The 69,804-nt window shown below is 55.0% G+C and overlaps 5 protein-coding genes across 5 annotated transcripts; 2 read left to right on the forward strand and 3 right to left on the reverse strand.

Moving 5' to 3' along the window:
* Positions 1–8,950: 8,950 nt before the first annotated feature.
* Positions 8,951–11,436, reverse strand: LOC119109227 (non-receptor tyrosine-protein kinase TNK1). Its single transcript, XM_037232819.1, has 5 exons — positions 11,420–11,436; positions 10,765–10,840; positions 10,228–10,353; positions 9,597–9,687; positions 8,951–9,105 (listed from the first exon to the last, which is right to left on the reverse strand). Exons 1-5 carry the CDS (start codon positions 11,434–11,436, stop codon positions 8,960–8,962), a joined length of 456 nt encoding a protein of 151 aa, XP_037088714.1. The 3' UTR covers positions 8,951–8,959.
* Positions 11,437–12,610: 1,174 nt separating this feature from the next.
* On the reverse strand, positions 12,611–19,336 carry LOC119109228 (activated CDC42 kinase 1). Its single transcript, XM_037232820.1, has 11 exons — positions 19,238–19,336; positions 18,698–18,769; positions 18,026–18,225; positions 16,681–16,790; positions 16,031–16,131; positions 15,212–15,350; positions 14,372–14,549; positions 13,649–13,792; positions 13,267–13,406; positions 12,740–12,988; positions 12,611–12,615 (listed from the first exon to the last, which is right to left on the reverse strand). The coding sequence occupies exons 1-11, from the start codon at positions 19,334–19,336 to the stop codon at positions 12,611–12,613; spliced, it is 1,437 nt and encodes a 478-aa protein (XP_037088715.1).
* Positions 19,337–22,524: 3,188 nt separating this feature from the next.
* Positions 22,525–27,259, forward strand: LOC119109229 (uncharacterized). The gene is made up of 7 exons (XM_037232821.1): positions 22,525–22,536; positions 22,650–22,689; positions 22,961–23,190; positions 25,597–25,782; positions 26,138–26,269; positions 26,488–26,770; positions 27,171–27,259. Exons 3-7 carry the CDS (start codon positions 23,005–23,007, stop codon positions 27,257–27,259), a joined length of 876 nt encoding a protein of 291 aa, XP_037088716.1. The 5' UTR covers positions 22,525–22,536; positions 22,650–22,689; positions 22,961–23,004.
* A 3,485-nt stretch (positions 27,260–30,744) lies between these two features.
* LOC119109230 (little elongation complex subunit 2) lies at positions 30,745–33,134 on the forward strand. The gene is made up of 5 exons (XM_037232823.1): positions 30,745–30,853; positions 31,281–31,428; positions 31,649–31,764; positions 32,308–32,575; positions 32,965–33,134. The coding sequence occupies exons 1-5, from the start codon at positions 30,848–30,850 to the stop codon at positions 33,132–33,134; spliced, it is 708 nt and encodes a 235-aa protein (XP_037088718.1). The 5' UTR covers positions 30,745–30,847.
* Positions 33,135–38,363: 5,229 nt separating this feature from the next.
* Positions 38,364–43,380, reverse strand: LOC119109231 (uncharacterized). Its single transcript, XM_037232824.1, has 6 exons — positions 43,354–43,380; positions 42,874–43,011; positions 42,091–42,206; positions 40,721–40,926; positions 39,615–39,827; positions 38,364–38,437 (listed from the first exon to the last, which is right to left on the reverse strand). Exons 1-6 carry the CDS (start codon positions 43,378–43,380, stop codon positions 38,364–38,366), a joined length of 774 nt encoding a protein of 257 aa, XP_037088719.1.
* Between the last annotated feature and the right edge of the window lie 26,424 nt (positions 43,381–69,804).

A 69,804-nucleotide genomic window follows, 5' to 3' on the forward strand; every position in this document is an offset into this window, starting at 1 on the left:
ACAGCCAGCCATTACTGTGACGCGTCAGGTGGGGTGGCACGCAGTGTTTGGGGAATGTGTTACCTCCATTGTGAGCGGCGAACAGGGTCGTTTGACGTCCCACTCGCTTCAATGGCGACGAGACTGCGCTCAAACAGGACGAGGTCTGAGGGTAATCTCGCTGTCACCGAGCCCACTGTCCAAGCGAAAACATCGCGGTTTCTCATTGTGCGGACGGAGACGTTATTGACGTCGACACCCGGTGCGGTTTAAACGGTTCAGACACCCAACAATGGCACAGCGCTGGCCCACCGCGGTGTCGTGTTTGCGCTGCCGCGCCGCCGTCGCTGCCGGGTCCGCTCCGTCTCCGCGCCAGGGCCTACTCCGGACCGTCGGGCGCGGCCGTTCGCGGAACAGGGCGAACACGGCCGGGCCCAGGGGCCGGGTGGGCGGACCACCGCCCGTCACGTGGCAGCGGACCGAGGGTCGAGCCGGGCTGACGACGACGGGATTGATTTGTCCCCGGTCCGGCGACACGTGTCCCCCACAAGACGGATGACGGGCCGACAGCCGGGCCGTGACTCGGCAAACAGAGCGTGTTGTCGTCCATAAATGGATTGGACCCATCCAACAAGCTTTCTGGTCTTATCTTTCCTAGAACGAGCAGGAAACGTCCTGAGCAAAAACGCAGCCTTTCTTCCGCCACAAATCACGACCACTGAAGGTTTCATGCTTTTGCGCCTTGTCTTCGTTTGTTATGTCATGAGCTTAAGAATTTCACACTGGAAGCGTTACTACCTCGTATTTTCCACCTCCTAGGGTCAATGCTAATAAAGCCAAAGCATTTCAAAACTATTGCGAAATAAAGAAGCAGCCCCCGTTAAAAGAAACACACCAAATGAATCAACAGGTAAGTTGCTACTTGCTGCGTATTTATCTTAACAACTATTTTGTGTTAGGACTAATCCTTACAAGTGCCAGCGGCAGTAACATCGGTGACAGCATCGACCGTCAGCCAGCAGCAAACAACTTGTTGCGGATGTCGCGCGCCATCTAGAAAGAAAGACAACAGAAGGCATTATCAGCACGACGATAGCCACCGATTGTTCTCGGCCTCGAGCCTTAGTTACAACCACGCCGCCCATACTCATCACGGCTAACTGTCTCCATCACTGCCTGCGCGACGGCCCCAAACCATGTGTCTCCGTTCCTGCCGTGCCGCTCTGACTGACCTCCGACTGCCCCCTCCTATGCCCTGTGACACATCAGCCCCTCCTCCCCCCTGTACAGCGGGTCGGTGGTGCCTTTGTGTCAGGCGTCTCCGTTCCCGCCATGCCGCTCTGACTGACCTCTGACCCCCAGTGACACATCAGCCCCCCCCCCCCCCCCCTGTACAGCGGGTCGGTGGTGCCTCTGTGTCAGGCGTCTCCGTTCCTGCCGTGCCGCTCTGACTGACCTCTGACCCCCTGTGACACATCAGCCCCCCCCCCCTGTACAGCGGGTCGGTGGTGCCCCTGTGTCAGGCGTCTCCGTTCCTGTCATGCCGCTCTGACCGACCTCTGACCCCCTGTGACACGACATAAGCCCCCCCCCCCTTCCGTGTACGGCGGGTCGGTGCCTCCGTGTCAAGCGTCTCCGTCCCCCACCCCGCGCCATACGTGTCGAGCCTCGTGTTGCAAGCCAACGTCTCTTTAAACATGGGTGGAGCGTGCGGTGTGGCAGTTGTGCCAGCGACCGCACCAGCTTTCATCAAAGTTTGAGCAATCTTACATCTTCCCATCGCAAGATGTTTCCCACTGCGCTCCGCCCCACCGGCCATGCCACCACTCTCCACCCGTGCCGGCCACGTGTCTCACCCTTAGCGTTACATGCAAGAGCAGCGGACCACTGTTTCTGCGTCTCGCGTCAGTCAGTCCGTCGCGTGACCCGCACCAGCTGCGTCCGCCAGCAGCTGGCCGTGGACGGCGTGGACTGGATCTGCCGACTCCGGAGCCGACTGCACCACTGACGACACCGAACCCCACCTGTCGAGCGCGACCGGACGCCGGCTGACACAGATACGCCGGACGAGCGCCTGCCCGGCACAGGCCGGCGTCGCTCTCGGCTGATGCGCGTGACGAACTGACCCGGTTGTCGAGGCGTGCCTCGGCAGAGCGCGTCCCCGCTGGCGATGTATCACGGCGGCGTGGCTGCTGACAGCAGGCAGGCTGAACGCGATGTCGGTGCCGGATCCGGCGCTGTATGTCAGCCCCAGATCAGGCGCGGTATGCCAGTCCCGTCTCCGGCGCTGGCCGTCAGTCCCAGATCCGGCGCTGTATGTCAGTCCCGTGTATGTTAGTCCAGTCTCGTCTCCGGCGCTGTATGTCAGTCCCGTCTCCGACGCTGTATGTCAGTCCCGTCTCCGACGCTGTATGCCAGTCCCGTCTCCGGCGCTGTATGGTCAATCCCGTCTCCGCACTGCATGTCAGTCCGACTCCGGCGCTGTATGTTAGTCCCAGATCCGGCGCTGTATGTCAGTCCCGTCTCCGGCGCTGTATGTCAGTCCCGTCTCCGGCGCTGTATGTCAGTCCCGTCTCCGGCGCTGTATGTCAGTCCCGTCTCCGGCGCTGTATGTCAGTCCCGTCTCCGGCGCTGTATGTCAGTCCCGTCTCCGGCACTGTATGTCAGTCCCGTCTCCGGCGCTGTATGTCAGTCCCGTCTCCGACGCTGTATGTCAGTCCCGTCTCCGGCACTGTATGTCAGTCCCGTCTCCGGCGCTGTATGTTAGTCCAAGATCCGGCGCTGTATGTCAGTCCCGTCTCCGGCGCTGTTTGTCAGTCCCGTCTCCGACGCTGTATGTCAGTCCCATCTCCGGCGCTGTATGCCAGTCCTGTCTCCGACGCTGTATGTCAGTCCCGTCTCCGACGCTGTATGTCAGTCCCGTCTCCGGCGCTGTATGTCAGTCCAAGATCCGGCGCTGTATGTCAGTCCCGTCTCCGACGCTGTATGTCAGTCCCGTCTCCGGCGCTGTATGTCAGTCCCGTCTCCGGCGCTGTATGCCAGTCCCGTCTCCGACGCTGTATGCCAGTCCCGTCTCCGGCGCTGTATGCCAGTCCCGTCTCCGGCGCTGTATGCCAGTCCCGTCTCCGGCGCTGTATGCCAGTCCCGTCTCCGGCGCTGTATGCCAGTCCCGTCTCCGACGCTGTATGTCAGTCCCGTCTCCGATGCTGTATGTCAGTCCCGTCTCCGACGCTGAATGTCAGTCTCGTCTCCGGCGCTGTATGCCAGTCCCGTCTCCGGCGCTGTATGCCAGTCCCGTCTCCGGCGCTGTATGCCAGTCCCGTCTCCGGTGCCGTGGCCGTCAGTCTCAGTGCCTGAGACTGTGCCAGACTGTGTCTCAGTGCCTGAGACTGCACCGCACACCTGCGACGTGAGGTTCCCGCCATCGTTCGGGGGCACAGCTAGGCACCTTTTAATAGCACGCGTGACAGCTCGAAAAATATCTGCAGCGCTGCCGCGTGCCGCGCGTCTACGGCGAAGTATCTGTGACCTCGAGCGAAAGCACTTTCCCATGCCTTCGTCTGCAGAGGCGCAAAACTTTGTAAAACTTACTGAAGAGGAATGATTGGTGATAGCACAGAGCAGACTTTCAAAATACCTGTTTTCGGTCATTTAGAGCCTGTTTTTAGCCCCGTATTTGGCGAGAGGCGTGGGTGGCTGGGAAGGCAAACACCGGAGAACCGACATGAGTTCCATGATAGTAGTGCTACAGCAAAAACTCATGCCGACAACAGCGCTATGTCATTACCTCTGCTGACAATGCAAGCGCACGACGTAAGTGCTTGCGACAAAACTTATGCTTCAAAAACTTATATCCTCCATCACTTTTACAGCAGACTTCTACAAGCATGACTTCAGCACATGGCGCATACATGCAGCCATTAATTTCGTGTCGCACTTATGTCGAGTGCGAGTTTTTTTCATGAGGAGTAATGTCATGCATAAGTAGTGACTAAGTTTTTGCAGCAAAGCTTCTAACGGGCGTAGGTTTCTGAGGTATGAGTTTTGTTGTGTAGCACTGATGTCGCATGGGAGTTTTGTGGCAGAAGCAATATCGCGTATGAGTTAGGTAGTCGGTAGGTTTTTTTGCAGTAGAAGTAACGACGCGTATAAATCATTTTGTAGCACCACTGGCGGTGTGAGTTTTTACTGTAACACTAATGTTGCGACACCACCCGCGTAGGCTAATCAAGTATCAAATTTCGATGGTTGCCAAAAGCCGTTTGGGACAGACTCTAAACGCGGCACCAACGACAGTGGAAACGGCAGTGCAAACTGTGCCTGTTTCACTTCTTTGTAACTGAGAGTTGCTTTAGCCATGTTGACACCTTTTAACCAGCCCCCGGGCATCGCAAAGGGTTCGACACAGGCTAAAGATTTCCCAGTGGGAACATGACACGACCTTTATCAACATGCACCAGGATGTTCTGCTTGGGCACTTTATTTAATATACTCGTTTTTTGAATACCTGAGACATTTGAAGTATTTTAGCGCAGTTCTACAGTCCACCGCACGATTTCTCTCAACGATCCCAGGGCTGGGAATCTAAGGTCGCCATCACGCCGCTACTATCTCGCCGTACATACATTCGTGACCCGCTCGCTGCAGCGGGTCACGATCGAGGCTGCGGATCCAGAGGCTTAATTCAGCCATTAAGCGATCATTTACTCTGGCTTTGACTGCCCGGCCTGACCAGAGTCGTGTTTACTTCACATGTTGTCCAATCCAATCATACCCCTGCACGCAAGAGCCAAACGAGACCAGTGCAATCATCAGCAGTAGGTCACGACATCCCGTCACTTGCAACTACGGTTACATTTGCTGAGTTGGAATGCATACTTGACGGTAAGGTGGACATTCCTCACATACCACAGCATTGCAACATGGACAGTGAGGTCGATAGATAAACTCCACAAGTTGTGTGCATTATTTCGACAGTGTCTACCTTGTTGAAATGGTTCGTATTATGCGCCTTACCACGTTAAGAAGTATCACATCGGTTTAAACGGTTTCCAGCCATGCATAAACGAAATGCACTTGTCTACTTCTACATTATAGGAGCCTCATTATCAGACGAAGTTTCAGCAACACTGAAATAGCTTCTGAGGACTTTTGCGCGATAATCAAACGCGACTTTGTCACCGTAAATCCGTGAGGCCCTTGGATCAGGCTTTTCGCTTGCATGGCGCCACACTGCCACACATCACGCCAGGCACCTGGCTGGTTCCAGGGCGCGGAAAGCTCCGCGGTCAGCCAGGTCGCAGACACTCAATCGGAGGCCCTCCGGACGTGACCGCGAGGTGCGAAGACAGCGAGCACTGTCAGACCCCACTCCCCTCGCGGCCGGCGGGCGGCGAAGTGAGATGTTCCGCGCCACTGCACCGGCGCGGTTGCGTGGGACGACCGCGTGCCGTCGCCGGCCGGGACGGCCTACGCGTGGGACAGCGCTGTACTGGCACAGTTTTGCCTTACGTCTGGGAAGCACCGGGACCCGCCGTTATGTTCCGCTTGCGTTCCGGTCGGAAAGGCTGGAACCGTGGTCAGGCCGGACCAATTTGGGAACGTTAGGGAGACCTGGGAGCCTTCCAGCCGGACATTTACAGGGGTTCTCCGGACGGTCCCATCCTGAATATCGCAGCATAATGGTGGGAACGCAAAAGACTGCCGACACAGGACGGAAGACACATTAAAGGCTGCTTTGCCGCCACGCCGCGACTCCACACAGCATCAAGATTGATTGTTTTGACAGGCGGGTTATTGATTGCCAGGAGCTGTCGGCAGTCCGGTGTTAGGTAACGGTTTACAGACTGCATCGAAACCATCAGCCATACGGTGCGACGTCGACATGCCGCAGGCTGAGGCGACCGTCACATGCCCAGACTAGACTGCCCCGGCGCGAACTGTAGGAGGCCATCAGCTGTTCAGTCTGGGGTCCCAACCGGCAGGCAGGCTTCCTCATCTCGTGAACTGTTAAATTCTACGTCGCGGTGCACAGACCGCATAGGCTTATCATTTGTCTTTCTGGGATGCGGGATCAGACTGCTCGAAGCTATTGGCTGCCTCGCGCAATGTGAAGAGGTACAGTCTGCCCGGAGCCGTCCAAAGTGAGACGTCCGCTGCCGTGATGCACACCGCAGGCTCTCGTCAGCTGTCCAGCTGGCTGGACAAGTAATGCAAATCGACGACTTGTGCGGCGCCAGTGGGCGGACTGCAGAGAGCAGTCGACAGTCTGGTCTGATGTGCAGCCGCACAGGCAAGAAGGGAAGGCGTCATCGATCCGGTCCGCTGTGCAGGGACATGGGGGAAGAAGGAAAGCTGTTGCCTGCCCAGTCCGCTGTGCAGGGACATAGGGGAAGAAGGGAAGCTGTCGCCTGTCCAGTCCGCTGTGCACGGACATAAGGGAAGAAGGGAGGCTGTCGCCTGCCCAGTTCGCTGTGCAGGGACATAGGGGAAGAAGGGAAGCTGTTGCCTGCCCAGTCCGCTGTGCAGGGACATAGGGGAAGGAGGGAAGCTGTCGCCTGCCCAGTCCGCTGTGCACGGACATAAGGGAAGAAGGGAAGCTGTCGCCTGCCCAGTCCGCTGTGCAGGGACATGGGGGAAGAAGGGAAGGCGTCGCCGATCCAGTCCGCTGTGCAGGGACACAAGGGAGCTGTCTTCTGTCCAGTCAGCCGTGCGGAAAAGATGGGAAGTTGTCTGTCCAGTCCGCCGTGCGGAGAAGAAGGGAGGCTGTTGTCGGTCCAGTCCACCGTGAGGGGGCGCAGGGACCTGTTGTCTATTCCGTCCAGCGAGAGAGGACGCAGGGAGCTGTTGCGTGTCCAGTCCGCCGTGCGGAGGAGAAGGGAAGCTGTTGTTGGTCCAGTCCGCCGTGAGGTGAAGCAGGGACCTGTTGTCTATTCCGCCCACCGTGTGGGGACGCAGGCAGCTGTCGTCTGTCCAGTCCGCCGTGTGGGGACGCGGGGAAGCAGCACAGGATCGGCCGGAGCTGCCGTGATCGGCCGCGCCGGCTCGGCGCCGTCCGTCCGAGCCGCGCCCAGCATCCCCGCCCCCTCCTTTCTCCCCGCAATCCGCGGCCGGTGGCGCAACATGCGGTCAACGGCGTGCTCCCGGTCTCAGAGCCGTTGCAGCAGCGGCCGCGCCCGCACGGTCGCCCCAGTTCGACGCAATCCAACACCGTTAGGGCCGCGCTCTAATGCGTCTGCGCGCCTTGTTGTTCGCTCGTCGATGGGTGAAGCCTGGCAGTCTCAGCACGCGGCGGGAATGCAGACTGCCGGTTGACCTAATTGCGTCTCATTTCGGCTCGAGAAGATCGACAGAATGCACGATTTCGATTTTCCACCAGTGACAGGTTTCCGAGGCTGTTTCCGAGGCAGGAAAATCGTAAATTCGTGTAATAATCATGTAACATATATTGTCTCCAACAGCAGCATTGCGTAACAGAAGCCACAGGCATTCAGATCTGTTATCTGCACCTGCGCGAGCTTACAAAGGACACGCGTCATTAACAAACATCCTGGATGATATCGTCAAACGGGCTTGACCCTTCCTCTACAATCTCTGATAAATGAGTCCAAAATCACCATAATCGCCACAACAGCACGCTGGTAACGGCGCGCCGAGCGAGAGACGCTACGATGCACCTGACGCACCGAGCGAGAGATGCTACAATGCACCTGAACGCCAGGCGAGAGTTCCAGCAGCCACCACGGAAGCACAGAGCCTTGCATCTGGAAAGATCTACACACAGACGGGAATCACATCGTCAGTCGATGCCCACGGTGGTGAACCCAGACTATCCTCTTATTGTGCGGTGCTGGCCGGGCGAAGGACCGGCCCGCCGGGTGGCGGGTACGGCAGGGGTGAACCGGCGCTCGTCGATGGGTAACAAGACTGAACAGCGAGGCGTGGGAGGGAGCGGACTTGGTGCGCCCCAACGGACGCCTATCGAGGTCAGAGACATGCCCGGGCACCCGAGACGCCCGCACCAGGGTCGGAGCCCAGACCGGACCGACAGCGGCAGGGGCCGAGCACGACCGACAGCGGCAGGAGCCGAGCAGGACCAACAGCGGCAGGGGCCGAGCAGGACCGTCGCAACGGCGCGGAGAACACCATTACCAGCGGGGCACGGATGTTCGGCAGTGCATGGCTGGGTACCGCATCTCGTCCATCCAGCGAACAGGCCCCCAAACCGGCGTGCGTGGCGGCCAGCCCAACGCCAATGCCCTGCGAATGCCGCCAAGTGTGCGTCTGGAATGGGAGAAGTGCTGGCGCACGGAGCGGCGCCTGAACACATCTAACACGGAACGGCGCGCCGGTACGGAATCTCACATGACGCAGGGTCAATATCGGCGAGAGATTGTTTGTGACGATCAGATCCCTTCCCAGTTCGGAGAAGCGCGCGCTGTGTGCCGCGCGCGGGCAACATCCGATGAAACCGCCACCAGGCGTGCAAGAAGCAGGCGACTGGCGTGCAAGACATCTCGAGCGACGCACCGAGGTCGCACTACGCTGCCAGCGAAAACGCGCTGGTTAAGTAGACCGTTGACTTGACGCTAGCTAAGCGGTGCGAGTCGCCTTCACTGCTACGTCGTGCATTTTCATCTAACGTTTTGACACGTGTGCGACTCGTGCATACATGAGGGGGCGTTGTTCTCCCGCGACAACAAACCCAAACTCACCCACGGCGCGCATGGTCCGCTATTGTCATGCTTCCTGACCAAGTAAGCCTACTACATATGTCACAATGCCCACGAGCGGAGGCCAGCGCCCGCGGCCGTCGCCGGCGATAGCGGCGCACGGGCAGGAACACACCCTGGTCCCGAGCGGCGCAGGCGTGACGGTGCTGCCCCCTGCGCGCGCGTCCGCAGCGAGCACCGGCGCCGAGTGTGTCCGGCGCGCCTGCGGCCGACGGCGGCCCAGCAGACGGTCGCTGGCCGCCGCCGCCTCACATGGTGTCCAGCATGCGGCTGGCGGCCAGCTCCACGTCCCAGTTGAACGAGCAGAGCATGGCCTCGCACTGCGGCTTGGTGGCCAGGCCGAGCCGGTACAGCCGGTCCACCTTCAGAAACTTGATAGCACCCTGGGTGTTACCTGTGGGGGAGGGAGGGTCAGCACGGGCACTGAGCTCTGTCTCTTCTGCGTGACCACCACCCTGGATGTTACCTGTGGGAGAGGGAGGGTCAGCACGGGCACTGAGCTCTGTCCCTTCTGCGTGACCACCACCCTGGATGTTACCTGTGGGAGAGGGAGGGTCAGCACGGGCACTGAGCTCTGTCTCTTCTGCGTGACCAACGAGAGGGATAGTCCGGCCAGACCCTGGTCTGTGCGCGTCTCCACTGGCCGGCCCGCCTGACCAGGCCGCGACCGGGGCGGCAGACCTGCGCTGTGACGACCAATCAGAGGGACGCGAACACAGCGACAACCACAACACCGCAAAGCAGCCGGCGCCGACACAGACGCGAGACTCGAGGCGGGACACGCCAACAGATGGCGTGCGCGGCGTTCACGGTGCCGCCGGCCGGCTGCCGGCGGCGGCACGGCCGAGCGCCCCCCATCGCAGCGGCGGCCGGGCGCGCTCTCACCGGCGCAGGTGTGCAGCGCCGAGCGGACCTCGGAGACCGGGATGCCGGGCAGCTGCTGCAGCACCTCGCGCACCGCCAGCGGCACGTCCACCTGCCGGACGGACGGTCAGCCCCTGCCGGCCACACACGCTCGAAGGCAGACGACACTGCCCCGCGCCAGGGAAGCACGGCATAGGCGGCGCCCCACGTGCGGGCGCAGCGAAACACGCGGTCGGGCTGGCGGCCGGCACTGGCCAACTTATAGCCTGCGTTTGCATAATGCAGCTTCCGTACCTCTTTTGACTGGCAGAGATGACAGTTTCAGAAACCACAGAAACCGAGGACGACACATCACGGCGCCTGCCTGCCCACGAAATCCAAAGCAGAAGCGCCCGCCAGTAGCGCCGACCTTCTGTCATCGGCCCCACCATTTACCTCATCTACCAAAGCAGAAGCGCCCTCCGGTAGCACAGACCTTCTTTCATCGGCCCCCACCATTTACCTCATCTACCAAAGCAGAAGCGCCCGCCAGCAGCGCGGACCTTCTGTCATCGGCCCCACCATTTACCTCATCTACCTCGGCCGGCCCACAGATGGCACCACGACTCACTCGCCGGAGCACCACACTGCGCGACGGCGCGGCGCGGCTCACCTTCCTGTGCGGCCCGCCGGCGGGCGGCGAGCGGACGGCGGCGGCGGCGGTGCTGACCGAGCGCGTCGGCGATCCCAGCTGTCGGTTGGACTGGGAGCGGCTCCTGCTCAGCTGGAACGGCCGCACCTGCGCAGCGGCGCCGCGCGCGCCCGGTCAGTTGGCCGGCCCGAGGCGCGCACCAGACGGCACCAGCCGGCGCAGGACGACACCACAGGCGCGCACCGTCAGACGACACCGGACAGATCGGCCGGATAGCACACACCACCCGACAGCACCAGATAACGGCTGAAGCCGCACCATCACCAACATGGACATTTTTGAGCTTAGCCATACGCTACGACGATACAGACGAGACGAAACAAGGCGCCAGCTAGGCACTGTCAACGGACGGAACGCCGCACGGCCGACACTACCTGAGCGGTGACGGGCGGCGGCCGGGGCGGTCTGTCGGCTCAGCAGCGGGTCAAAGTCGGCCAGCACGGCCGGGTAGGCGGGCGAGGAGCTCTCGGCGGGCGCCGCCAGCGAGGCCGGCCGCGCAGACGCCGCCGTCGGCGTCAGCATCGGCAGCGAGCCGTACCTCGCCGCCAGCGGCGAGAAGTCGTCTTCGAACTGCCTGTTGGGCGGGAAGGCGCCGTCAGTGGCACGTCGGTGACGTCAGTGTGTCAGCGGTGTGGAGGTCAGGGGGCGCGGCAAGTGGCGGGGAAAGGGGGGGGGGGGGTTACCGACGCGGCAGCGTGCGCAGAGAGACAGCCTGAGCACCGCCGGACCGGACGGCCGACTCTGACCGACGCGACGGCCGAGCGGCGCCAGTCCGCCACTCACCCGGCGGCGTCGGGCAGCAGGCGGGTGTTGGCTGGCCGCCTGCGGCCGGTACATGGCGGCCAGCGGCGCGGGCGGTGCCGGCGGCAGGCCGGCCGAGCGGCCCACCTGCGCGCGCGCGATCAGCTGCAGGTTGCGGCTGACCAGCTCCGACTGGCGCTGCGGCGCGACGGCCGGCGCCGGCGGCGCGGAGCGCGCTGCCAGCGCCGCCTCCAGACGCGACACCAGCTCGGGGCTGAGCGCCGTCGGACGGCTGACGGGCGAGGCGCTGCGCGCGGCGCCGTCACCAGCGCCGCCGCCGCCCGTATGGCACGACCGCCGACTCCAGGCGCGCGTCGCCGGCGCCGTCCGGCGGACGCAGCGTCCAGCTCGCGTCGTCGCCGGCGCCATCGTCCCGTGTCGGGCACGATCTCCTCGGCGCGCGGCGGCGGCAGCACCACGTTGGACGTGTCGAACGGGTCGTAGTCTGCCGATCCGGCGCTTAGCGGCCTGCTCTCGCAGCGCGCCGCCTCGCCCAGCCCCAGCCGCTCAATGTGCTCGTCCAGCAGGTCGGTGACGCTCTGCGAGCGCTCCTCGGCGTCGACGTCAGTCGCCACCGGCGATCCGCTGCCGTCGGTGTAGCACGACAACTCCGTTTCGCTGCGCCAGGCCGGCGCCGCCTGCGATTGGTCGGGCGGCGTCTGACGTCGCGCGCACGCCGGTCGCGATTGGCTGGTGGGCGGCGGGGCGATGGCCGGCGGCGGCGGCGGCCGCGGCGGAGGCCCGACCCGCCGTTCCGGCGGCTCACCCGGCCGCCAATCATAGCGGCCAGCCGCCTCCGGAGGCGGAGCATAGTAGATGCGTCGCTGCTCGGCCGGCCGGGTCGACGGCAGATTCTGGTAGGTGGCCGACTCGTGCTCGTCTGAGGACCACGCAGATCGTTGCTACCCGAGTTCATAAACCACGTAACTAACTGAAGAGGCCCAGCGTCGTGAACCACAGCAGGAAAATGGCAGCACCCGCGACACATTCAAAGAGCACATGCTTCACTCAGGTGAACAGCATCCAGCTGGCTGACACTTCTCAAGCTCTCGCAATCCAGCAAGACAACCAAGCGCATTACACGTTGCACCACGGGACAAGACAATCAATATGCCGCCGTCACAGCCAGCGCTGTCACGAGCCGCGTCCTTCCCGCGGCCGCACACTGGCCGGCGATCCGCTCCCACCTGGCATGTCGCGCACGTCCAGCAGCGAGTCGGCGGCGCCGGGACGGGCCTGTCGCATCGGCTCGGACGCCACCGCCGGCAGCGGCGGCGTCCTCGTGCCGCCAGCCGTGCCGTCCAGGTCGATGAGCAGGCCGGCCGCGCCGCCGCCGGAGTCGCCGGAGCCGCCTGTCCGGCAGCGGGCGTCAGTGGCGCCGAGGGCTGCGGCAGGCGCCGAGCTGCAGGTGGCGGCCCGACGCTCCGCGGCCGGCCGGTCGCAGGGGCCGCCGCTCCATCAGTGCCACTGTGCGACAATCAACACGACAGCATGCGCTCGGCGAGGTGGGTGACTCTGACCAGAGAGCAAACGACCAGGCCAGTCAAGCTGCCGAAGGCGCCGATGAGCCCAAGGGCTTGCCGCCTGCTGCCAGGGGGAGGAAAAAAGCAGGGAAGGGGCCGCCGCATCTCCCGCCTCCACGTCGAACATCCCCTAGGCTCACCGCGCTGACCTGTGGACGGCGTCGGGCTGACTCGCTCGTGCTGCCACTCCTCCGGCGACCAGTCGTCGCTGAACTGGCTGTAGTTGTACTGCTTGTGCTGGCGCTTGCTCTTGGCCAGGCTGGACTCGGAGGGGCGCACCAGTCTGGCGCGCGACACGCGCTCGTCTCGCAGGTCGGGCGGCTCCAGCGGGTTCTTCAGGTACACCTCGTCGATGAAGGCCGGGCTGCCCCAGGTCTGTCCCATCGGCGAGCCGTGGCCTGGCAACACAGCCCGCCCGCTGCCGTCTCACTCCCCCGACACTGAACACCCCGCCGTCGAAGCGGTGATTTGGTAGCGCCGACTCAGTGCGCTACACATCGCGTTTATGAATGACAGCGTGATAGCGTTGGGCATCCAGCAAAGCGCATTTTCGCGCAGTTGCGGTTCACAGCTGGCCGCAACAGAAGACGGCCGGTGCGCACCGCGTCACTACCTCTCACACACGCGCGCGACAGCTGCGCTGGCCTGCTGATTCTTGAGCTTGCCCTCCACTGACCTGTGTGTATGAATGAGTTGTGGAGTGGCTGGCTGATGTCCTCCTGGTTGCGGCGTCGAAGCGGCTCCACCGCCTGTCGCGGCAGGAAGCCGATCTCCCAGCTCGCCTCCGACTGCGCCTTCCACCAGAAGTTTTCCGCCCTGCGCGACAGCACAACGTACCCAGACTGCTGCCGCGTGCTGCTCTCCACGCCGCGGTCCTAGCATCGCCGACACGGCCCGCGGATCGCGGACACACCCGAGGGAGCAAACCTGCCACGGGAGGTATCGGCCATCGAGCTCAGGCTTAAACAAACGCGCAGGCAGAGCGCACCTGCTCCCATCCGATTGGGAGCGGACGATGCGCCACTACATCCGGCGGCCGCCGCCGTGCCAGCGCTTACTTTCCGTCGATGATGATGATCTGGTCACCGGCCTGCACCTGCAGCTTGCCATCCTCCGAGAAGTCGCGCGTGGCCCGCATGGCCACCGGCCGCGTCTCCAGCAGGAAGTCGGAGAGGGCGGCGAAGTTGGGACGGTCCGCCGGCCTAGCGGGAGAAGAACATGGCTAGTTGGCTGACTGCGGTCACCATCTGTCACCATTACGTGTGACAGTCCATAAGTAAGGTATTGCACGGCGCCAACGCCATCCTTGCTACGTAATCCATGGTCTTTTACTTATTCACAAGTATTGCTCAAGGAAATGGAGCAACTATCTGTCCAGCCGACAGATAACATTCAAGTACATCAATTATTGATCAACAACAGCTTTGCAGACATCGGAGTAGCGGCGACTTACGCACATGGGCTGATAGGGCTGGATCCTTAAGAACATGGGCTGATAGAACTGGACACTTCAGCGCATGGGCCAATAGAGCTGGACACTTTGGCAAATGAGCTGATAGAGCTGGACACCTCGCCACATGGCCTGATGCAACTGGGCACTTCAGCACGTGCTCTGATAGAACTGGATACTTTGGCACATGACATGATAGAGCTGGACACTTCAGCACATGAGCCGATAGAGCTGGGCATTTAGGCGCGTGGGCTGATAGAGCTGGACACTTCAGCACATAGGCTGACAGAGCTGGACACTCGGGTGCCTGCGCTGATAGTGCTGGACAGACCTGTGTGACCAGCACTGCAGCATGAGCTGATAGAGCTGGTCCGAGCAGGCATCCGGCTGCCGCAGTCTCACACCCTCCGAGTCGATCTTCTGCAGTATCTGCGCGCCGTTCAGGCCGACCCACGGCTCTTCTCCGAACGTCATCATCTCCCACAGCGTTACGCCGAACATCCACACGTCTGCAGGGACACCGGACCACGTCATCACCTCCCGCAGCGTCACGCCGAACATCCACATGTCCGCAGGAACACCGGACCGCGTCGTCATCTTCCACAGCGTCACACCAAACATCCACACGTCCGCAGGAACACCGGACCGCGTCGTCATCCCCGCAGCGTCACGCCAAACACCTACACGTCTGCAGGGACACCAGACCACGTCATCATCCCCAGCGTCACGCCAAACATCCACACGTCTGCAGGGACACCAGACCACGTCATCATCCCCCACGTCACGCCAAACATCCACACGTCTGCAGGGACACCAGACCACGTCATCATCCCCACCACGTCACGCCAAACATCCACACGTCTGCAGGGACACCAGACCGCGTCATCATCTCCCGCAGCGCCGCACCGAGCATCCACACGTCTGCAGGGCCACCGGACCGCGTCATCATCTCCCGCAGCGTCACGCCAAACACCTACACGTCTGCAGGGACAACGGACCACGTCACCATCTCCCACAGCGTCACACCAAACATCCACACGTCCGCAGGAACACCGGACCGCGCGTCGTCATCTCCCGCAGCGCCACACCGAGCATCCACACGTCCACGGCCACGTCGAACCACGCCGCCCCGCCGGATCGCCACGCACCGGCTTGCTGCTGACAGACTGACCGGAAGCGTGGCTGAACTGCCGCGTCTTCAGACTCTCCGGGGCGCACCAGGGGAACGGCACCTTCTTCTGCTCCGTCATTACGTAGCAGTCCTCCTGTAGTGGGATGGCCCGCATCAGCCCGAAGTCGCCGATCTTCAGCTGAGGAAGCGGAACGGCGACGGTGAGCAGCTGGCGGAGGCGGGCGCCCGCACACGGCCCCAAGGCCGGGACAGGCACGCAGAGTGACCACGAAAAGACCCGGGTTAAGACGGCCGCGGCCTGGTTCATAGCAATAACTACGTTTAGTTTGGACAATGTAGAGCGCGTGAAACATAAGTGAAACATTGATAAGCAAACCATAACTTATTTTGGGAAATTGCGTATCTTCAATTTAACGCTAGACAGCCTATCACGATTGCCCCACTCATTGAAAAAGTCATTTACTGTCGCACGCGTACTTGACAAAACTCCACGCATCGTTGATATCCAGTATGTTATGACATTTCGGCGAGCAGTGGCCTCTAGCTGCCGAGGGCGAAGCATTCACAACTTAGCTTAAAAAAGCAGGTCGCCACCATGACTTCGGCTCTCTGACAATTCAAGCCACACAACCACACTAGATGCCAGCAAAGCAAGCAGCACAGCCCATCGGACATGAGGGCACAAAGATCGTCACACACACACACACACCACCATGACCGCCAGCCACCGCCGCCGTCATGTCCGGACCCCGGAGGCAGGCCGTCAGACACACGTCCCGGCCGGGCCGGCGCGCGGGTCGGCGGCCGCCGGGCGTCCCGTCCGGCGCGAGGGCGGCCGGCGCTCACCCGGTCAGCGGCGGCCAGCAGCACGTTGCGACACGCTAGGTCCCGGTGCACGAAGCGGCGCGACTCCAGGTACGCCATGCCGGCGGCTACCTGGCGGGCGTAGTCCGACAGCGCTGCGGCACATCGCGTGCAGTTAGCTCGACTGCACTGCCGCACGCAGTGAGATGTGGTCCGACTGCACCGCAGCATAGTCATAAGTAGTCCGGCAACACTGCAGCACGGAGTCAGGTACAGTCCAACTGCGCCACGGCAGTCACTTGTGGTCCGACTGCATTGCAGCAAGGCAGCACGTAGTAGGATGCAGTACGACCGCACCACAGCACATGCGGCCCGACAGCACTGCGGCACGCGTGTTGTGACAGCACTGCAGCCAAGGTGGCCGTCACATGTCCGCTGGCAGCCCTAGTACGTGACACACAGACGTGTACAAACCACCACATGGGTCGTAACTGATTACTGTTCAACCCGGGACATAAAGCCACCACCCATTTCCCAACCGAGCCCGGTCCAATCATGGGGCTTAGCGCCTTGGAGCGGCTCAGCACAGACACGCCGCCACTGTGCAGCTGAATTAGGTCCTCCTATCAAAAAAGCGCGGATGAGCAAACAGAGGGAGCCACGCGCATGACAAGAGGCGCCGTCGAAGCCTCCGGGGCACCCACCAAGGAGCGATATCCTGCAGATCTGCTTCCTGAGGTAGTCTTGCAGATTGCCGAGCGGGGCGAGCTCGGTCACCATCATCATCGGCTGACCCAACACGATGCCGTACAGGCTGCGGCCAACACAGATGGCCCAGGTCAGGTCAGGGCGTGACACCGCGCCAAGGAGGGATAACAGCTGTAAAATCGATTCAGTTCGAACCGATCTCAAGGCTCGTCATTCACCTCGAGTGGCCTCCGGCCGACTGTCATAAACATTGCACTCAGACGACTCCACAAGCAGAGGCTGGGAAAGCTCAACTGAACGGATCGCTTACTTGGTCACATTAACATCTCAGCAAATGCTCTAGCAATAGCTGACGAAGTTGCACTTAAGGTGGCATGCTGCACATTACCACTTAAAGGGAGTGTTCCATATGTATATGGGGGTTTGAGCCAAAACGGCCATCTTGAAGACCTTTCAATGCTGTTCACAATGCTGCCCTTCATAAAACCTAAGCCCCTCTAGTTTCTCGGCTACACGCCCGCGAAAATAAGAAGGCATATCCGGAGAGTATTTCAAGGTCACCTTGGCATTCGTAACGTCATAGTTACGCAATTTAAATCTTCCTCATTCCATAAGCCGCGCGGCGATTAAAGCCAAGAAAAACATGTTTGTCGAGACGTTCATATCTGGCGTTCGTAAGCGCATCTTCCAGATATAACGGCCGTCAATTGGCTATCAATCAATGGTGTCAAAGGTACGATGACGTAATTAAACCATGGCACATTGAGGATCATATTCACTAAACAGAGAATTGTGCTGTCTACAGCGTTTTTTTTCTTCAATTAAATAGCACACCAGTAGTTACAAGTGAGCTTGTTGCGTCATATCTGATGCTTGCTTCAGCATCTTCAAATGTGAAAGATTCCCTTTAAGTCTCAAACGAAAATGTTCCCATCGTAAGGAACACGCCGATGACGGCACTACAAAAGGATAATATTAATTACGATAATCCAGTCGCACAATTACTGCAACAATTAAGTATAGCTTAGCCCACAAACAAAAAATGTGGAAGGACAGTAAAATCTACACCCTAGCGGACAGTGCTGTCCCCATGAAGAGACCATACGGTGTCAGCACAATGGCCGGCCACTAAATAGTCAGGAGACACACAACATGCAAGAGCCAGCCAACTGACGCAACGGCAAACGGCTTGCAGGCCGAATGCGAGCTCCGCAACGACGCGCAACGGCCTGGCGACGCTCACCAAACGATTCTATGACGGTGCGGCAACACCCAACTGACGACATCGCGACGGAGTAGTGACACTCCAGCACCACACCGCGACGAAGCCGTCGCACTCACGTGATGAGATTATGATGGCTCAGCTGGTGCATGGCCTCCACCTCCTTGACAAAGTCCTCGAACACGCCCGGCTGGTTGAGCGACTCCTGCTTGAGCACCTTGACGGCGACCGAGAGAGAGCGTCCGGCGTGGTCGCTCCACGAGCCGCGGCGCACCACACCGAACGAGCCGTCGCCCAGCCGCTCGTGCAGCGTCAGGTCCTGACGGTGGCCGGGGGGGGGGGGGGGGGGGGGAGCGACGGCGTCACAAACGGCGCCGGGCGGGGGGGCACGGTACGGCACGGCACGGCACGCGGCTCACAGCCGCCGCCCGGGGTCAGGACAGCAGTCATGGCGGCTGTACAGCTTTGGCACGGGGCACGCGCGTCTTGACATGCGGTCAAAGGCGGACCCACCTCCCGATGCCAAAACCTCAGCGGTCGCCATCTCACGGTCAGACACCGCCCGCCAGCAGTTAACCCGCGCGGTGGCGCGAGCGGGGACGGCGGCGTACCTTCTCCTGTATCAGGCATGTGAGCCGCACGGTGGGCGGCGAGCGCACGGCCGGGCGCGCCGTCTGGCCGGCGTCGGGCGCCGCCGACGGCCGCGGCCGCAGCGGAATCAGCTTGCTGATGAGGTTGCGGCGCCACAGCTGCTGGCGGCGCCGGCGGACCGCCTCCAGCAGCCGGCGCGCCGCCGGCTTGCCCAGCCCGATCTTCTCCAGGTCCTCCGGACGCACGTAGTCGAAGTGCGACATGCGCGTGACCTGGGGACGGGCGGCGGCGCTCGGAGGACGGGGCGGGGGACGGCGGGGGCAGCGAGCACGGCGGGGCGGCCGGCACACACCGCCGGCCAGACAGTCGCCAGCCGTCATGCCACGTCACCACTCTGCATTACACGTGGTCTTTGGTGACTGCTTTGTGAACAGATCTATAGAAAATGCATAGCACTAAGCCAGTCCAGCAGACGGATATTTCTTATCATAGGGCATGCTGCTCACACTATGTTTTCCCACAGCAGTATTATCTTCGTGATTTGGGTGACCCTTTATAAACTCTCTGTTTCACTAAGCATTAGAGTTAAGAGTTGGGTACAACCTGAAATAAGCATCAGGCTGCCAGTCATCACTCCCCTTCTCTGCCAATCCATGAAAGGTTACATGCACAGTGGTACAAAGTTGGAATGGTCATGCCTCACAAATCTGGAAGGTAGCACAAAATGACAGTCTTCTCACCTGCAGTTCATCCTTGATTCTGGTGAAGAACTTTTCCAGCTGGACTTCCAGCAGGACATCATGCAGCCACTGTGCATCATCCTGGTCCGTCTGGGCCATTCTTAACGCACCTAAGAAGTCGCTTGATTAAGAGGTTGGTAGGGCTTCAAAGATCTTGAGAAAAACTTGCTAAGTTGCTGTTGTTTCAGCATTGCCTGTAACACCATGCAAAAGTGTCATGTGTGTGTCAATGGGGCCTTACGATGCACTCAGCTGCTGAGGCTATATGGCGTCACGTGCCTCTCACGCTGGCAGGAAGGGCAGGCGCCGTGGGGAATCAAACCCTGTGACTCTAATTTCCCAGATGCACAGTGGATAACGCAGATGCGTTAATCGCCACACTACTGGCACTGCTATCCTGCAAATGAGCTCTGCCATGTGATTGTCAGACTTTTGCTTAACTCTATGCTTGCACTTAGTTCTTCACTTGACCTAGTGCTGGAAGCCTTTTGTCACCCAGGTTTGCCTTTAGTCAGGTTGGATTGATCTGCACAATTGTTCACATCACATTAAAGTTGATTGAGTCATATTGTCATGATGGGTCAACAAAACTCTAAATGTCACCAACTATAGATGTCAACATTTTGATGTGACTCAATGTGCAGCAAACAGGGCAATCAACATTTTACCATCTTTCAGTCAAAATGGATGTCCTGCACAGTATTTTGTAGCCTGCAAAACAATTTCAGGCAGGTATGCTCCAGTTTCTGTCACTGAAATCAGTTCCACAGACACCAAAGCACACCAATGAAATGATCAACTCAATATTACTTAGGTGGAGTCATGGTTGAGCCAAAGAAGCAAATCCTGCTTAGATTCAAACTAAAAATAACTTTTAAGTAAAGTAAGTGAAACTTGGAGGCTGTCACTTACAGCTTTCCTAGCTATTTGAAATTGTTTCACAATCCCTGAGCACAATCACAATCCCCATATGACCCCTGCAAGACGAAATGCAAGCCAGGTACAAAAGTATTCCTTTGTCATGAGATGCACTGCCCTACTTCAGAAATATGTAATGACTTACAAAATGTGCCAGTGCAACCAGCCAAAGGAAGGTTTTCAAAATCAATGTAAGATGTATCAATATAAAGCCGTCCCCTACACGTTTTCATTGTTTTTAAAACAATTTTTGGAATGCTTAGACCTTGAGACTGCAGTCAAGACCACACATTGCAACAAACATCATGTGACACATTTGAATGAAGCATTACTATTAAGCTGTAGGCAAGGGTGGCACAGCAGGTGAGGCAGGAAAGGGACAGGGGGGGGGGGGGGGCAGTTGTAGCATACAACAGCAGCATAAAGGTGAATTTCCTCTCCTAGTTATAAAACCCTTTGCCCAAACAAAATATTTTTAAGCTACATATATCTCATGACCCACATAAATGAGACCCACATAGGCACAAAATCAGGCTGAGGAGATTATCTACACTAAGAGGCCTCATTTCATGATAAAAATGGCCATTTGCTGGTTCAGATCATCCCCATTATGAACTTGGAATCCCTGTTCTGGCTTCAGAGGCATCCTCTGCAATCAGGAGGCAACTATTTCTCTGGACCAGAAAGCTTCTCTCATGAATTTGAAGGATGCTGCTATGGATCAGGATACCCTGCTTTGGAATAATGAGGCCCTTTGCTGGGTTTGGAGGCCACTGTGTGAATCAGAAGGATCCTGTTGTGGAGAGACTGGTGTCTTTGCTGTGTTGAGACTCTGGCTCTCTATGCACTGAAATTGGTGAGTGTGCCAAACCCTGAAAGCTCAGATTTACATCATGCATACACCAAAATTATTGCACCACAGCCTCTGTTACACCAGACATGTTCAGCACTTGCATTTTTTGCTGACTCCCCATGCCCAGAACTGTTTGTTTGTTTGATGTTTATTTTTGACACTCTGGACATAAAGTTTGTGATGGACATAAAGCAGTATATAACATGAGTGGATTAGTACATACAATGAATGTTCTGTGAACACACTGAAATCTGAGCGCCCCTCATAATAATTACGATAACAAGACATGGTTGTTGCCACCACAGAACCCAGAACCCACCACCCACTTGTTGATATATATATATATATATATATATATATAAGCACAAGGAGAGGTCCCAGATTTGACCCCCACAATCATCCAGCATGTAAGGTCCTAGAGGTGCTTAAACTGTTGAATTGCCAACAATTATTCACATGAATATTGCTAGATGAAACAAAAGAAATGATGATGGGCCAGCACTGCCAGGACCCCCTCAAACACAACACTGTGAAGCGGCTAAATGAGGGGAGGTCACTTTGTCTGTGAGACAGTCTGGAATTCTGCCTCTGGTTCCCAATCTCTCAAACTGTAATTTGCACCTAAATGAGGGTGTTTTGTGGCACAAACAAACCACCAATACAACACGCAAGATAGCTTTTAATCAGCTACATGAAGTGCTGATGAAACCCAAATTTCACCTTAAGACGTTCAAACGTGTTCCAATGAAGACGGACCCAAGAATCTAAGATGGGGACGCAATCATCCGAATCACCTAGAAGGTAAGTGATGAGACATCACTCTTTTTAACACCCACCCAGGTATTGTCGTCATTATCCTTGGCAGATCTTGGTCACCAGCAGGAGGCTTCACCAGGTAATCAAGGGGTCAAACTCGCCCCATCTCACAAGTCGAGAATGTAGGCCCAACTTCCCCACAAGCATTCCCACGGACCCGGACCCGTCCCCCCAGACGGCTGACGTTCCACTTCCGTACCATTCCGTACCACAACATTAAGAAATCATTGAGGTTAAGCATCTTTTGAAATGGTGGATAATGAACAGCATCAGCTGTTGATGACGTCATAAAATATATTTTTCAGTTTGAATGGTTACAATTATATTTCAAAGGTCGTAGACTTCTGTAAACATAAATCAGTATATGCTGGGAGCATTTAACACAGTTAAGTTCATTCGATCTTAAAGCGGAGTCTTAATACATTTCCCTTTCGGCTCTCATGACGATATATTCGTAGCCCGCATGTGAGACGCAACCATACTAAAGTTTCTTTCCAGTAGTCTCACACCAATAAATTTCAGGAGATCTGGTATTTAATTCTCAAAAACCTTATGACATTCCCCCGATGCACAAGCAATAAACCCTTCTTGAATCCTACTCCAAACCGCGACACCCGCCATCATCCCCGCGAAGCCCATGACGTCATCAACAGCGGATGCTTTGAGCTTCGCCTCGCGGATGCTTCGCTACGGGGGTGAGCGGCGGGAATACGTAAGGTGTTTCGCGCATGTTGGTGGTGCACGCGGCCATGTAGTCACGGTGTATTGGGAATTGGGCTGTTGTGTTGGTTTTGCGCATGGGATGTGAGTGCCATTCTGTTTCAGATACCAAGCGGTATTAGGAAGCGATGGCTGAACTGAACTGGTAAGTGCATTTCTACTCATTTTGTGTTTTGTTACCGGGGCACGTGGGGTATGTTTATTATTAGGGTATGTCTTGGGTAGCATGGCATATTGTCAGCGGTTCAATCCAGTTATCGATTTGTGTAGAGTAAGGTCACAGTTTGCATCGGTACCTTACAATGCAATGTTATATTGTCAACTGACGGTTTTAAGACGTCAGGCACCATGTATAGTAATAAAGAGGAATATTTAAAGTACATGCATTGTAAGCGAGCTGAATGCTAATTCTGTAGGCACAACAAGATACTGCGGTACCGTGGCGCGTTTCTGCACGAGGATGACCTTGGAGGGGCAGTCGCACGTGCACCGGCTGCTGTCGGGAGCAGAGCATTGGGACGGCTCGGACGGCGAGGACGGCATGCCCATGTATGACGAACAGATCGCAGAGGTGGGCCGGCAATGGGACACCGCGCGAGAGGAGGAGCTGAGGCAGCAGAAGGATGTCCAGGATCTGAACCAGAAGGTTGGTAGTGCACTGCTGGTGATGTCTGCATCATTGAGACATATGCAACATTTTATGAAGTTAAACTGCACCAGAACATTTTTCACCCCTAGCTGAGCCCCTGTTCATAAGCATTTGTATCTGTATGCAACCAGCCAAGCAAGAAGATAAAGTGGGCTCATGAGTTCTTGATGTAGCACATGTCTCTTTTGTGAGCTTATTTGATTTTCATCACATGATCATGTTATTGTGTATCCATTGTTTACAATGTGAATTTAGTCATATGAGCTGCCTCAACTTGTTTTGTGTTTGAGACTGAGTTTCACAATAATGGATATTGCTGCTATTCCTTCTAATTGCTTGCAGCACCTGCAGACCAGAGTTTCTGGTACAATCTTTGCTGATGATTATGTCTACCAAGCAACCCTTTGCCATGTAGCTTGTGACTTTATGTATTATCAGCCTCCTCACAGCTTTTGGATTCCTGGTTGTTTGAGCACTTCCAGGTGTTTTGACTGCTTGGGTGGTGTGTAGCATGTTTCTCATGCATCCAATGTAGTTTAGCTGGCTTATATCCAGTAAAGTTTTAACTGCTAAATTGTCCACTCACACAATTCTTTTACCACTGTGGACACCCTGTCATATCCTGAATTAGCAGAAGGTGTCATCCCTCAGCCAGCTTGTTCCTGCTGGGTCCTCTCCAACTGGACTGACACTGATCCAGCCCCTCAGTCGGCATGGTTTACCCTTGTACTGCTGGCGGTTGTACATCACTTCATATATAATTATGTTTGTAATTGGCCCACTCCTCCCCTACAGAAGTCATTGTTCTGTCATAGGGTGTGAAATGGGTTTGATACATACAAATTTTGGTTGTTTTGTCCTAATGTAGTATGTCCACCCACACCTATGCACTTGTCAAAGTAGTTCAATTTTTGGCTTTGTGTGTTAGCGATACCCACAATCCACCATGTAGAGCTCACCACGTTGAACCTCGTCTCCTTTAGAACATCAAAAGAGTCCTCATTTAGTGAGAAACGTGGCCAGAAAGATGCAATGTCAAACTGGATCTATCTAGAGTTCATGGCAGCGCTACCTGCCTGCTGCTGCCACCCACATTCTGATTGTGTGGAGATCTCGTGCCCGTACCTAGCGAGCTCATGGCAGCGCTAGCTGCCTGCTGCTGCCCCCCACAGTCTCACTGTGCGGAGGTCTCGTGCCCGTACATAGCACCGTGTTACCATGCATGTGTGGGCAACCAACTTCAGCCTACAAACCCGCTCTAGGTCAACGCTGCGAAAGGTGTGGTTTCTTCTGACGATTCTAACGGCCGAAATCTAGTTCTCACCTTTGCACGTTTTGCATAGCGGTACGCTCGTCCAGTTTGGCTTCAGCATTGACGCTTTGCTCAGTTCAATAAACAGAGCTGCACCGCTGATTGGGCGCTGTAGGGTAGATCTACATGGAGCACTAGAAATCTGTGGGTCAAGGTAGATCTACATGGAGCACTGGAAATTATGCCGAGACATAGAGGAAACCAGTTTCATCTAGCAAAAGGTTGGAGTATAACTATGAAGAGGCAGGTGTCATTTAGTTAAAGAGTAGTGAACCATCGGAATGAACTGACAAGCGAAGTTGCGGGAAGTCCCCCTGAAGCAATATTCAAAAACCGTTTGCACAAGCTCTGTCGGTCTAAGGATCGTATTTATAGCTAAATTTATGTAGGCCCGGTAACTAGTTTTGAGGGTGTGTGCGAAACCTGAGGTAGGCCAACCTCGAGGAGCTCTTGTGTCTCCTTGTTGGCCGGATACCTTCATGTATTTATGTCTACTGCAAGACGACTACGACACACTAAGGAAATATTGAAGTTAATGCTGGAGTGGTATTACATTCTTAACTCTGCATGGTTGGCTGTTTTGGCTGAGAAGAGGGTTAGTATCAATAAAATGCTGATGACACATTACGCACTTCCGTAAGCGCAGTTACAAGAACAACAGGGCATCGTGAATTTCTTGCTCGACAGTCTGATATGTAAACGAAAAGCGACCGTCTTTTGTGCATAATCAAAAGGGATGTACGACATACTGTTTCCAAAATACTACGCCGTCAGATCATTACCACGGGTTGCAACTGACTGGCCATGTGACATGCCAAGATGTTTGGACACGTAGTACACGTTTGTGCTGGCGTCAACGTTAGTACTATCGCTGTTAATACGTTAGTACCGCTAGTTTCTCATTGGTTGTAGTGCCGCCTACTTCCACCTCCCTGGTAGCCAAGTTACACGTACTGTCCGAGCTGCAGACCGCCGGCTGCCCGCCGGCCGATTGCCGGCGGGTTGCACGCGCCGGCGGTGCCGCCGACCCGCCTTCGGGCGGCCACTTACCGGCGGGCGCTAGACGTACGGTTTTTTCTATCTGCCGCCAGGTGGCCGGCGTGCGCGAGGCGAAGCTTTGGGTGGCGAAGTTCAAGCGGCCGGTGCCGTACCCGCGCTATTCGCACTGGTCGAAGACGCAACAGCGGTTTGTCGTGGACATGATGCTGCGCTACTGGGCCACCGGCGTTCCGACCAACCCGCCGCCGGCGGAGGCGCAAGACGTGCAGAAACTCGTGGTGCGGCTCTCAACGGCGAGAGGGGCGGCCGCTGTCCGCTGGCAGCCAGCCTTTGGCTTGGTCGTGGGCTCACATGATTATGATGCTGGGCGCAGGTGTACGTTTGGTATAGGGTGCGATCGTCTGCAAAAGCGATCACAGGAATGATACCAATAAGCCGTTTTCATCTGGAGGGGTGGAGCTACTAACGTGTCGTAAACGTATTCCACTCTTGGTGGGTTGGTAATTACCAGTGTCATCTTGCACTCCGCCAGCTCTGTTAGCATGTTCCTCATGGGATATCATCATTGCGTGTCATTCGTACCCGGCAGTGACATCTAAGTTACTGAGACTTTGTTGTTCTGCACTTCGTCAGGGATTCATTGAGGAGATGCGTCAGGAGCAAGATGAGTTCTTCACATTCACAAGGGAGGTGAACGCCACCCAACTGGGCCGCTACAACTTCACGCACGTCCCCATCCGGCGCTACGTGGAGAAGGCCATGAGGGTGAGTCGTATCCCGGGTGCTGCCCACTGGTCTGGATGGACGCGCGGAGGTTGCCTTTGAAGTGGCGGCTCTGTGGAAGTGGTCGCAGCAGTCAGAGGGGCATGCTCTGAGAACTGGCTTTTGTGTGGGGCATTGTATAACAGCATAGCACATGTTTTGGTCGGCATTTGGCGAACTGGCTGGTGAGGTCAACTGATGTGCTTCACCCCAACCGCCAGACGAAGCTCCAGCGCGTCAGGGAGTACCCAGGCCACTACAGGCAGATCGGCATGCTGCCGCTGGCGCCACCTGCCGGCGAACCGCCGAACTTCAGTCATCTGGGCGAGCCGCTAGAGTTGGGCGAGGTGCCCGTGTGTGTCATACCCGACATGACCTACTACACGGATCTCAAAAAGCAGTGCGTGTTCTTGGAGCAGTTCTTCCCATCTTCCCAATGCTACCCGAAGACGCGAACCGATGGATGGAAGCCCCAGGATGGCACTTTTCTGTACAAAGACCCAGGTAATTGGCGTCGCCCACAGTTGTCTTTACGCATGGATCTCGCATGCATACTGCTAATGCAGAGTATCGGGTTATTTTGCTGATTGCCCTAAGCGTCCGGTATTCCAGGAGGTGCTGGTTCAACAACATTATGGATCAAATATTGGTTATATGTGCTTATGATCATGACCCATCATAAGCCCATCTGGAAAAGTTAAGTATTGGTAATATCATCCGTCTTTGCTGGATAACGTCGTTGAAGCAGTACCTCGTGGTGTATTGAGGGTCGGTAGCTGTCAGCATAAGAACTCTGAACTCAATGCCAGAAAACCAGAAGCTCAAGGTGTCACTCCATATTGATTCCAGCACAAGGCCAACGGGTCCGCGCCGCTCCTCACATCGCTTCTTCGTCGATCCCCAGAGCTGCCCGTCCCAGCGGGTGTGCCGCGGTCGTCGGCCATCGGCCGACGGCTCCACCGTTGCTCGCACCTGCCTGACCACAGCTGCTAGGTTAGGTCGACCGTACTCTGGGCTAGCCCCCAAGCGCTCGCGCAAACCCCGAAGAAGAGCGTTTGCGTGTGTGTGGAGGGCTCGTTCGCGCAGGCCTCCGTAGATGACCGCGGTCTTGCCGCACTACTCGTAGGTCTTCTTAATTCCCGAATCCTGAAATACAGTTCCGATTCGGTGGGACCAGCAGCGTGTTCCCGTCTGGCGTATGTAGCCGCCTGATGCCGCCTAACTCATGCTGCCGGCCTGCTGGCTGGTGCGCTCTGGTCGGCGATGCCTCCGTCGCGGCCTGCGCCGCCTGCCTCTGGCCGCCGACTGATGCGCGGCGCCACCTGCCCCCGACTGACGCGCGGCGGCTCTTGCCCGCGACCACCGACTGACGCGCGGCGCTTCCTGCATCCGACCGCCGACTGATGCGCGTCGCCACCTGCCCCCGACCGTCAACTGACGCGCGGCGCCACCTGCCCCCGACCGCCGACCCTCCGACCGCCGACTCACGCGCGGCGCCACCTGCCCCCGACCGCCGACTGACGCGCGGCGCCTCCTGCATCCGACCGCCGACTGATGCGCGGCGCCACCTGCCCCCGACCGTCAACTGACGCGCGGCGCCACCTGCCCCCGACCGCCGACTGACGCGCGGCGCCACCTGCCCCCGACCGCCGACCCTCCGACCCGCCGACTGACGCGCGGCGCCACCTGCCCCCGACCGCCGACTGACGCGCGCCGCCACCTGCCCCGACCGCCGACTGACGCGCGGCGCCACACCTGTCCCCCGACCGTCAACTGACGCGTGGCGCCACCTGTCCCCGACCGCCGACTGACGCGCGGCGCCACCTGTCCCCGACCGCCGACTGACGCGCGGCCGCCACCTGCCCCCGACCGCCGACTGACGCGCGGCGCCACCTGTCCCCGACCGCCGACTGACGCGCGGCGCCACCTGCCCCCGACCGCCGACTGACGCGCGGCCGCCACCTGTCCCCGACCGCCGACTGACGCGCGGCGCCACCTGCCCCCGACCGCGACTGACGCGCGGTGCCACCCTGCCCCCGACCGCCGACTGACGCGCGGCGCCACCTGCCCCCCGACCGCCCGACTGACGTGTGATTGCCACCTGTCCCCCGACCGCCCACTGACGCGCGGCGCCACCTGCCCCCGGCCGCCGACTGACGTGTGATGCCACCTGTCCCCAACCGCCCACTGACGCGCGGCGCCTCCTGCCCCCGACCGCCGACTGACGCGCGGCGCCTCCTGCCGCAGTCAGCGCCGACCCCAACGTGACCCGCCTGGCCACGGCGCTCGACTTCAGCTTCGTGGCCACGCCGTCCGTGCTGAAGACGCTGCTAGACAACGGCGCGCCCTGGGAGCGTCAGTGGGACTTGCCCGTCACGGTGCGCGACGTGGCGTGCCGCCAGCTGGGCCGCACGCGTCGGTCAGTGGGCGGCGCGGCGCCGCTGGTGCCGGCGCCCTCCGGTAGCCGGCCGCCTGGCGTGGTGGTCACCGCCCCGGTCTCGTCCGCTCTGTCGTTGGATCGGCGCCATTGTCTCTGTGGGCACCTTTGTCGAGCTTTTTTAATCTTTTTGTTGCCAGCCTCGTTGGAGTTCGTGTTGTGTTAATGTTAGTGTTCACACGTTCTCAGTATGTGAGATGTTGAAGGAGATGCTGGTGCGCCATTTGTCACTGCGTCCATGAAGCTACTCTGATAGCTCTGGGCTGGCTCTGCGCCATGTGTATTGTCGCGATTCGCCTGTATCCTGGCGACAGACCGTTGCGCAACCCCTGCCCCTGCCCCTGTCCTGCCCTTGCCCCTGTCCCTGCCCCTGTCCTGGCCCCTACTCATGCCTGCCCATGTCCTGCCCATGTCCTGCCCTGCCCCTGCCCCTGCCCATGCCCCTGCCCCTGCCCGCCCCGCCCCGCCCCGCCCCGCCCCGCCCGCCCGCCCGCGGTCCGCCCGTAACCCCAGGACGTGACCTGACCTCGCCGCTGTGCCGCCAGCCTGGTGCTCCTGGACAAGCCACTGCCGCCGCGCAGTCTCACCAACATGGAGCGGAACGCGCGCGCGCACAAGCGCACCGTGCGCCTGCTGGTCTGCAAGCGGCGTCCGGACGGCCCGGTCGACTATAGCATCCAGCCGCAGCAGGACAGGAGGAGGTGAGTCTCACCCGGCTGGCCGGACCACCGTCAGCCCGGCCACGGGCAGGGAGGCAGGGGCAGGCTTTGCATGTCTTTTGGAGGGGAGGGCATGAGTTGCAGGGCGAAGCTTGTGTGGATTTGCTGAGAGCGTTGGCTGGTGGCGTGATTTCGCCCATGATGGCTTTAGTTTTGAGCTTGATGGAACATTCTATTTGAATCTGGGATGTCTAGTCATAGTATTGTTCACTCGAAAAAAGCAGCGCATTTGCATTACTTTTATGGAATTTCATTTCTTAAAACCACATCTGATGTCCATGATTAATCACCGGCATTAGCACGTCGTTGAAACGAACGTTCCACATCTGAAGATATTGAAGCAAGCATCAGATGTAACGAAGCGAAACGAGATAATGAAATGAGCTTACTTACTATTATTATATTTTGAAGTGTAAAAATCTGCTCTAGACAACGCAGTTTCTCTGTTAAGTAAATACAATGCTTACTATGCCATCGTTTGATTGCGTCATCGTACCTCGCACAACATTGATTGAAAACCATTTGACGGACGTTATATCCGGAATCGTGCTCACGAGCGCCAGATATGAACGACTTGACAATGATATTTTTCTTGGCCTTCATCGCCGCATGGCTAATGCAATGACAAGAGTTGAATGATGTTATTATGAGGCCATGGGTGCCTTGATGACCTTGAAGTGGTCTCCCCAAACAAGTTGCACATGTTTGCAGGCGTGTAGATGAGAAATTAAAGGGCTTTAGGTCTTAAGAAGGACAAGGCTGCAAACTGCACCGAATGATCCTCAAGACGGCCATTTCAGCTCAAAGTCCCGCACAAATGTGGAACACTCCCTCTAACATGATGTTCTCATTGACGACGCTGTTGCTGTCAGATTTTACAAACCCGGCAAGAAATCTGCAAAGTCAAAGAAGAAGGGGAAAGGGAAGCAACAGTCCCAGCCGTCTTCATCGCTGGAGGAGGAGGAGGAGGAAGAGGAGGATGAGAGCGTCAGTTCGCCGGCCTGTCCGTCCCCCGAGTCGACGGCCGGTGTGCAGCCGGCCGACGCCGGCTCCTGCGATGACATGTCGGTCGACTCGGACGATGAGCAGCTGCGCATCGACTGCGAGGACCCGGAGCCGGAGCTGGAGCTGGAGCTGGGGCTGGAGCCGGAGACGGAGGCGGGGTCGGACGGGCCCGCCCGCAGTGCGGAGGGCGAGGCGGAGGAGTCCGCCCTCTCTCCGGAAGGAGGCGAGGAACAGCCGGCAGCCGCCGCCGCCGCAGCCTCGGCGGCCGCCGCGGCGCCGGAGTCAGGCCCAGGGGCGGAGGCGCGCCGCGGCGACGGCGCCGACCCAGCCTTCCGCCGGCCGCCGCCTGGTCTGAACGTCGAGTACCGGGTCTGGCAGCTGGGCCGCCACCAGCTGCTGCTGCGCACGGCCACACACGGCATGCGGGTGCGTCATGCGCGCGTCGCGTACTGGTCGGTCGGCGGCGATGATCGAACCGTGGTGCTTAGGGAGCGGTCACGTGGACTTTGTTGGTGTGCATCGTCTGAAGAAGTGCGACGCACTTCACGAAAACGCCCCAGGAGATTGTGTTACCATGTGTAGAAGTACGGGCGAGGATCATGTCCTCATGGGCATGTGAGGGCTTCTAAGGTTCCAGTCGGTCGATGCGAGAGTCTAGTAGGCGATTAATGGGGTGTGTGTCCCAGCGGCGTGCCGACTCGCGAACGACCCGTGTCCGACTGGCAGCGACTGAGGTAACAGCGAGACTGTGCCCCTGTTGGTGGCGGGGCCGGCGGCGGTGCGTGCGCGGACTGGCCGCGCGGCGTGCGCTGCGGCGTCGACCAGGCCGTGACCGGTGTGCCCGTCCCGCCAGGATAACCCGCTGGTCGGCCTGATCCGCTACACGGTGCACGCCAAGCCCGCCTACCAGCCCGGCTACGGCGTCGAGAAGATGAGCCGGGCCGAGCTGATCCGCCAGTGGCTGGACTGCCTGGTGCGGCCTGACAGCCGCGTGCTCCGAGGTAGGCGCGGCGCCGCAGCTCGCCGGGGCCGACCGGCGGCGCCCCCCGCCGCCTGCCGTCGCTCGCTGGCTTCCTGTCTCGTTTTGCTCGACCGAGACGGGTATTATGTGCCGAAGTGATGCGATGTATCCCTGGCTCGCGCGAGCCTGGCATTGGCCCGTCATGTGTGGGAGCATGTTGAAGTCGGCGACCGTCCTGACCTGGCCTCGGTCATCGCCAGTGCACTTGGATCCTGTCAGCCTGATTGTGATCACTCCAGAGGAGAGGACCCTCAAACAGCTGACCGACGAGCTTATCAAGTATGACACGGGATTTCGGCCACAGTACGGTCTTCAGGTTGGTGTCTTCTGCTGGGTCGTCGTTGGTTTTTCCAGCGTGCCTGCGCAGTCAGAGACGCGACTCTCTCGTTGGGGCGTTCAGCTACAGGGTTTGATGTTATCAGTGCCTGGTTGGGGCTGGAGCACAACTCTCTCATGCTGGCCGTAGCACCGTAGCCAACCAGCTCTCCGAGCTGGGCACGACTTGTGCGAGGAGTCGGTCGTTGCGTTGCATTGGATGGTGCTGGTATGCTCGGTACTGATTCCGGTTGGTGACCGCCTTGGCTGACGTCGGTTTTTGCCGGCTTGTATTACTGTCTGCCTGTTGTCAGCTGTTCTCGTGTCGGGTGTCAACCGTTGGTGACCCCTTGCCCCATCTGCCCCCCCCCCCTCCCCATTAATTGATGTTGCTGATATCGCTCTCCTGCCTGAGATCGAGTAGCTGCGGGTGATCTGCGTCTTGTCCGGTGTCACTGGCGGTAGTCGTCCTGCTCTGCTTGATGCGCCCCTGTCCGGGTGCGATCCTGTGCCTGTCGTCAGCGTCGGCCCGCGTCCCTCTCAGGTGCTGGAGTCGCTGCTGCGGGAGCTGGGTGACCTCGAGCCAGGCCAGTACCTGCTGTCACACGACGCCCGCGCCGGCGCCTTCGCCCGGCTGGCTCGCGCCGACGCCGGCCCTGGCGGCACCGACTTGCACTCGAGCTTCTCGGACGCGCCGCGAGAGGTGCGGCTGTCGGCGCCTCCGAGCATCAGCATCGACCCGTCCGTGCTGACGCCGTACAACATAACCTTCGGCCGCGTACCGGCCACTTTCGACTACGGCATGCGTCCAGGTGCGGGTCTGCCGAGCCACCGCCGCCGCAGTATGTGTGGAGTGCGGTCGAGCCGCCACGGTTGGCATCCGCGCACTGACGCTGGTGGTTGGGTGACCTCCGAAGTCAGTGGGGATTTCCGGCGCACTCAGCTCCTGAAACTATATGGCGTCGTCTGCCTCTCACCCTGGCGGGAAGATGGGCGGGGTGGTGCGCCACACAAGAGCGGCATCAGGGCTGTGTGAGCTGGATGCGGGGTGGACGGGAGGTGTTTCACAGTCGCGGGGATGATTTTCTTGGGCTGAGATTGTCGCGGGCCTGATTCTGCTGTTTGTGTGGCGTTTCGTGTGGGCTCGCACTCGGAACTGATGGGTATATCGTTCCAACATTGCCATTTTCTCCGTCGCCAGGCGTAGGTGAGGCGGGATGGAAGGAGTACTGGGCAAAAATGAAGGAGAGGGGAAAAACGAGGAAGAAGAAAAAGAATCCAGGCAAAGCGAAAAAGCAAAGTGATGAACCAAGGGAGGAGAAGGGCGACAGAAAGGACAAAAAGCCAAGGCAAAGCGAGAAAACAACATGATGGGTCGCTTAGAGGCGATTCCAGCACCATCGAGTTCGGTCCAACGGCTCGACTGAAAGCTACGGCCAGCTACAGTCGGTGGAGGATGGTCATGGATGGGTTCTGTGATACTGATCTTAAAGATCGTGCTAACTGCTCAGTGATGATAATGACAATGAGCTCTGTTACCACATATTCCACAGACAGTGGATCGTCGATGGGTGCTGTATGATGTAACATATGTGCAGCGAGTTTGCCTCAGTTGCCGGTGTAGATCAAAGAAGCTCTTGCACATGTACAGCATGTAGCACGCCGCATTGCGTGCATTTGACTGTGCATACCATCGATCGTGTTATTCATCTCAAGCACGATAGCCATCGCCTTCTAAGAAAATAAACAGCATCGTCGTAAAAACCATGGCCCTGTTTTCCTGTTCCAGCTGATTGTATTGAAGCCGAGGGGCCAAATGGCGTGCCGCGCGAACGTGACCTGTCCCTTATGGGTGCATGGCTGGATTTAATATATCGACGTTCGATGCGAAATCTTGTACGGAAGGCTGTCATCGAGCTGCCTTGAGCCACTTTGGAAATGGCGTGGCCTGGTTGCATTGGCGCGTGCCTTAGCTTGTAAGATAGCGGGCTACTTCGCTGCAAGACGAAGCGTCTGCGGCAATCGAATGGGTCCTGCATCCTCTAATTTACTTGCAATGTGGAAGAGAAATGCTCCGCGGCCTGTGCCTTCGAAAACAGTCCCAAAGTTACGACGCTCTTCGTGTCGTCAGGCTGCGGGCATCTTGAATTTGGATGTATCCGCTATATTTGTGCACGGCGAAGCTAACTTTATGATCTCCGTAGCGGAGGTACCCTTCCGACACTCGCACGCACGCGACTGGGAGCGTTCGGCTGATTTTTGTGCAGTTGTTGGCCGACGGGCAGTGGATGTGTTGGGTAGGCAGGGCCCGGCGGCATTTGTCCCGCTCATTCAGATCGATTCGAGTCCATTTGAGGACTCGTTACCGCAGGGTCGGCGGCTGCGAGAAGAAGGATCTGTCAGTTGTGCGATCTTCAATCTTTCCTGACAAGCCGTGTCATCGTTAACACCCACGTGGTACCAGCGGTTGCGTTGCCAGTCCTTCGGTTTATATTTCAACTACTGACGAGGGCGATGTCTCTGGTAAGAGAGATACCTCTGAGCTTCGGGACATTGGTGCTGGTGCAATCAGCGGAAGACGGGCCAAGCACCGTGAATGCAAGCTGGAGCGTCTCGGATTCGGCGGAGGATTTCTACCGCAATTGTAATTTCGGTGTGTTCGGCGCTGCGGTGCCCGAAAAGGATCCCTTGGAGGCTTCTCAGAATGTATCTCCAGATGACTCCGACAATGTGCAATCGGCGTTACAGTTTGCCCGCTACATTTCCTGCGTCGAAGCGGTTTCTTCTGGTGTTGGTGATCCGTTCAAAGGCTCGCCCGGGCGTTTGTTGGCCTGTGGTGACGATCACGAAAAATCCGCCGCGGTTAAAGGGGGTGATGCGCCGATCATTGGCATAATTGGCACTAATATGCGCAATACGGCAACGGCGGAGGAGCCGCACGTCTGTGAAATATGCGGTAGACCGTTTAGGAGAAAGAAAGACATCCGAAGACATTTGGTGACCCACACAAACGAAAAGCCATTTCGCTGCTACGTTTGCTCCATCAGATTTAAGTCCCGTGATTATCTTCAGCGCCACTGCCGGCGCATTCACAGGGAAGAGGCAGACAAGCGACGATCACCGCACGACGACCAACAACCAGACCGACAGGGCTCTGCTGGTCCAGACCTATCACCGATGAAACGGCACAGTTGCTCCGCGGGGTACGGTTGCACGGGGCACGGTTGCACCCCCCAGCGCAGCCTGACCCCGCAAAGTCCACACGGTGGGGACAAGTACATGGATCGTGAAGAGCGTGCACCTGGGGCTGGCTCGCCAGCGAGCGGGGCCGGGCCAGCTGAGTCTGATCTCGACGGGCCCACGTCACGTGACGAGTACCAGCGTGCGAGCCGCACCGAGCCGCGCGGCGACCCAGGCCCGGGCCCGTTCCTTTGTGGTGTCTGCGGGGACCTGATGGCTCGCAGGTTCGTAATGGTCATGATGCCCAACTCGTCCGCTGCGAAGGCTACAGCGCCGCGCGTGGTCTGTAAGAGCTGTTTCTCAAAGAAAACAGGTCTTCTCTGCATCGGCTAAGAGGAGTAGTAATGCCTTCAATTTCGTTCATTTTGAGTTCGCGTTTTCCGTTTTGTGCTTCCTGTCAATATACCATGACTTGCCCCGAAATTGTGTTTGTTTGCTATGCAGGCACCTTATCCCGTTGCCTGATCGTTGCTTGATAGTCGAGCTCCGATGATGCACCTGGGACCGGGCGCACTGGTGCGTGCGGGAGCAAATCACCGCAAATAACATAATCCCGCTTGACGAGGGCCACAGAAACCCTCCCAAGTGTTTCTAGTAGATCCAGTGTAGTGCTTAGAGAATCAGCACATATGGATGTGAAGCTACGAGGTCTCTTGGTCATGCCCTATGTGCTCTACAGAGACCATGTCAGCTGCGTTTTGTCCACCCTCCCTCCCCCGTTCCCCCACTCGCCGGCATTGAACGGTCGCCTATGTATAATATTCGTGACGCTATTCCGTAAGACACAACCAACTGTCGAAATTATGTGACGTAGTTCATAATAGGCGGCAATCCGTGTTCATAGGGCCATACGAGAAAATGCAGAGATCAATGGCAGCGAAGAAGGCTCCTTGGCGATCACATTGACCCGGCAAGTGGATACACGGGGCCCCGGCAACAGCGTAACGCCGCTGGAAAGTGCATGGACCTCAAAATGTTCCCCAAATCACCATCCTCTCTATTAGCGAACAATTAGCATTGTCAGCCCATGAACCCTTCCCTTTCCCTTGCGACCGTTCTCGGTCGTCTAGAGGCCCAAAGACGTCCAATTGTGTCGCGTGTTGTGCTAGAAAACTGCGTCCGTCAATGAAACAATGGACGTCTGGAGGAGCATGTTTAGGGAACAGAGAAATTGTGCTGACTAGGCTCAAAAGTCTCTCCTACCGAAAAGTGTGCCGATATTTATGTCAGCTTATTTCATCCTATTTGATGCTGGAACCAACATCGTCAAATTAGAACTACTTCCCTTAAGGATTGAAATGTGTCGAGCCCGACCACAAAAAGTCATTTATTTTGCTTGTAAAGATTTGATTAATTTGATACAACTTAACCTAAAATGACATAATTCGACTGAAACTTGCAGAATCGATAATTATTTGGCAAGCTTAAGTAAAACTTAGTGCTCAGACCTCAACTGACCTCACGCAGCCTACCGTACCTTATGAAATACCTAGTGCATGCCTTATGAAGACCGGCCAAGCGCATCCTGCTCGCTTCTTGTGAGACGCGCTGGGTGTTTTCCAAAAATATTAGAGAGAAGTGTTCACTTTTACGATGGAATTTGAGCTGAGATGGCGGCTTGGTAGCGGAAGCGCCAAGAAAATGCATATGGTGAAAAATCCGTTTGACGAGGTATTTTCAACAGGAGAATAAAAATGATGATGCCTTTAAGTAGCCTCGAAGCGTGTAGGCAGGGGCGTGCAGTCGTGCCGCGAATGACCAGGGGCATGCCGCTTCGTTGCCGCTGACAACATTACGTCACACGAACTAGCGCCTGACCAGACAATCAAACTCGCGGTTCCTGGAGCCGACCGACCGGCGTCTGGTGCGTAGCTTGGAGCGCTCGGGGTTGAAGTACATCTCACGTGTTTGCGATGACTGAAGATGCCGACACGGAGGTGTTGCGTCGGTGGGTGCTGGAGGTGAAGCTTATCAGTCTTCGGCTCAATATGGGTCGAGCTGTTAAAAGTATGGTAATGCTTGTTTTCGGTGGAAGCTGCGACGTGCGCCACTTATTCACTGTCGGCGGCTGTCGTAGCCGTGTATGGTAACAGATTTCTTCGGTGGAAAGTTGTGACATGCGTCATTTATTCAATGTCGGCGACTGTTGTAGCCGTGTGTGGTAATAGTTGTCTTCGGTGGAAAGTTGTGACATGCGTCACTTATTCAATGTCTGCGACTGTCGTAGGCATGTTGAGTTCACCTTTGATGGTAGAAGGAGATTGGATATACCCGCGATTTAGAACGTGGAATTTGCCGATGAATATTCCCTCCCATATTATATGTGTATTTCTTAGTGTTCACGAGTGTTCGGCTTGCCTTCCGTGGGGAGAGGGCCTGGGCTAACCAAGGAGTATCCTCATATCCTATTTTGTTATGAAAGCTTGTTCAAGCTTGTTGGATTATCGGTGGGAATGTAGGTACATAACTTGTAGCTGTAAAGAAAATATGATCAGCTCACGGAAGATGTGCCCAAAAAGGCTGGCATGCTCAACAACATAGATGTATGAATAACGAAAACCTAAATATGCATACTTTAAACATTTTCGCACCAATTTAGAGCACTACACTATGCTCATTTTAGTGCTACCAACGAATTTACGCCTCTAGAACACTTTTTGTCATTTCAGCCCATCCCAACTGCTTATGTTTTTTTATAGTGTTGCATTTTAAGTTGGTTTAACCATCATTAACTATGTCACCAATGCTGTTACCTCTCCATGTTGATCATGACTTAGATCATGTAATAGTCATATTGGTCATGCAAAAGCTAACAGATACCCAGTCAAACAAAGATTATCGTTACAACACTGGCACTCCCCATAACAAAATATTGAGTGCACGCCTGGTTACATAAGCAATATGTCCATGGCCATATATAGGAGTAAAATGAATGTCAAATCTCCATGTCTTCCTAAGTCGTCTTCATCTTCATCGTGTGACCGTTTTTTTACATTTGCAGGCATGCGCAGCGGGTGTCTCCTGCAGACGTGCATTTAGTTTGACAGCGCCCTGAGGACACGACATCTGCCCTTACGCAGCACGGTGCCCATGAAACTTGCAGACATGCGCTAAAGGCAACTTAAGCCTTGAAAATCGTAACAAATCGAAGCATCCTATCTCTAAACCATCAGCATGTTACATTAATTTTATGGCTGAACCAGAATGCTGCACGCGGGTAAGCATCTTGCGGCGATCTGCGAGCAATTTTGCAGCCTTCCGACTGGCGAAATGCGCAGCGCCGTCTGGTGGCCGGGCACCGCGCCGGCCCGACGCAGGCTCCATCTTCTCCACACCAGTGTTGACGGACGACCGCGGTGGCTAGCTGGCGCAGCACTTGGTCCACTTGATGGTGTAGGCGGAGGTGCCGACCTTCTTCAGACCGTAGTAATCACCTGTGGCACGGGGATGGTTTCATAAGCCGTCGTGCGCGCGCCCCGAACATCGACTCCCGCTGTGACGGGGCCGCGCCACTGGCTGTGAGCGGCACAACTTGTCTTGCTAGGCAGACACAACGCACGCAGGCGTGTGGACTCTGAGGTGATTATGAGTCACGACCGCTCCAGACAGCCAGAGGTGGACTCATGACATGGATGGCAGCTTATCCCTCACCCAGTTAGGGGCGGGGTGGGGGGGTTATGTGCGACTCTCAGGCTTTTCCTAGGGTATCTAACCAGCAGGTGGTGTAATCGTGCCAAAATCTTCATCGATCTTTGGTGCATTCATTGCGCGTATTTTGGCACCAAAAGTTCTCGGATTCCTAGTTCTGAGAAGTTATGCTTTCATGAACACTGCACTGGGATCCGTAGCTGACGCGGGCATTAACCGAGCTTTACATCATAAATATATGCCCAAAGCACACGTGACTTCTCTCAATATGTTGAGAAATAAACAAGTAGCACGTCTGTTTCGTTTTTATGCTGCTTCGTGGAATGGGTCCGTGAAAATTTGCAGGTAAAGCGGAAATAGACGTCGAGGAGAAAATTATATAACTCGACCTATTGGGGCCAATCATTCAACTAGGAACATACAAGCTATTACCAATCGTAAGATCTCGTACTGAACAATTTTATTTCTCGTACAAAGGTCTATATTTTTTTAGCTTGTGAAAGGCAGGGGGACGACGGTCTGTATCGCTCCTCCCCCCCCTATCAGTCCGCTTTATGAAAAATGTGGGATGAGGGCGAAGCTTAAGTCAGCTTTTGTATAACATCGCATTGACTAGAGAGTGGGGTCACAGGCGCGAAGATCACAATCACAGGCCTGGCATGAAGATCACAGCATGCTCTGCATGCCGGCTCCACCTGGAGACTTCTTCGCCAGTGGGCTCCTGGACTCTTGTTGGGTAGCAATACATGGATCGTCTCAACTCAAAGGTTTTATCTGAGCCAAGTGTTTTAGTGAAGCATGCCAATCATCCTACTGAATAGGCTTACAAACTTACGGCGGTCTTAGTTCTAGCCAACAAAACAACTGGACCACTAAGAAAACGAGATAATTAAGTCTAATATCTAGAGAGCATCACTGAGGTTGCGATGCGACAGTGTCGCCCCACCGCGGCCGACTCCGTACCTTCCCAGCCGCCCTGGTCGATGGGTACCGTGTCGGCGGCCGTGCTGCCCTTGACCACCATGACGGGGTCCAGGACGGCCGGCACGTTCGCAGCCCCGGCCACCTGCCAGTGCTCGCCGTCCGCCGAGTACAGGGTGGACTCGAACTTGCTGTCGTAGGCGTACATCTTGCCGGCAGCGTGGCCGCGCAGCTCGCCGATGTATTTCGGCTGGGCTGCGGACAGGGGTACCCGGTGAGGCGGACGGCCGGTGTATTTCGGCTGGGCTGCAGACGGGGGTGCCCCGGTCAGGTGGACGGCCGATGTATTTCGGCTGGGCTGCAGACAGGGGTGCCCCGGTCAGGTGGACGGCCGATGTATTTCGGCTGGGCTGCAGACGGGGGTGCCCCGGTCAGGTGGACGGCCGATGTATTTCGGCTGGGCTGCAGATAGGAGTGCCCCGGTCAGGTGGACGGCCGATGTATTTCGGCTGGGCTGCAGATAGGGGTGCCCCGGTCAGGTGGACTGCCCGAAGGTGCGAAACAGGCGTACGAAACAAAAACAGACGGAGTGCAAAAAAAACAGACGGAGTTCGAAACAACTGCTGTCAAGTTTTAATGCGATGAAATATTTGGTTAAGGTTCGTGTGGTTTATGCGATATATCTGGACATGAGGCTGGGCACGGGTGGTACCAGCCCATTGTGAGAGCCAAGACCGTCTTGGGTATGATGTCCCCGATATTGTCACTCCGCTTTGGATGCGCTCATTCATATGTGCAGCCTAAGTGCTGCTATTGCAGTCGTTGGAAAACAGAGGAAGTTGTCACCACATGTCGGGACATTTTTTCGATGGGAATGTTTAGAGTTTTATGGTCCTGCTTCCCATTTGTTGCAAAGAAATGGCCATGTTCCTTTTTACTACACTTCGTGCTGTGAAAAGTACAGTGTCAGATGTCTTACGCCCAGCTGCCCTACGCGCACTAAAACAGTGCAAGCATTGTCGATACTGTTACCACAGCGTATTATCCAGCTCGGTTTTGATAACAAGATTTGTGTGGTCACAATGAATGTACTAAGCCTCTTGACACCATGCTAACAAAGCAGGTTTCGGGTTCCTGACGGCACCTACTTATCCAGATATCACCGTCCCTCGAGGCAAAGCAGATGACCATATCATTCTTCAGGTCATAGTCGCAGTAGTAGACAATGTCGTTGGTGGTGTCGACGGCGAAGTGGCGCCACTTGCGCGGCTCGGTCGTGTAGATGGTGTTGTCGGCCACGGCCGGACACGTGTCGGCGACGGGCTCGGCCGTGTGGCAGCCGTACAGCTCGGCGCTGTCGAGCGAGACCGGTCAGATAGGCGTCAGCCACGCTCCGGTCATGGACCAGACAGACACGGCACACGCTCACCACGGCCACTGCCGGTCCGCCGAGACCGAACACAATTCGGCCTCACTCCAGCCACGGACAAGACAGACGTTGTATACGCCCACCACGGCCACGGTCGGTCGTGGTGGGCGTATACCGGCGCGACCAGACAGAAGTCGGTTCTCACCCCAACCACAACCTCTTTACCACATCACTACGCTCGTAGAAGTCTTCCAGCGGCCACAAATGCTGGATACCAAATTAACCTTTGCTGTACGTGTCTCTGACGTAGTCAGTGGGGGCAGTCGAGCACTTGGTATCATTTTTCGGTCCTTTCAGTCGGCACGAGCTGGTCAAAATTCAATCGAAGTGCTGTGATGGCTCCGTATTTAGCAAATTTTGCCGTGTGGTCTGGGCAGGGGCGGCCAATTCCCATACAGTGCAGGTCGATCGAGTGCAGCACAACTTCCTTATTTGGCTACTTGCACATTCTTCGGGCAAACACTTCCCTTCCTTATGGCAGCCTTCCGCTTCAGTTCAAAATCCCATCCCTAGCAGCACGAAGGGTGCAGTACGATTTACTCTTCCTGAGAAACATCTTCCAAGGTAAAGTGGACTATCAAATCTCGCTAAGCTGTTTTCCCTTGCCTGTGCCGCCTCGATCCACCCGCACCCGCACTCTGCTCGTTGTGCCTCGCGCAGGCAGTGCAGAGCGGTCTGTTTTGCAGATTGCCAAGCGTTGGTAACACTTTCTTAGCGAGCAACACTAGCGCGGATGATATCCACGACAGTTTTGACAATTTTAGAGCTCAAGTGATCAAATATGTTACAACTCTGTAGCATCTTCACTCAGCTTTGAGAGATTGTCCTCGGAAAATGTCCATGCTGATGTGTGCCGTTTATTTATTGGATTTTAGTTAAACGATTTCGCCTGTTAGTGGAGTGCTGCTGTATTGACGACGAGTGAAATAAGCAAATAAACAAATGCACCGTTTAATATCATAGAAAGGTTGGTACAAAAATGAATTGCGACACAAGCACGCTTGGCACACGTAGTTATGCTGTCCTAGATGGCCTGAAATGGAGGAATGGGAGCTCCTTGTCTGGTCCAAAAACCTAACGTCATCTCACGTGATCTGGATGTAAGAAGAGCCTGGGTCGGCTGTCAGGATGACAATGCGGACGGAGCGGGCGTTGAAGCTGTGGCTTCCCAGATCTTCCTTGGTCATGTCAGCTGGTACTGGACCCTAGCGATCAGACGGAGTCGACTCAGGGACACACTGGCAGCAGGGCACAACCAAGCCAGTGGCCACTGAGGACAGGCAGAGCGGCAGCCGTTGGGGAAAACCAGGGCACAGGCCCGGATGCATGTGGTTGACGGTGCGCTTCCACACACTGTGTCCGCTTCACTTCAGCGTCGGGATTCATGGAACAATTAACATCGTGCGGAGGTGCCCATGGTTTTGGTGGGAGCCAGATCATGATTGAGAGCGTGAACAGCACCATTAATTCCACTCACGTGGCGCTGAATACGATTAATTCTGCTCACGTGGCGCTGAACATGATTAATCATGTTCAAGTGGCGCTGAACACGATCAATCCTGCTTACGTGGCGTTGAACACGACTAACCCTGCTCACGTGGCCCTGAACACGACTGATCCTGCTCACGTGGCGCTGAACACGATTAATCCTGCTTACGTGGCACTAAACATGATTGATCCTGCTCACGTGGCGCTGAACACGATTGACCCTGCTCACGTGGCGTTGAACACGATTAATCCTGTTCATGTGGCGCTGCACTCGCCACGGCGCGTTGAGCCCTCGCGCTGCTCACATGATGAGACGGGCTTCAGTCAGCCAGCCTCCTACTGACCTCGAACTTCCGCTGGAAGAGGAGGCCGTCGGCTGCTGGCTTCCAGGGCGATACTGGTGACGGCGCGCGAGCCGAGGTTGGTCACCTTCCAGCCGGAGATGCGGGTCGGTATGCCGAACCTGACGTCCAGGTACTGTCGGGTCCAGGCCGGGTCGTCCCGCACCGGCGGACGCCATCCCTGGCGGCCACACACACGGCACGCGCTCAGTGGACAGGCTGGCATCCTGCCCGGACACGACCATCACACGTGCAGTGACAGCTCCGAACACGTGCTGTGATGCGCTACGTGGATGTCTCCCACTCATCTCGCCAAATGCATGATGCTGGTGATGATGAAGAAAGTGCTGGGGATTGTCATGATGATTATCATGTTGGTGATGGTGACAAGGATGATGGCATGTGGGATACGGGGCAGAGCGAGAGCGGCAGAGGTGAAACATGAAGTGGGATGGTGAAAGAGCAGTCCTCCCTCGGGATACCGCCTGTCCCAGGCCTGTTGCTTCACATACACACCACCCACCGTCAGCTTTGATGGCAGCAGGTCCATAGGAGTCTGCCCCCCTTTCTATGGAGGCTGATGCACTGAAGTGGCATTCAGTTAGCGAAGCAAGCAACGGATCTGAACACTCTGAAAACGCACAAAGGCAGACGATGGGTCAGCCAGAACACGCAATTCCCACAATCTTATAACCAAGCCCACGGTATGAGCCTAAGAGTCGGAGGGAACGGTGAACACCACTGGCGTAATCCAGCCGCAGGACAGCTCATGGTCTTGTGCGCGGAATTAATAAAAACATTGTTAAATGAGGTGACAGTTCTAATCGCACAAAAATCTTGAGCGTTTCAAGTTAGCTTAGAGCATCCCTTGCAACATCAATGGCGTTGATACCCCCAGCACACATGCACCACACGATAGCCCTTTTTACACAAAAATTGTAAAGATAGCGATTTGGTTTGCTACCCAATAGGAAATATAGGGTAAATAGAATAGAGTAGCAGAATCAAAACCTGTGGTTGATCGCCAAGAATGTCAAAATCGATATAAATTCTGACTTCGGGACCACTTTTGTGTCATCACATCTACCTACTCGTCATTTTACTTTCGCAGTACTTTATGATTTGGTGTCGTGGGCCGAATGCGCAAACGAATAAATGACCGACTGGTATGTAACTAGTGCGAAGTCGTAGATGAGTGGTACATGATAAAGCATAAGGTTTGTCGTCTATCAAATATTAAATGCGGTTGCGGAATCTCTGGGACAGTCACGTCCACTGCATTTTCTAGCGTTTGCCCCCTTGGTTGACTTGATCGTTTGATGGCAACGATTTCGTTCAAAGTTTGAACGTAACTTTGCGGGCGCCAAATGGAGACAAATGTCTCCATTTTGTTGTTGCGCCAGAGACGCAATCAACGGCTGATCTCGCGTGATAGTGGCCCTGATTCCAGCTGCTTGTGGTCCCACGATACATCGACAACATCATCTACAAGCCCTCGACTAAGCCTCCGCAATAATACTAGCCACGTATCAGGTCCCTCCCTCCGACAGACCTGGGTTGTTGACCTCGTACATCACGTAGGTCATGGAGCCGCAGCGGCTGAACGCCGCCGAGGGCAGTGTCGGTCGGCAGATGGCGCGTGCGATGGTCGTGGCGTTTGCGAAGCCAGTGCCCCGGCCACGCACAAACTCCGGGTCGATCAGCGCCGTGAAGTTGATGGAGTAGATGTCGGTGAACCACATCTCGCCGACCTAAGAAGGACTGTCTCAGTGCCAGCTCGTGCGCAGGTCGGCCTGACACGCGTGGTGTCCTGCACGAGGTCAGCGCACCAACAAAAGTGCCCAGAGTCTTGCTCCATGCACTCTCCAACTCTGCACGGTGTACTCCAGTGGTGCAGTGTACAAGCTGTGTTCTGCTTTATGTACGGACAGGTAAAGCCTGTCTTATATTTGTCGGAGATGGGGTTACAGAGGTACTTTTTAGGTCTTTTACCAACAACAGGGACACTAAAGACACGATGTTTCAACATTTTCTATAGCGGAATTTTAGACATTTTTTCTACACTTTGGGTGGGGAAAATCAAGACAATTACCATCGATGGGTCAAGACTGACGACCTCTTTGTCGAGGTTCTGTCCATTACATGTGACGTTCAGGCAAACAGTAACAACACCTGCTTTCATGTGTGCAATATCCATCGTACAGGACTTACCAATATTTCCCCATATCATGTAGGGCGCGTTCGGCCGTCATATAATCTCGCAAAAACTATCCGGAACGTTTATAAATTTTTCCGGAATGGTATTCGGCACTGCTGACACGGAAAATCATTCCAGATATTTTTTTTCCGTAGCGACGGAGAATCCCGGAGGAACTTTGAGAGCATGGTCAAGGCGGCTAATCTGTTTTCTCTATGCATGGCTATAGCCACAGCTGGCTGTGGATGGCGCATGGCAGACTAACCTGGAGATATTTTTTGGCCGGCCGGGTTGTAAATGGAGAATCTCCGAGGATGATTATCGGAGAGATAATTACTCGTTGAAAGGATTTTCCCTCGACCGGACGCGCTCCATGTCTTTACCACATTTCAGCAATACTCCATGCCAAGTTAGCCTGAACGTCAACTTATTGGCAGGTTTTGACAAGCTCATGCATCTAAAACGGCTCCTTGTATCGTTGTGAAGATATGAGCAACGACTAGCGCGGTTGCCCAAAACTAGCATTGTGATGCATCCAAGACATCAAAATACTACCGGTTTCATCAGGCGACGCATTCTAGAACGTTACAGTATTGCCACTAGTTCACCTCCCAACTCCTTGAACATGGACAGAGTAACATTGCCGAGTCACAAGGGGGGAAGCAGCACGCAAAGGACTACCGCCCCCTTTCGAGTGCGAGGCACGGATCCGGCCGTCCGGATCCGCACGCCAAGTATCCGCCCCGCTTTCAGATGTCGTCAAGGATTGAAGTCAAGTCTGCGCAACCAGAACAGATCAAGAAGTCAGGCCTGCACAATCAGAACAGATCAAGACGTGAAGCTGACTGTGTGACCTAAGAAAAAACCTCTGCTTTAAATCACTTAAGATCTCGAGAATACGTAGGCCTGTCAACATTTCACGGGAAAGTGGACAATGACAATTTTCTGAAGCCGATCTCGAACAAAAGGCACCGTGGACTTAACCTAGAGAGAAAGGTTCATGAAACGGAAAAAGGGCAGTCCTGCTCACTGAGACCATCAGCAAACCGAAGGGTTCTAGTATCTCACAATACTTTGATCATGATCATCGATTGTGTAAATCAGGAGATGGAAAAAGACGCTGCTTCCTTGTTGGGTGGAAATAAGTAAACGTCCATCCGATGGCTCCAAGAGCTAAGGGAGGGAACGCATCTTAACCTGTTCCCATTAGGTAACGAGTTTGGACATCGAAATCTGAACTTACGTCACAAGCGAGGGTGTTACCAACGGTACGTCAACGGGAAGCAGCGGAAACACGCACCACTAGCGCGACGCTGGAGCCCTTGAAGAGCACGGTGAGCGACGATGCGTTGTGCTTGGCCGAGTCGCGCTCGTAGGTCATGTAGGGCGGGAAGATGACAACGGCGCGGGTGTCCTCACTCTCCTGGCTGGACGTGGTGCTGTGCCGCAGTATCAGGGAAGAAGCCCACCCTCTCGTCGCTGCGGCCAGAAGCGAGGATCACCACTGGATGGCAGCCTCCCAGGCTTTCGAGTCCCCATCCCAGACAGCAGGAGCTCCTCATCAGACCGGGAGCATTTGTGACAATTTTGTCGTGATGATATATGTTGCCGAGCTGACGATGTCCTTACTATGTTATAATGTTAATAACTAATATTGATAACAGGCTGACTTACAGATCCTTGTCGTACTGCGTCTTGTGAGGCTCCGAGAGGGTGAGCTCGATTTGCAAGTTGACCTTTCCCGTGCGAGTGCTGGTGGCAATGACGTCCTGACTCTCCATCATCACCGTGTCTCCAAGCTGAGAGTGGGGCACTCCTGTTAGACATCAACGGCTTTTGTGTGGGTTACTACAAGATGCAGCTTCGCTGGTGGAACAAAATCAATGTAATTTTCGGGCGTTAGGCGACGCTGACAACATCAGGCAAAGGCATGCGTCATAGTCATACGGCAGGATTATCATGCATACACAATTCCGTTATTTTTGGAAATTGTGTGGGCATGTTTTAAATCACAGCCTGCTGCGAAGTCTCACTTGGCCAACTCACGGTCGACCGTGAGAAGCGGATCCACGATTTCTTGGACGCGAACTGAACTGAATCTGTCTGTGGTACGGCAGGACTCACGCCAAAACAACCAAAGTTGGAGCTGCGATCCTTCCCCTCAGCTGCCCGTCAGTGGAGCGGCAGTCCCGTCTGCCCTCTCATCGCACCCGATCTGACGCCTGCAATCCGCGGCTCAGCGTATAGCGGGGTTTCTGCCACCGGGTCCTCGGCCCGTGCCAACCCCTCTCACCCGCAGCCCGATGTAGACCGGGTAGGTGCTTGGAGTCAGGGTATGCAGCTGGGGGTGGTCCGTGACACGCAGCTGGACTTCGACGTCCACACCCCACTCGTCCTCGCTGCCTTTGCCGCGGTACACCTCGGCGCTGAGATCTGTGGTCACAGGTGTGCCCTGTCAAACGGCAGTACGACTGTAGCGGGGCGAGGTCAACTTCGGCCTCCGATTGGTGGCGCCGAAGAGGGCTGTTGTATGTCGTAAATGCTATGTGTTGCTTGAGAACCGGTGTGTGTGATTATGAGAGCTAGTTATTCAGAATAACAAGCTCTCAACAATGAGGGTTGTTATTCTGAATTGTATCCCTCCGCTATGGCAGATTACAACATTCGGACGTAACACCGCTGTCCTAATTTACCTCTAGTCTGCCCTTAGTATCTCTGTCCGCCTTTCCCTCTTGCATTTCATTATATTTTGTCGGCTTTGGCTTGTCTACACTTGTCTTATACATCTAAACCCGTATCCATCTCGCTGCACATTCCTCCACCGACTTTATCCCCGCTAAGCGCTTTTCCAATGTCACCCTCCTTATCTGGCCGCCCTCTCCTTTGCCGTTGGTCGTACCCAGGTTGGTCACGAAGCCCAGGTTGACCAGCAGCCCATCGTACTGCGTCGGGTGCGTGATTTCGATGTTGGCCATGTTGAAGTTGATGATATCCTCGGTGAGCGCAGGCGCATCCAGCACGTCCAAGCCAATCTTCTCGCCGTAGCGGATGCCATGTACGGTGAACAGCGCTCGCGTGGTCCGACTGGGTGCGATTACCACCAGCTGGACGCAGAAGGCAACAGTGAGCACCCAAAGAGCTGTGGTCCGTTGCAGACAATCAGTTACCGCGGGGGGTTTGAACAAATCGAGGTATCCATAGCACGGTGGTAGCCGCGCGCAGTGCATCAATGCGTAACAGCGAACGATACACATTTTTCCTTACCATTGAAATACATAGCAAACGTGGTGAGGAGAAAAATGCCCGAACTGTAGGTGGTACCGATGGTACCGGCTGTACCGATGCTAGTGCTACCGATGTAGCCGGTGATGGCGTAACCGGTGGCATCGATGGTACCGATGGTACCGCCTGTACCGATGCTGGTGCTACCGATGTAGCCGGTGATAGCGTAACTAGTGGCATCGATGAACGCACGGGTTGCATCGGTCCCATTCTAGCATCGTATCTTTTCGTTTAATCATTGCAGTGCTAAGCGTGCGCAGCGTACCTCGGCCTCGTGCATTCCGTACCTCGGCCTGGAGCACTCCGTACCTCGGCCTCGTGCATTCCGTACCTCGGCCTGGTGCACTCCGTACCTCGACCTCGTGCATTCCGTACCTCGGCCTGGCGGTCTCCGTACCTCGGCCTGATGCACTCCGTACCTCGGCCTCGTGCACTCCGGGTGGGATGATCAGCCGGAACGGCACCCAGACGTACTCGCCGATGCTGGCCGACGGCGTGGGCATCGTGGCATTCAGTTCGATTATCTTGATCGTAGTGGTAATGCCCAGGGGGGCTGTAACGGGGGCAGCAGTCGGTCAGTAATACTGGAGTTGTTGGAATGAACGCAGTATTTTGCAGCACCAGACCGAACCTCGTGCGCCCGCAACGAAGCTCTTGCAATGGCACAGCCCCGGTCTGTCGCTAGGAATGGGGGTCTTGCGGATTTATGTCCGTGTTCCCTCCATCACGAGCGCGGTTTGTAGCGGTATGTTTTGGGGAACCGGCACTTCTGTCCTCGCAGGACCGCCACCACATATGTCACCCTCGTTCACGGCGGGGCCCAGTGGGTTTCCAGCATGCCATCACGTCTGTGCCCGCTGGACTCTTCGCTTGCCCCTCCACGTGTCTGGGTGACATGCATAGCCCAAGCGCGAGCTCGCTTCCACAGCTCAGAGGCATTGCGCAGCATTCACGGCTCGGGCGCGGGGACTCACGCGCCACGAAGCCGTCGTCGAGCGAGAGCGTGGCTGTGACGGTGGCGATCTGGCTGCCGCCGCCGTCCAGCAGCACCACGTCCATGCCGATGGAGTCGCCCACCGCCAGGTCGGACGTCGTGGGCACCACGGCCACGCACGCCACCGCCAGCTGGCTGTCGGTGGCGTTCGGGCTCTGCAGAGACTCGAGTCGCGTGACGTCACGCAGCGTCAGGTCGGCCTGCGTGGGCAGGGTCATGCTGCGGGCAGAGACGAGTGAGCTTAGACGTAAAGGAGGCACAGAACGTCTGTGCACGGGTCTGACAGTCACAGGTGAGGAAGAGTATCCCCGTTACACCACCCCGACCGGGTGGGGAATACACATCTATGTGTGTGACGTTTGGGTACTAAACGGGTACTTGAGTACTTTGTCCCCGTAAAAAGCAAAGTTATTATTAATGAGGCAATTTCTCACTGGCATTGTGCACGATTATGAGGTGCGGCTATCTGGTAGTTCCGCACTCCTCGGCCATTCGCACCTATTTTCGTGGTACGTGTCACAAAGCGCTTGATATTCACCTCAAGTGGTTTGCATGGGTTTCTTTGGTTCATGTCCCTTGCCGAGAAGAGCTTTTGCGTACAACCCGAACGACTGCGAGAGATACGACGAACCAGCTCTTCGGAGAGCTGGTCTTCCCGTTTTTACCGGCAGAACTTTAGGGCGTGTCAGGGGGGACAGTGCGGCCACCCGGGCCAGGTTGATCGGTTCAGACCACTTGCCACCTGGCTACGCACGTTCCGAGGACGGTGTGGTGCAGGGTGGCGCGAGCCTCACTGGGCCACAGGCCGAACACGTTTGCTCCGCTGCGCACCGCCGCCGCCCCCGCCACCGCCCACTGGCGGGCGTCAGTTGCCGGGTGCACGCACTGCACCTGTGGCCGGGCACAACACGTCACGTAAGGCCTCCAGCGGGCTGACGAGCGCCATCAGGTGGCGGCAACAACACGCAACACACACAACAACACAACATCAGGCGACGCCGTCACAGGGCGGCGCGGCGGCAGAACACACACCCGGGTGTGCGTCGGATTGGCCAGCAGTGCCAGTAGAACGGTGACACGCTACCTCGCGCCGGAAGCACGGACAGTGAGCGAAACAGGCCTTTTGGGACGGAACGCTGAGACGTTCCTGCATGGCTGCATCGAGCCACTCGCCTTCAATGTGCCGTAGAAGTTCTCAGGAAGTTTGATCAGCACATCGACGATTTTGGCGATCGACCTGGCAAAAGAATACAACCAAAATTTCACTCGCCTTGCCATTGAAGCTGCGCTCAGCTGCGAGCAGTGAGCTGTGAGAGCGATTGCACTGGGCGGGCGAGGGTTCCCTTTTGGGGAGCTTTCCTTTTGAATCGTCAAGTCCATCATAGTGAAAATATGTGAGCTAAATCTCAACTACACTCAGTGCTTTCAAACAAATGGGACTAATGGTTTCAGGCCCGATTTTTGTTTTATTCATTACGAGCATGATGCTGTGCATTACGCAACGAGTGAATTAAGGCAGAGCCGAATCGTTTAGATCTAAGTGTCTCTCCTAACAAGAACAATAAACAGCCATCATCACCAGCGTATCCACGCCCCACCCCACGGCTGGCTGGTCCGATTTGCCAGCTGAGACGGGTCACGCGTCCGCCGCCGCTCCTGCCTGCACTCACAGCCGTCCCCGGCCGGCGGCGGACACCCAGTGCGGTGACGCCGCCCAGTCACCCTTCAGCTGCCGGCGCGCGCCAGCAGCTCTCCAGTGAATCGTCTGGCGCTGGAGAATATGTTTGGAAAAATGACGCACAGCTACCCGGTGCAACTTTGTAAGCCGTTACCTCTGAAATAATATGTGGCGTTGTCGAGCTTGATGGCGCTCGCAAACATTTGAAATGATGTGTTATGCTTCTCGCAACATTGGAACTATCGTCTGATGATGTCAAGGACGGTTCCGAACTTAGTGCTTTGGGTTTTTATATGGATGATCACATGAAGCAAGACAAACCAGGTGTTGTTGGATTTAAGCTTTGAACATATGAGCATTAAGGCCTGACATTCGCAATCTCACCCTATTATTTATGGTGTCATCAAGCCTAGATCCAAATATGTGTTACAATGGAGGCGCAACGCCCCATGGCACGGGCTTATCTCCCGTTAGAAGGAACGAGAAGTCTGGAAGCACGCCATCTCGAGCGGGCCTTGGTTCCATCTTTTCGTAGTTGGTGGTATGTAGGAGCTCTGGTGTGTTGTGATTATGCTCGGGAGCAGTGTGAGTATCAATGCGTTGCGTAGTGGACGTCCGGCTGCGAGTGCTCGTGTGACAATAACGGACAACAACGTTTGTTGACTGTGTTGGTTGTGGGTGAGGGGTGAGGAACTCTTCGTGACCTGATCACGCCCCATTACAAATCGTTCAATAGTGTGCGAGAATGTGCGCTGTAGTGTATCTAAAAATGGTCTAACCGATAATTGGCTGGGCTGTGCTGGCTGAACTGACCTTTGATTCTACCCGCCTAGGCGTCTACCTAAGGAGGTCAACTCCTCAGCACTTAGGTTTTCTGGGCGCGCCAGGTACCTCGCCCTCGAAGGCCCGCATAGAGACATAGAAGATCCGCACTTTGCTCTAATGCTGGGCGGTACAGTGCTGTTCAAAAATGTGTGCACCAGCCACTTTTTGTACGTGGTTTCTGAATGTGGTTGTGATTTATGACCTACAAACACGCACAACACAGCGCCAAAATAAGGTGCTGCTTACCAAGTCTTAGGTCTCAGCAAACGCACGCAGTTAAAATGCTCCGACACTAACGCGTGCAGTAATTGCACGATTGGGACGGGCAGCATGGGCATTCATTGCTGTACACTTTTTCGGTGGTTTTCTGGTAGTTTTAGTGTTCCGGCGCATTCAATCACAGACGCTTAGCCACGCACAGGGGTGGCACTTTCTAAAACCGGTTGGGGGGGACCTGAACCCCTAAGGTCTTCCTAGCCTACCCACAAAACCTGAGCTCGCTCCGGATTTTGACCACTTTAATTTTGTGTCCGATTGTTGAAGCTGAAAAAACTTGTGGAATATCTTGTAAATTAAAAAATTATTTGCTTAGCGGGAATGGTTTCCTTTTACAGCCGATGAAAAGCAGCACTTCTTAAAAGGCCTGAAATGGGATGGAATTTGCGGACAAATTCTTACTAATGAGGGCTCATGTGATTAACGAATATAGGAATCGTTCATCATTCATTGCAGATGTCTCGAAGCCAAAAACGCCGTTTTATTTGGAATGGTGTGACCGTACACGTATGGGCGAAAGCCTATGGCAAATTTCAGTTATCATGTGCCAATATATAAAAGTGAACTGAGCCTGCATGACCTCAGCAGACATGTTGATAGCATGTCGACGTAACAGAATATCGATAGCAGGAAATACAGATTACGTAAAGACTGGTGACGGGATGTGTCTCCAGACTGGCCGTCTGACAACATATGTCTCCAGAGTGGCCGTCTGACAAAATAGCGTGACCAACGCTTTAAGACGTCTTGCAAGTTAATATAAGCAAGAAAGGCCTTCAATCTGTGGTTTTGGGGGTGATGAGTTGGGAGCTTTTATGTTAAAAGCAATCCACCCTCAGTATGCCGAGAGTTAGACGTTAAAAACGCCATCAAAAAAGCATTGGTTGTGTTGAGGAAACTCGACATGCGAATCTACACTCATGCTCATATTTCTTCGCAAAAAATGATTTGCATCGGACGAATGTGGTGATTCTAAGCTATTTCTCAACGCCCTCCTAGTGACACCACCAGATGGAAGACACGCCACCGAACTCTGTTTTAAGTCGTCCCGTCCCGCAATGTACTGTTCCGTCCCGATAACTCAGCTGATTATAGCGCCTGCCCTCCCACTCACAGACCTCCGGTGGGGTGGGTTTGAGTCACTTTAGGCGTTCGCTATTTGTCCCCCATTGGGACAGCAGTCGGGCAACTCTGTGTAAAGGTCACGTAACATTAGAGGGGCAGGATAGACCGTGCTGGGCATTACGGCACACTAAGCTTTCGCCGAAAAGTTTTGCCGTTTAACCGGAGTTTTACTGTCAGGTCAGGAACCCAGCCCTCGTGGAGCGTGACAAGACTGCGTTATCAAGTGAATCTTCATCAACACTGACCTAAACGCCGTGGTGTCGGTGGAGTCAGCCAGTAACTTTGGGCAGATGTGACCTATTTTGTGTTTCATTCATGCCCAACGAAAGCAAAACAGAACCCAGTAACTCCGGAGGTTTGGTTACCTCATGCTCCTCCCCCAACATACCTGTAGATCGTGATGTCTTCGCGGGGTGTCGCCGACATGCTGGGAGCGGTCCCCACGCCTGCCGAGTACTGTCAAGCGCAGGCAGCGGAGGCGGGAGCAGCCCGCACAGCACAGTTCTACTGGCAGGCACAGTCAGCCACACAGCACAGTGCTACTGGCAGGCACAGTCAGCTATACAGCACAGTCCAACTGCAGGCACAGTCAGCCACACAGCACAGTTCAACTGGCAGGCACAGCAACTACGCAGCACAGTCCCATCCGGCGGCACAGTCAGATACACAGCACAGTCCATACGGCGGCACAGTCAGATACACAGCACAGTCCACTGACAAGCACAGTCAGCTACACGGCACAGTCCATCCGGCAGGCACGATCAGCAATACAGCGAAGTCCAACTGGTGGGCACAGTCAACTGCACAGCAAAGTCCAGCTGGCGGGCACAGTCAGTTTCACCGCCTGGCGCCGGTGACAACAGAACACGGACAGGTCCTTGCTAGCACCCCTCTGTCCAAGGTCACGGGAACAGCAGTGTTGAAACAGCGATCGGAGTAGGACACCGCTCTGTAAGATATACATGCGGCGTAATCAAATCAACGTGTCCAGGCCCTTGGCCGGGCCAGTGTGTTCCCCTTCCCTTAATGGGAATATTCCACATTTAAAGATATTGCAGCAAATATCAATGAGTGATGAAATGACTTCACTCATAGGTAAATATGTACTTTTAAGTGAAAAAGACTGTCCTAGACAACAAAATTGTACTTTTTAGTCAATACGCTACTCATTGCGGCATTGAGTAATTGCGCCATGGTGCGTTGTAAGACGTTGAGATATTGCCAAACTATCCGTGCTTAATTGGCGCCCTAGCACTCACCTGTAACGCTTCAATCTCCCGAGAGGTGGTCGTAGTGGTGCTAGAGGTGTTTACTGAACCAACATCGTTGTGTAGCTCTGCTTAAGCCCTTTCCCGTGGTGCTCTTGCATATTTATCCATGAGTTTCAGGTGTTTACTTATATTCGCATAGCTCGATAATGGTACTTTTCTCAAGTTATTTGACGACAAATCTTATTTGCGTACTAATTACAATCCAGGTCCAAATTCCTGTGTGATGTAGTACAAAACGTGATTCGTGATAACGATTTGCACAGTCCGCACAACATTAGTTGAGAGCCATCTGGTGTCCTTGATATTTGGAAATGATGCTCAAACGCGTCAGACGTCAGGGAATTGACGACCATATGCTTTTTGGCCTTGAACGCCGCGTGGCTAATGGGGGAGCAAGATTTGAGTGACGTTTCTGTGACGTTATGCATGCGTGAATAACCTTGAAATAGTCTTCACACTTTCGCGGGCGTGTAGCTCAGAAACGAGAGGGTTTGAGGTCTTAAGGACAGTGTTCCATATTTGAATGGGGTTTTGAACTGAAACAGTCCTCTTGAAGATTATTCGATGCAGTTCACAGATTCTTCTCCTTAAAAACTAAAACCCTTTAGTTTCTAAGCTACACGCCTGGGAAGATGAGCCGACTATTCCAAGGCTACCCAGGCATCCATGACACCACAGTAACGTCATTCGAATCCAGCCATTCTACTGGTCATGTGGCCTTCAAGGTCAAGAAAAATATGAACGTCGAGTCGGTGATATCCGACGTTCGTGCGCACGATTTCCAAATAAAACGGTCGTCAGTGGCTTTCAACCAATGTTGCACAAGGTATGTAATGTCCAAACACGAAATACGTTTTGTTCTGCATAATACGAAGAAGTTGTACATTCTTCCAAGATATTGCAGAAAGTATGCTTTTAATGGAATAATTTAAGGGTAACCCTATAACAGAGTATGAGTATACAAGTAAACGCATACATTAGGCAGTAGTGATAACCTTATTCCTCGTAGAAAAACCCGGAGAATGGAAAGACAGATGCATTGATATTACGCTAACATGCCTTTATCAAAAGGAATACCAGTAGTGTATTCAAAATTTCTGTAGACCCTACTCGATTTGTTTTTCTTTTGAAACAGCCAGCCACAGTTTTTACGGGACACCAACATTCGGGGCATTAAACAAGGGACACTCACTATCCATTACTATGATGCAGTGCATATCTAACTAAGAATTAGATTACGCGAACAATACGTTTATATGCAACCGAATTTAAGTAAACAGGCACCACAGATCACGCTTCATTCGAGCATGCCAGCGATTTCATGAAAACCAGACGTCACGCATCACGCACCAATGCAAACAATACCAATTAAAAGGTATCGTACATCACACGTCAGGCATCACTCATACATGTACACGATTTTAAACTAGCACATATCACATATCAAGGCACTGATCCCATAATCGGCCATGATGAGCCCTGTACGTTAAGGTCTGGTCGCCGACTTTTTATGAGAAAAGATTCATTTATTTTCCTGTCTGCATGATCCTGTGTTCTGTAGATGACCTTTATCTTTATGAGCGGAAAGGGGTCCATACCTCCCTGCCGATTCAGCCTGAGCGTGTGTTCCCGAAGAAGATCACCGAAAGGGCATTCCCTGTGTTGTTTTTAGTGTCCCGCAGCTGTCCATTACATCTCAAACGAACAAGGTGCATGAACCTCCCGACATCGACTATGTCCCTCTGATATGTCTTTTACACCGTTAACATTTACTTTCGTAAACCACATTTTTGGCGTGCAAAACTCCTTAAAATCCAGACTTGCATAAATGACGTGTATTGCCCCCCGGGCATTTGGGCTTCGAGATAGAAGATCTCACAACTATTACTGCTGTCTTATCCATATGCATAATGCTTCTCGAAAATGCACTTAACAACAGACAAGTAAGCACCTCAAACTCACGATGAACATGCAAGAACACCACGACAAAAAGTAAAAATACGAGCACCTAGCGATATTTGGTTCCACACCCCCTAGTACTTGCCACCGTCATTTCTCGGGAATTGAAGAAATATAGCGAGTGCCGTTATAAAAGCATTCCATGACACAATCAAATAATGACGCTTTGAGGAGCATATTTACTTAAGATGAATATTATCGTGTCGAGCAGTCTTTCTACCTAAAAGCTTACAAATAGCTATAAGTGAGCTAGTTTCATCATACCTTACGCTTGCTTCAACACATTAAATATTGAACATTCCCTCAAAAAGGGCGTGACTTGAACTGCACTGAATGGCGTTCAAGATGGCTGTTCTATTTCAAAGATACCATTTAAATGTGGGGCACTCTCTTTAAGGTTCCACATTTCAAGATATTAAAGCATCAGATATCATGAAATACGTTTACTAAAACTGTTGGTGTACTTAACGTGGAAAACACTGATCTACACAACACAATTTATCTATTCAGTAAATGTGCTTCTTATTGCATCGTTATTTGATAACGTCGTCGCACCTTGCACAGTAGTAATTGCGAGTCAATTGACGGCCGTTATATCTGGGAATGTTCCTTACGAGCGACAGATGCAAACGACCCGACAACTACGTTTTGTTTGGCCTTAGTCGCCGCATGGACAATTGAATGACGGGATCAAATGACGTATAAATAGTGTCATAGCGCTTGGATAACCTTGAAATAGTCCCTCTGAATAGCCTGCACGGTTAGGTCTTAAGAAGGGCAGGGCTGTGAACTGCAACGAATGATTTTCCCGATCGCCTACAGGGAGTGTTCTACATTAATACTTCAATAAAAGAGAATGATCTTCATTTTATGAAGTTCTGGACTGAAATAGCCATCTTTAAGATCATGCGGTGTGGTTCACACCCCTGCCTTTCTTAAGACCTAAACGCTTCTAGTTTCTCAGCTACATACTCTCAGATATTTGTAGGACATTTCGGCGACACTTTTTCAAGGTCACCCAAGCATCCATAGCACCACGTCATTCAAATAATGTCATTCAATTGGCCATACGGCGATCAAGGTCAAGCAAAAATATAGCTAGCATTTGTGAGCGCGATTTACGGATATAACGGGCGTCGGCTGGTTCGCAACCAATGTTGTTGCAGTGTACAATACGTAATCAAACAGTGTACTGAGGAACACAACTACTAAACAGAAAAAACTGTGGCGATGTTGAGCAGCATAATCTGCTTAAAAGTGTGCCAATAGTATAAGTGAGTTTGTCTCATCACATGTCATGCTTGCTTGAAGATCTTCAGATGTGGGAACATTCCCTTTAAGGAAATGATTTCGCTGAAATGGCGCGCTGTGCGGACAGCAGTCAATTTGGCTATCGATACGTCACTACGCGGGACGTGTGTGTACCGGCCGCATGCCATCGCGCCCGACACGAGGGGAGGAGACTCTCGGTAACCTCTCGTCACCGACAGGGTAACCTTCGTCGCCGACAGGGGCTCGGGCGGGATCGAGCAGCTAGTGGATTGCCGGCCGGAACCCGCACCTCGGGTCCACGCGCTGGAGGTCCCCCACTTTGCGGGATGAACAGGAGTTAGACAGGTGTTCAGACTGAGGATGATTGTTCCCTTGGCATCGCTACTGCGTGAGGGCTGTTGGGCCCGTGCAGGAACGTCGTTGCTAGGCACGCTGCTGGTATGGCCTGATGCAAAAGGCATTTGCATTCGGACGATGGAAACGGACCTGCTCTATCGCCGAGCGTCGATCTTTAATTTACGTACAAAGAGTCAGGGCGATTCCCAACGACGAATTCAAATGATGTATTCTCTCTTTTTGACACTCCACAAGGCTGCAATGTGCAATCAGAGCGAGCAAAGCGACCCTCTCTACCTGTCAGATACTCACAGGTAAGGCTGAGCCGCTGTAAGAGAGCGACACGCGCTGACGGTAGGCCTATCGTCTGGGCCGCGTCCATTTGCTGGATATTGTGAGACCAAAGGAGGCGTTAGCGGGCTCCATCCCGTCAGCGGGAATCAGCGCCTGGACAGCCGCCGACACCACGATGTGACTGTCCTCCACGAATAGCTGGCGCGTCTCCACGGTATTCAAGCTGAGCCTCTCATTGCCTGCTGACAGAAGCATGTGAACACTCAATGAATTTTCGATAGTGTTCCTGCTATTTGGTGCTCGTGAGCTGTAATGTGCGCTTTTCACAGAGTTCGCGAGTGTCAGCATGCTCTTAGGTAATGCGTAAAAAGCGAACTGATATGCCTGGAGCATTTGGTGTCCTGCGAAGGCCTAGATCATCACCTCAGTTATATGAAGCGCCTATAAACTCTCATGAACTTATGCTGATGGAGGGGCCAAGTGCCGGGAGGCCACTAGATGTGCGAGCCGCACCGACGTTGGTGACCGGCCCCAGGTCGATGGTGCAGCTGGAGCCCAGCTCGCCGCTGCTGTCGGACAGCGAACGTCCGGGTACGACGCCGGCGTCTCGCCGTCCGCCAGCTGGTCGGCGTTCAGCAGCCGGTCGCCAAGGCAACCGAAGTTGCGGCCGACGTGGCGCACAATCAGCCGGTCCACGCGGAAGGTGTCCGGCGTGCTCGATGTAGCGGTGACGCTCAAGGTGGGGCTGGAGGCCGCCCGGCGGGATGTGTACATGGATGTCCACCAGGTGCACCTGAAGGTCATCACGTGACCCGCTGGTTAGACGGCAGATAGCCCACGTCACCCGCCGTTGCGTGGATACCCCGACTCGACTCTCCTCCCTCAGAATGACTGATTAAAGCATGTTCATCGTGTAAACTGAACGTGGTCTGAATCCAATTCATGTGGTTTCAATGTCCTAAATGTGCATGTAGGGCAACGGGAAACACCAGATAGCGAATTTTAAAAGACCAAACCGTCTTTGACGGGACATTTGTGTATGTTCCCATTCACCAGCGTGACTTCGGGCTTGAAGAGAACACCGCTTTCACTCCAGTTACTTACGATAGCGCTGCAGGGTTAACATGGCATGACCTCTCTGGTGCACTTCGAAATAATCATAATGCGTGCGTCGCCAGCGCGACCTGTCCGCGCACAGCAGCACCTCGTGCCAATCCACCCACCTTGCCGTAGGTGAGTGTGCCTAGGGGCGCCATGGTAATGGTGGGCTCTTCCCTGTTGGGGGAGGCGTACGCGGTCAGCGTGTCGGCCATTTCCAAGTCCACCTGGCCGACGACCAGCGCTTTTTCGCTGAACTCCAGCCCGGCCCCCGGCTTGAAGTCAGTATCTGGGGCAAGCGGTTGCGCAGATGTGACTGGATGCACGAGGTTTGGCGCGCGCAGCGCAGCTGTAGTTTTTATCAAGTAACGCCCAAATGTCTTGTAGCGAATCTCGGAAAGCTGGATGATAATTCCTTCGTTCCTCCAAACCATTCTGACGCTGCTCATGATTGAGCAGACTGGACGTACGCCGGCCGGGTGCTTGTGCGCTATTCGAAGTTCAGCTCACCCATAAGTTAATCTCGTGGCATGCAATGTTCTTGTTTGCGTAAAGACTCACGGCGGGATGAATCTCTGTATGAAGCGCCGGCGACTACGGCATTAATGTAGACGCTTAGGGATCTTAGCACAACCGGCATTCGGACGCTGGCTTCCACATGAGGCCCTGAGACTGGAATCATGTGGCCATTGCATCCCCTGAGTACGCGACATACTAGCGGCCAGATTTGCTGGGCGATTTGTCACTAATCGCTCCCAATCCTCTCTTGTATCGGTCAAGATTGAAAGGCATCCGTTCCTAGTGCGCTTCCATCTCTGTCCCGCGTGATGTCTGGACGTGTGAGCCTGTAAGTCGCATGCTCGCACAAGACGGGCCACCTCTCAGCGAGCATGCGAACAGCGCACGCACACTTTCAATGAAAGCGTCACAGTGCTGCAAGTTCGATGGAAGTGTACACGCTCAAGCGCCGCCGCCTCCTTTTTAGCAAGGTATGCACCATGTGCGTTGCGACATAAGCTCTTGACGCACACTGGCATTGGGGGGAGACGCGTCTTGCTGCTCACAACACGCCAAGGCAGGATTTGTCGACATCAAGACTACACAGAAGGCAAGGGATAGACGCAACTTGATCACGGGAGCATGATCATGTCAAGCATCGCTGCTGAACTTGTATCATATATCTGGCTGAGCTTTATGAGGGTTATCAGCATCGACGTTTGACATTGATTGTCGTTGACACGAGCAGCGCTCATGACCGCCGCTGTCACTGCATTTCTTTCTGTCATGCTGTTCACTTCTGGAACTCACCTCCAAGCATCTGACCAGGTAAAATCTGAGCCACGGCTGCAATTCAAACAAATGCCGTCAACATGCACTCGTGGTGAAGACGAGGTGAAGGGGCTCACGGATGCTATGGTAACCCCACTGCTCAACATCAACCCGATCGCGACGCATTGAAAATGCATTTCAAAACTGATTTTGCCATCACGCTGTCTGGGCTCTGTATTGACTGGCGACAAATTAGTATATGCAAGTTATGGTGGTGCCCGACATGCCAAGTTGCATATACACCTGTGCCCTTGGTGACCTAGCGAGCCGCCGGTCATATAATGGCCTACTCTACGTGATTTTGAAATAACATAAAAAGTAGAAACTCACAAACCTACATCCCCCAATGGCTGTCGCATCACAGGCATCTGACAGCCGGTGCCTTTCCGGACCGTCCACTGAGCTGCGAACAGGCGGCTTACCACGGACTCTCAGCTGACGCTCCTCCAGCTGCTGGCTGGTGTGAGCTGTCGCACATGTCAGTGGCAAGGCAGTGATGGCCATGTCCTCGGTATCTTTGGTAGAGTTCCTGTTGACGGCAGAGAGAAGCGTTACTGCAGCGAATTCGTTAACAGATGGTGCCGGCCACTGAAGTTCTCAAGCAACAGACTTTGTGTGCACTAATCTTCTGTGTGACCCTCGCTTTGATATGCGGGTGCGTGCGTTGCAGAAGCGATAGATTTGTCATGTTGTCTGAGCTTACGTTTTCCCGAACGTCACTTCCAGTCCGCGAGAGAGCTTGCCGCGCGCGCAGGGAAGGTGTGTGCCGACGGTCACCACGTGGATGGAGCAGAATTTCACGTCGTAGCTCTGTAGGAGGTCACTGGCAAACTCCGCACGGAAATCCGTGTCCGTGTCTGGGACGAGGTCGTTTACTGAAAGAGCAAGCACGCACTCACGCCTCGTGGAGGGGTGCGATCCACACTTCGGCAAGCGCCAGGTGTTACGTACGTGGCGTGCAGAGTCCAGGGAGAACTAATATAAGCTCGGGATCAAGAAGGACTATGGCATCTGCGCCGCTCGCTCCGAGACCGCTGCACCGCCATCGCTCATGTGTCATTAGGGCTTTACTTTACTCAGCTGCTGCGGCGACATGGCGTCGCCCGCCTCTCGCTCTGGCATCATCATCGCTCCGGTGGCAGCGATGCATGCGCCAGGTGGAGACCAAGCTGGCAGATATCAACACACGGCAATAGCACCGCAGCCTGGACAATGCAACACAGGTCGCACGTAGAGACAATCGGCAGGAGACCGCAGAGTAGAGTGCAGGCAGCGGGCGACGTACCCGGGTAGTCGATGAGCATGTCGATGCCGAACTGGCCGCCGATGTTGACGGTGGTCGTCGGAGCGGAGGCGCTGACGGTCACGGTCGGTTGAACGCCAGCCTCCGTCTGCGTCAGCGGTCACCGGGTCACGGCGCTGACAGGCCACCCAGTACACAGCACGACACGGTTCGGTGAGTCACGACAGCGTCGCACTGCAGGTGTGACAGACATGGCTTCATGTTCAAACCGTCCGATCGTCACGGATGGGCATCTGGGTCGCGCGATAGCCAGCTCTGACTGCGGCTCACCACTAACCGCACCCCCAGGGGGGGGGGGGGGGCACTCACGCCGTTCGCGTTGACAGCGTCCAGGCTGACGGAGCCGGGGTTGGCCTCCGGCGCGCCGGCCGCGTCAGCGCGCACTGACAGGCGGAACACCAGATCATTGCCGGCAGGATCTAGCGTCTGCAACAGCCGACAGGCGAAACACCAGATCACAGACGCCAGGATCGACCACCTGCAAGAGCCGACAGTCAGCAGCCGGCGGCACCACTGCAGAAACACACCAGCGCCGCCGGGAGAGCAGAGAAACGGGCGACTGCCGAGAGAACGGCAGCACCTCCAGGACTGCAATGGAGGGACAAGAAATGGACACTGACAGGTACTAGACCAGGACCAGGGCAGGTACCTGTACTAAAACAACGTGCTACTTGTCGTACATAGAGTGTAAGTGATGCTGTCGTCATGCACATGCAATGGGAAGGTGAGAAATGCGCACCGAAATATCTTGACTTCGGTACTTTTTATGTCCATTTAATTCTGCCTCACAGCTACCGCTATGGGCTCGATGATTGATGACTAATGTAATTAAACAATCGCTGCTTCCAAAACAATGCCTATTGGGTGGATCGCTGCCAGGTACTTACAACACGCCTGGCAACAAGATTGAAAACGGCAAAGTCTGCTTCCAAAAGCGGCACACAATGGGTGCATCACTTCTAAACACTCACCACATTTTTGGTGACAAGGTTGGAGATGGTGATGGCGGCCGAGCTCTCGCCATCAGCCGGACTCAGTGTGACCGGCGACACCTCCATGTAGACGATGTTGGCGCCCTGGGACCACACCTCCACGTTGCAGGCACGCAGACCTGGCGTGCAGTCGGGTCGGTCTGCAGTCAGGCGGCGGGTGTGGTGCAGCGTGGGACGGAACAGCGACGAGCGGTGCGTACCGAACGTCATGAGCGGCGGCCTCTTAAAGGGAGTGTTGGCGTAAAGGGAGTGTTAAAGAGCTTAACACGCGCTCGGGGGTGGGCCAAATTGTCCCCCCCCCCCTCCCCCACCCGGAGGTTTTTCCAGAATGGTTTTTTACGGCGCGTCGTAGTCGCGCCTTATTTTGCTTACCTGTGGACAATTGAATAGCGGATCGTTTGGTTTGAAAAAAGGTGTACCTTGTAAGGTTGCTGACCTATGGCAGGTCAAGGTCAGGCCATGGTTTCAGCGAAGTCAATTTCTTGGGAATCGTTAAATCTGATGCAACAGCGGAAGTGGTAGACGAGGCCACGGCACCTGGTGAAGATGAAGAAGAAGAAGAAGAAGAAGACATCTCTGAGATGTTTTCTTAAGCAACACAAATATTGCTTGAGTAGATTACGTTGACCAAAGGTCAGGTATGAAGGTCAGACCAAGGTCAATACCAACGTGTTTTATTACTCTGGGGATTGCAGTATGAGATAGTGTCTGGTGCTCATTTTGAATTTTTTGACCTTGTTTGACCTTATTTTGCCCAAAGGTGATGACCTAGGAACCTGAAACTTAGACTAAATTGAGTTCGAGTACAGATCGACCACACCCTGTAAATTTAGTGTCTCTAGCTTTCTTGGTTCCTCAGATCTTAGCGGGGTCAAATTGCCCTCCCCTGCCCGAGCGAGGGGTTTCTAGGCGGCCACCCGGGCGCGTGGTAAACTAACTGATACATATGGGAGAACACTACAAAAGGGCAAAACACAAGTACATAACGGTATTCGGTTGAGTGAGCACGTTTATCCCGTGTCAGCGCCTATCAGCCTATTGAAGCTCTGCTAGTTCGCGCTGTCAAACGTTCTTGACTCAAACAATGACATTTCGAGAGGCATATTTATTAAATAGATGAATATTGTTTTCTAGTGCAATCTTTTCCACTTAAAAGAGCAGCAATAGTTATAAGTGAGGTGATTTCATCACATCTGACGCTTCAATATCTTCAGATGTGACGCATTCCCTTCAAAGGGAGTTTCTTTCTGGGCAATACGTCCGCAAATATGTGCAGATTATTTCGGGGATGCTTTTCAAAGTCACCCAGACATCCAAAACGTCATAAAAACCTCATTTAATTTGTTTTTACTTATTAGCTACGCGGCGTTCAACGTCAATAAAAACATAATGGACTTTCCTATCTGGCGCTCGTGAGCACGATTTCGAGACATAGCGGCCCTCAGATGGCTGACCTGCTACGCCCGAGGTGTCCAGGCTGATGGTCTGGCTCGGTACGACGCCTGGGGCGGTCGGTGCCGTTGCCTTCACCAGGTACTCCACCGTGCTCTTGGTGGGCACGTCGAGGCTGGAGCTGTGCACTGGATGCCAGGTGCTCTGCCGGTGGCGCAATCCGGCTAAATGAGGGACATGCAAGTAACCGCACAGGCGATAAGGAGGGACAATCAAGTGACTGGACAAGGGACAAGGAGACACAAGCAAGTGACCGGAAAAAGGGATAATGAGAGACAATCACTGCAGTGGTCTACGTTTTTACGGCGACGAAGAGTCGCAAACGTGCTACGTGCACGTCACGCCTGTCATGAGGACGTGTGCGTCTGGCCAGCGCGCTGTGATATGACGTCACGCCTGCCATGAGAATGTGTACGTCTGGGCCAGCGCGCTGTGATGTGACGTCACGCCCTGTCATGAGGACGTGTCCGTCTGGGCCAGCACGCCGTGATACGTTTCCAACAAGTATTTGGTCTAGTAAGGGCGAACCGGAGCCGCTGGGATACGCTTTTGGCCAGCGCTTACGGCAACCCATGGTTAGCCGGAGTCGCTGATGTATGCTACAGGTGATCAGCCATGTGATCAGCCATGTGATGTGATCACTTACGTCCAGGGTAAGTGAGCCGGAAGCGACGGCCTCTGACGAAGCTGCGCCGGGCACGACGTCAAATGTGACCTTTGTCGACGACCCTTCGGAGATGTAAGACCCAGCTAGGGTGTCTTTGGCCCTGATGAAGACCACGAGCGTGGCCGTACCACCCTCTGCGGACCACGCAGTGGCGTACACGGGAAGCGAGAGGAGCAGCATTCGGCTGGGGTCCTCCGGGTCGGCGGGTAGCTGTCGAAGCAAGGAAGTCATGTCCTATGAGCATAGCTGCCAAAAATGATACGATGGGGACTTTTGACCGTATAACGGAGCCGTCTGGCGACACTGTACTTAGAGCTATGTCAGAACTGTGTCACGCACGACCCGACGCAAGAGTTTTAGATGCAGGTTAAGCGTCGTCAGCGCACAACATGTGCAACTTAAAGTTCTTGCCACGTCAAGCTCACGACCTGGTCTTTCTCATTCTCCGAGAGGTGAGTGTACGAGGCTCTTCGTCTCGAATCCGCGCCGCGTCCCGCCCCGCCGGAAATGCCGCAGCAGTCACCGGTGGGTCGGCGTCATAGCCCCCCCCCCCCCCCCCCCCCCTCCTCATAGCGTCCACTTCCATAGGGCCCAGAAGAATAGATCGTCCAGATGACCGCAGTATTTCCCCACCACTCACGTCTCTCCTTAATCCCATTGCTTCCAAATGGCCACTGCTGGCCGAAAGAGCTCTAGCGAAACTTAATCTCGTTGTCAGAAGTCTGTATGGTAAAAATATGGAAAATCCGCGCGCCGTTAGACGCCATTTGCAGATTAAATTTGTGCTACTGATTGCAAGAAATATTTTCGCCTCTGGAGGTAAAGATGTGACGTTGTAATTTGCCATGAGAGTTGATAATGTACGAGAACTTAGCAACGGTACTTTGACGTCAAGGTTGCAGGCAAAGTGACGTCTTTAAATTAGGCCACGTCGTTCTCATGTTACGTGCTCTAATGTATGTGTGTATGTGTACGTCAATTGTGCGGCTTCGCCTGCTTACCAGTCGTCAGTGTCAACGCTATTTTCATCATCGTCACCAAGCAGGGGAAGAGGACCGCACTCACAGTCCTCCTTCTGTGCCATGGACAGTGGACCATGCACTCACCATCCCCGCGCTGTCGGAAGGGAAAGCGGAGGCTCCTGAAGCGCGTGGCCCGGCCGGTCCTGCTCTGGGCATGAGCCCGCCTCTGCTCGTTCTTGCCGGACGTGAGCTGCTCCAGGTAATTGGAGCCCGTCAAGAAGGACATACTACCGATGCTGAGTGCGTCCTGCCAAAGGCCAAGCCGTTTCAGCGATTCAGTAGCGTCAGGCGCTGACACAGACGCAGTCGTCTTGTTCAACACGTCCTGCTTTGTCAAACTGACCCATACCTCAGCGCGTGTTAAGGCACCGACGACCACAAGAAGTAATCATACCTCGATCGCATTGTTTCGTGATCACGCGATTCGTCCCTCGCTGCCTGGGATGAAACCACTGTTTTCATTTTTGTCGTCTGTAGAAACGCCACGATGTCTTTCAGCTCATGCAATGCAAGCTCACCGGTATACGGGTGGGCAAGATAGTACGAGCAAGTCACCTTTATCTTCGGAAATTTGGCAGTGCAAGTCAGCGCATCACAAAATCACCGACATAGTAGGTAAATAAAGTATATCGGCATGGTAACAGTCTACGTCACTCGCACCAATTACTCCATTGGCAAATCTTTGAAAAAAACTCAGACCTATCGCTCATATGTTGCTTCAAGTCCTGGATCTTTAAGTCAAATCGGAATCCACTTGTCCGGTTTGGCTCTCATTGGTCGCGCAGCTTTTTAACCGAGTGGATACAGTGCACACGCATGCAAAGTTTCGCCAGTGTAGCGGCTGAGGGTAGCTCTCCGCATCATACTTGTTATTCAGGTAGGATTGCATTACAAGTATTTACTATGTTTCTGTTCGTGTGCTGTCCGAGCTACTGATTACTGGCTTTGCTATGAGTTTGACTTAATGCTCGAAATCTGACTTGAACAAATCCTATGCTACTGACTTCGATGCTTGAAAGGAAGATGCCTTAACTCCGCACAAGGAGGCAGCACCGCTCTTTTTGCATGTCGGAATTCCGCCATATGGCCGATGTACACGAGAAGGAGACATCACACGCCTGTTCTTAATCAATGAGCATGATGCATTTCGGTTTGTTTAGCAATACCGGTGATGTTATGCGGCTGAAGTTTTTAGCATGCTGCACTCATTTGGAATTGTGCCATCCACAGCTAGGGCTGGGAAAAACGACGGTCTTAATAATTCCGGTCATATGGCGATGGCAGGTGAGCTGGTGGAAGTTTAAAGACTGGGGTGGCGGGTCGAGGGTAGAGCGTGGGGTTTCCAGCTTCAAATTACCCTGCTTTAAGTACCTTTGAACAGCTATACTCGACGATGCCAGGGACGGCGTTAGGTCCCACGCAAACGGTGGGCCTCGGACACAGTCGAAGAAAGCGGCGGGCGCATTCTCTTCAAGCACGCTTCATGGCATGATGATGAGGCCATGCCAGCTGACCTGTGACGCTGCCGGCCAGCGTGACTGGTGTGACGCTCACCTCGTGCATGGAGTGCGTAAGGTACGCCTCCACGTACAGCTCGCCGGGCGCGGCCACCACGCTGATGCGGAAAACGCTCACCTCGTGCATGGAGTGCGTAAGGTACGCCTCCACGTACAGCTCGCCGAGCGCGGCCACCACGCTGATTTGGAAAACAGGCACCTCGGCGGTGTGTGGCGCGATGGTCAGCGAGGGTGTCCCTGCCATGATCGGTGCGTCGGCGCTCACCTGCCGTTGATGACGCCGTCACAAGTATTGCCAAGCGCAGCCTGCACATCGGCATACGCAGTTCACACACTTACATGCGGCTCGTACACGGGCACACGCGGTTAACAAAACGGCACACATGACTCACAGATGTGCGCATGCGGCTTACACACGGGCGCAGACGGCCTACACACCGTCACGCATGGCTCATACACGAGCACACATGGCTCACACATGGCCTGCACACGGGCACACACGGCTGACACACAGCTTACGCACGGCTCACACACGGCTTACAACTGGTACACACGACTTACACACGGCCTACACATGACACACACGGCTCGCACACGGCTCGCATACGGCTTACGCACCGGAATAGACGGCTCACACACGGTTCATACACGGCTTACATACCAAAATAAACGGCTCACACATGGCTAACACACCGGAATAGACGGCCCACACACGGCTCACACACGGCTTACACACCGAAATAAACGGCTCATACACGGCTTACATACGGCTTACACACCGGAATAGACTGCTCACACGCGGCTTACACACCGGAATAGACGGCTCACACACGGTTCACACACGGCTTACATACCAAAATAAACGGCTCACACATGGCTAACACACCGGAATAGACGGCCCACACACGGCTCACACACGGCTTACACACCGGAATAGACGGCTCACACACGGTTCATACACGGCTTACGTACCAAAATAAACGGCTCACACATGGCTAACACACCGGAATAGACGGCCCACACACGGCTCACACACGGCTTACACACCGGAATAGACGGCTCACACACGGTTTATACACGGCTTACATACCAAAATAAACGGCTCACACATGGCTAACACACCGGAATAGACGACCCACACACCGCTCACACACGGCTTACACACCGGAATAGACGGCTCACACACGGTTCATACACGGCTTACATACCAAAATAAACGGCTCACACATGGCTAACACACTGGAATAGACGGCCCACACACCGCTCACACACGGCTTACACACCGGAATGGACGGCTCACACACGGTTCACACACGGCTTACATACCAAAATAAACGGCTCACACATGGCTAACACACCGGAATAGACGGCCCACACACGGCTCACACACGGCTTACACACCATAATAGATGGCTCACACACGGCTTACACACGGCTTACATACCAAAATAAACGGCTTACACACGGCTTACACGCCGGAACAGACGGCTCACACACGGCTTACACACCGAAATAAACGGCTTACACACGGCTTACACGCCGGAATAGACGGCTCACACACGTTCTACACAAGGCTCACACATGGGTCATACAGCGCCACATACAAAGCGTATGTGCCGGCACAACCAGTTCACACAACGACACAGCATATATTTGTTACTGCCTTGCATGCCTGGCGATGACTGGGTGCTGAAGCCATTTACACTGCAAAGTAACGATTTGAGAGCGCGGTCTGTGGTTTCATGACCACGAACTGATCTGAGTTGTATTGTTGGCATTCGTATTTATGCTTTTAGGTCATCACTGGCCCAGCTCAGTAACTCCCGTGGTCCACCCGACGCCTTCCCTGGTCCAGCCCGGCACCTCCACTGGTTCAGCCGACGCCTCCCTTGGTCCAGCCCGACACCTCCACTGGTTTAGCCGACGCCTTCCTTGGTCCTGCCCGACACCTCCACTGGTTCAGCCGACGCCTCCCTTGGTCCAGCCCGACACCTCCACTGGTTCAGCCGACGCCTCCCTTGGTCTAGCCCGACACCTCCCCTATTACAGCCCGACACCTCCCCCGGTCTGACCCCACACCCCTGG

Source organism: Pollicipes pollicipes, unplaced genomic scaffold, assembly GCF_011947565.3.
Source record: "Pollicipes pollicipes isolate AB1234 unplaced genomic scaffold, Ppol_2.1 Scaffold_7231;HRSCAF=8579_pilon_pilon_pilon, whole genome shotgun sequence".
Classification (NCBI taxonomy): domain Eukaryota; kingdom Metazoa; phylum Arthropoda; class Thecostraca; order Pollicipedomorpha; family Pollicipedidae; genus Pollicipes; species Pollicipes pollicipes.

Excerpts from the sequence above, each read along its gene's own strand:
- LOC119109227 (XM_037232819.1), bottom strand. Across the intron at positions 9,688-10,227 it reads CCGGCGGGCCGCACAGGAAG|GTGGACGTGCCGCTGGCGGT; the intron begins GTGAGCCGCGCC and ends TCCGTCCGGCAG. Across the intron at positions 9,106-9,596 it reads GGCGCTGCACACCTGCGCCG|GTAACACCCAGGGTGCTATC; the intron begins GTGAGAGCGCGC and ends CCTCCCCCACAG.
- LOC119109228 (XM_037232820.1), bottom strand. The coding sequence starts at position 19,336 with ATGGCCCAGACGGACCAGGATGATGCACAGTGGCTGCATGATGTCCTG. Across the intron at positions 15,351-16,030 it reads GTCGCAACGTGCTGCTGGCC|CTGAAGATCGGCGACTTCGG; the intron begins GCCGCTGACCGG and ends CCGCTTCCTCAG. Across the intron at positions 13,793-14,371 it reads CTGCAGTGCTGGTCACACAG|GCCGGCGGACCGTCCCAACT; the intron begins GTCTGTCCAGCA and ends TTCTCCCGCTAG.
- LOC119109229 (XM_037232821.1), top strand. The coding sequence starts at position 23,005 with ATGACCTTGGAGGGGCAGTCGCACGTGCACCGGCTGCTGTCGGGAGCA. Across the intron at positions 23,191-25,596 it reads TCCAGGATCTGAACCAGAAG|GTGGCCGGCGTGCGCGAGGC; the intron begins GTTGGTAGTGCA and ends ATCTGCCGCCAG. Across the intron at positions 26,270-26,487 it reads ACGTGGAGAAGGCCATGAGG|ACGAAGCTCCAGCGCGTCAG; the intron begins GTGAGTCGTATC and ends CCCAACCGCCAG.
- LOC119109230 (XM_037232823.1), top strand. Across the intron at positions 31,429-31,648 it reads TGACAGCCGCGTGCTCCGAG|TGCACTTGGATCCTGTCAGC; the intron begins GTAGGCGCGGCG and ends GGTCATCGCCAG. Across the intron at positions 31,765-32,307 it reads GGCCACAGTACGGTCTTCAG|GTGCTGGAGTCGCTGCTGCG; the intron begins GTTGGTGTCTTC and ends CGTCCCTCTCAG.
- LOC119109231 (XM_037232824.1), bottom strand. The coding sequence starts at position 43,380 with ATGGACCTGCTGCCATCAAAGCTGACG. Across the intron at positions 43,012-43,353 it reads TGCTGCCATCAAAGCTGACG|GGATGGCGTCCGCCGGTGCG; the intron begins GTGGGTGGTGTG and ends TGTGGCCGCCAG. Across the intron at positions 40,927-42,090 it reads TCTTCTTACATCCAGATCAC|CGCCGAGCTGTACGGCTGCC; the intron begins GTGAGATGACGT and ends CTCGCTCGACAG.